Here is a 72,089-nt window from a genome sequence, read left to right as displayed (position 1 = left end):
AGAGACAGAGCAGAACAGGAGATGGGGGGATGTCCTCACAGCCTGTGGCCTGGTGTCTTACACATAGTGGGAGTTATACCATCTCCTGTGTCTGTGTTTTAGATCCAGGGGTAATAAATGTGTGTTATTAAAAACTTTATAGCCAGTTTAGATGGTGTCTGCTAACTGAGTTTAACAACAAGATAATAGGTCGTCAGTTTAATTTCCTGTGTAATGCTGCGTCACAGGCTCCCACTGACTTCAGAGATCACTTGGCGTCTGAACAAAAAAGCTCTGACAGAACAAACAAACAAACAAACAAACAAAACAAAAGCCCTCTTTTGAGAGAATACAGCTGTCAACATCTAGGTGAGTTGAGAAAGATACACTCTCAACTAAGGCAAGCATTGGCATGGTAGTACTCATCACATAAATCCAAATTCAGTGTGTTGTAGACAAGCTCAAAGTGACTACACTTCAAAGGCAGATTTCACCAAACTGGGATAAGGAAAATTGTCTTTCTTTTCAGTTTTCATTCTAGGAGTCTCTCTAACTGAGGATTTGAAGAGGAATGTTCTCCCCTTGCCGTGGCAGCTGAGAGTGACTCACTTCTTCTCAGCCAGAGCTTTTCTTGCCCATTAGAATATTTTTCCAGAAAGGTGTCTTCCAGAGTTGAATAACAGTACCTGAATAAGAACTTTGAGTTGCTTCCAATTAAAGCTAATTTATCGGAACTTCAGAGCCTTCCTGAACCTAGAATTTGGTGAATGGGTGTTGGACTAGATGATCTCCAGAGGTCCTTTCCAACCCTAGCAATTCTGTGACTCTGTGAATCCTGTAGATCTACTGACAAGCTTTTTGCCTTCATAATTAGATGCTCTGCAGTTTGAAAGTTTTTCATAAATGGCAAATAATCATGAGCTTTCAAGGATTAACATAACCTACTCCTGCAGGTAGAAGCAGTGTCACTGGAATTCACATTTTTCTGAAACTTTCAGTGTGATTTTTAATCTCTTTGTGTAAATTAAGACATCAGCTACTCGTTAATCCACAGCTCAGCAGACTGTTCCTTAGAACCTTTGGTGTAGTTGCTTCATGCCTGCAAGATGTACAGTTTTCAGCATTAAAAATAAGTTTAAAAAAGGAATATTAAATTCACCTGCATGCTGGTTTCTGACCTAATAAAACTGCTACCCTCGAGTGAAAAATCTTGCGTTGTTCAAAATTACTCTGTGATAATTAAAGGTTTGCAAAGTAACCCTGCAAAAATGTGTATTAATACATGAGGAGTGGGGCCATTCAGCAGGAGGTTGCCAGAAGCTGGCACAGTCAGCAGGGAGGGCTCTGAGTTTTCAGGGCACTGTGCAGCCTGTGGCTGCCTCTGCTGCTCAGGACTCCCCCTCCGTCCCTGTTTGTGTCCTGTGCTGGTGGGGAGGCAAAGTCAGCAATCAAACACTGGAAGAATTACTCGAAAGTGAGTGGTGATGTTTAGCCTAAAACTAATGAGGGTTTCCAAAAATCTTTTCCTACTTTTTTTTTGCATTTCACATTTATGGGAGAAAAATTCTCTCTGCTCACTTTGGGTGTTTGTTAACAGTAATTTGCCATGGTATTGTTTTCATTTACTGCATTTATCATACAACAACAGGACAATCTCCTCCCCACTCCAATTGGAATAAATATTTTTATACAGTTTCAGATGGCAACATAACTGAGGCTTTAAATATAATTTTTAAAGCTGACTTTCTTAGTGACAGGAAGTTTGCATGCTGTAAAAATAAAATGAGGAAAAAAATTGTAGCACAGTGATGGATTATAAGGATTTGTATTCTTCACTGGGTATTATTTAGTCTCTGTGTGGTTAAACATGCAGTTTAATGTTGTGGGATTCATGCAATATGCTTTTAAAAACATTTTCTGATAGAACAATGGGCATGGAAAAAAAATTTTTATGGATGTAACAACAACTGATTTTAAGAAGCAAAAGACCATAAAAATCAATAGAAAAATCTAACTTTAGAGGTATTGGACTAGGTCCCAACAGGGGAAACATTATTGTATGGACAAATTCACTAGGGAATATAGCAGGAATTGAGGTCAAAATGTAATCACCCAGAACATAGCTCTTCAGGGTGGATTATTTTATTCTCCCTCTGAATTGAAATATCTCTTAATGGTAATAAATCTCCTTATCCTGTCCTGGGAATGTATTTGCCATAATGTATCAGAAGAAAGATCCTTAACAGCCTATGCATTCATTCATATGATTCTCTAAAATGTTCTGTGCTTCCTCTCCAACATGCTGGCATAACTTAATTTTCAGTTAGAGATAAAATGACCAGCTGGAAAGAATGGTAGGTGGTAAGTGCTAAACCAAAGGTTTGAAATCTAACTAAAATTGAACATTTAAAAAAAAAAAGAAGAAGAAGAAAGAGAGATAAAGAAACAGTAAAACAGGTAAAATAGCCTGATGCTGTAGAAAATAAGTTCAAAGGACCATAGCTATGAACACCTGTGAAAACAGCAGCTCTCTCTGCCATCGTTTGAATTTCATTTGTTTAATCTTTATTTTCCTTTTTCTTTTTCTTTTCTTTATTTGTGTTTAGCAATGACCTATTTACAGGCTTTTCCATTACTGCTGTTCTAGAAACTTTTGTTGACCCTTACTCTAAGAATGGCAATTTAACAGTCATCAGATTTTGTGCCAACCACTTTAATGTTGCATGTTTACAGTAGGTTAAGGTGTTTTTTTTTTAATACCAGTGTAACAATACTACATAACAAACATGCTACATAAAGGCGACTATCATGTGTGTATTTGCCTTCTCATAAATGAATGAAATGTTAAGTGATGAATAAACAGAATTTTTGTTGGTACAAATGCACTTGTCCAAGAATGATGGCATTACTTTAACCATGGCAGTGTAAAGGTACAAGTTGGATGCACAGCAAAACCCTTGATCTTTTCCATGGAAAATAAAGAGAATACACAATGACCTACTTTACCAGTTTTGAAAACCTCCCCATTCTGCCATTCTCCTGTGCTCTGATAGTAGTTCTTTCTTGGGTTTAGTTAGAATTTTTCTCTGTTTTCTTCTGATTTCGTTGGGACTAGCACAGTTTTAGAATTACAGGTAATCTGATGCTGACCAGCAAAGTGAAATGATGCACAAGACCACCATCATCTTCTGTCTGGGACAAACCTTCTGATTCTGTTCTCTGTTGCAACCATGTGTAGCATGTTATTGCTACACTCCAAAGGAGTTCATTTCTTCATACAAAAATCCCCCTTCCCCACCAGAAGAAGTATAATCTGTGTTTTGGTGAAGTCATTGGAAATGCCTTACTTGGTAGCTAACAATGCTAAGGATAAGATTTGTTTAGTTTAATTTCATTTATTTTCCCAGGATTTTCATTGCATATATCAGTACACCAACCATGACAGCCTCTTTCATATGCAGACGAAGGTCATAGAAGTGTCAGAAATTTGTTAGCTGAAGTAATTAACACTGTCAAAATCTTTTCAGAAAAGCAAACTGAGAACTATTTAAGATGCTTTTAATGCTACCCATTATGTACAAAGAATGACTAATACTAGAATGACAGGAAATTGTATCTTTGCTCTGAGAAGAATTTATTCACCATTTGATGAGTTAATTCAGCACCCATATTTTGTATATTATTATACAAATATTTTTCAAAGCAATAGAATTTCTACTTAAATGAAAGGGGGATGTGTATTCATCTCAGGGGTAGTAAAAAAATACAGTTGATTCACTTGTGTAAAAAAAATTCATTGGGATAGAGAAATAATATCCAGGAAATATCCTTTACTATCATTTAAAACAGAAACAATAAAAAACAGCACAAAAAGCTCTCTATCCCAGGAATCCAGGGACAAAATACAGCTATAACAATACAGTGTATCTTTCATTTTATGTTTTGAAAAATAATCAAACAAAAATAGTAGTCCTATATAGCAAGGTTTCCCATTGCAAAATAAATATAGTTTGCAATGGATACAAACACTGATGCAAGGAAGTTGAAGAATGCAATTTTGACCTTGGACCCCTCAATCCAGGATGTTCATTTGAATAACCCAAAACCTGGAGCTGTATGTGTGACAGTCCAGCATGTGCATGAGGAGCCATCTCCTGTCAGATCTTTAGGTCTCTGGTTATTTCTGATCAACCTAAATTTAGTCAACCAACTCATTACATTTATCCTAGCAAGGTTGACCTCAGATTATCTATTTAAATTTCTGCCTACCTAATGCCTCAGATTATTCTGCCTTTGAACATTCACACATCATACATCAAACTCATACATCAGTTCACTACCTTTTTTTAAAAAAAAATTTCTTTCACTTTAACAAAAATAAAAAAAAAACTCCACTAAAAATAGAAAGACATAATTACAAGAAAATCTTCAGCTTTTCATTTTGGGTGGTTCAAAATCACAGAGGTTGGAAAAGATCTCCAAGTTTGAGTCTAATCTTTGATCACCACCTTGTCAACTAGACCATGGCATTAAGTGCCACGTCCAGTCACTTCTTGAACCCTTCCAGAGATGGTGACTCCACCACGTGCCTGGGTGGTTGTTCCAATGCTTAACAACCCTTTCTGTGAAGAAATTCCTCCTAATGTCCAAACTGAACCTCCCCTGGTGCAAACTTCAGCACATTTCCTCTTGTCCCATTGTTAGTTGCCTGGGAGAAGAGACCTAGCCACGATCTCCTGTCATGTAGTTGTAGAGAGCAATAAGATCTCCCCCGAGCCTCCTTTTTTCCAGGCTAAACAACCCCAGCTCTTTCAGCCTTGCTGTATTTAAAACTGGCAGAGGTTTTGCACATGATTTCAACTAAGGGGAGTTGAATCCAACAAATAAGGGGTCTTGAATCCAACCACAAAAAGCAAAACATAATATTTTTAATTGATGGCAGCATCAATATGTTAGGATAGCTATGTTAGGATAGTTGATAAGCCTTTTTTGAGCAGATATGCTACTTTTCAAGCATTTTATGATTCGTATTGGTCACACACACATCGTTTAAAAAAAAATCTCAGAGATCAGTGCCTCCTGTTATGAACACAATGAAACAAAAGATCTATGCAGTCACAATAATTCAGTTTAAAAGTTAAATCTGCCTAAAATAATTTGTGATGATTTTTTAATGGGTTCTCTTAAGCTCTATAGATTTAATTAAACTTTCAACTTCTTAGAAATCAGTGAATACGGTTACAGGCTAAATTTTGGAAAATAAAGAAAAATCTCTGATATTCCTTCCCAAACTGAAGACACTAATTGAGAATATGACTCATCACTGCTTTATGTCAGTATAAATATCATGGATTTCTTTGGAACTACATTAGCATAAAACAGATGTAATATGTTGCAGTGTAGCAGGCAGAAGTTTATGGCACAATTATGCTATTTCTACTAAAAAAAAATGATTGCAGCAGATATTCCTTGAACACTTTGGTTCCATAAATTCACACTTGACTGCGATACCTTTCTTGTAAAAGCTCTACTGTTTTGTTGGGTTTTGCCTAAGTAAATGAACTTCAGCAAAGCAACAAGATACTTAAGAAATATCTGTGCTGAATTTTAGTAAGAAAGGGATTTTTACTTGAGGAATTGCTATATATCAATATATTTGGGGTTGGAAAGGTAAAAAACCCCTCAAACTAGCTCCAAACCAGTTCAACTTAATTCATAACAATAGAACAGAATTTAACATATTTCTTTGGATTTTGTTGATGATTCTTTCATTTCATTACATATGTAAAGTTTTGGTAGGATGTAGTTGGTTTTTACATACTTTCTGTATCTTTTTAAACCCCTCTCCAAGGTCTAGAGTGAGAAGCATTTAATTCATTATTACTTCAAAAGTTTGCTAGCAAATGTTTTTTTTGTTTTCAATTTTGAATATCTCTAAACAGGGCACTTTTTGGAGAAGACGTTGCTTCTTTGTTCTGAAGAATGCTTCATTTAAGGGGCAGTTTGACTGGTTGGTTTTGTAACTCTTCCAACATTTAATGCCAGTCAAGGATCAAAAAGTGGAGAAGAAAGAAGTGACCATGCATTTTTGCCAGGGCATTGGTCTGGAAATCTGGATGCAACCCTTTCTTTGTAAAGGACCATTAAGCCAGCATGTGAGACATACTGCTGCTTTCCCTGAAGCCATCGTACCATGCTGCAATCTAGGTGTGTTTGGCTGTATTTCCTCAAAGAAGAAGTAATGACCCTGAACAAGCCAAATAGTACAAGAGTCAGATCTCAAATCTGATGAGTATGGCAGGCCTAATAACAGAGTTGGAAAACATTTTTCCCCTGAACCCTGCATCCTTGAGGAAGCCAGTTTCTTCCCTGGTTCTGCTGTGAAGCCTCTCCACTGCACTTGGGAGAGCAGCCCCCACAGACACCACCAAGCCTGTAAGGCTGAGCCCATGGACCTCATCTGCTTTTGGATCTCATCTCATCTGTTCCCAATTCCTTGGGCCAGTGCCTGTGTGGTGAGCCCATGGCTGCCTCCTCCATGTCCACGTTGACACATGGCTCTACCCAGCTTGTCTCAGCTGTGGGGCAGGGCAGAGCCTGACCTCTGATGAGACACCCAGCCCAGTATCACCGGCAGCTTCCATTTCTGTGCTAAATAGCACCTCCATATCCACTTCTTTTTTAAACAGAAAAAACTAATTTGCATAACTCATTAAACTAGACATGGCCAGAATAAAACAAAGCAAGCAGTTATCTGATTTTCTGCTTTTCTGTATCATTACTACTAACTCGAGGATATTTGGGTTTGGTATTTGGTGTTTGGGGCGATTTCCTTTGATTTTGATTTTCTCTGGGTTTTTTTTTGTGTTTGGGGGAGAGGGAGATTTCAGATAACATTGTTTGCTTGAATTATTCTTGTAGGAGAGATTTCATTACCAGAAAATTATTAACTGTCACTTTGCTGTTTACAAAGCTTTTTCCCAATAAGGGTCCACAAAAAGGGCTTAAGAAAAAGAAGATACATGAGATAGATAACTTTCTTTGCTAGAAAGGTAGCCTGTGTTGGGTCCTGGATGCATCAACAAAAAAAGGTTAAAGATGCCATATAGGAAAGATGCATAGTTTACTCTCTTTGACTTTCTCCCTGGATTTTGAAAGCCATTTAAAAACTCATTCTTTGTCATATAAAAGTTAGAGGTCTTTCTTGGAGAGATGTCTGACTTGACAACATCCTATAATTAAAGATAGCCTTAAGCTTACAGTTCCCTCTACAGGACATTTTCACATCCAGGTTGTATTTGAGGGCATTGTTTAGATCTGTAAGCCTCTGCCAGCAAAAGAAAAAAATCCAGCAACATTCATTTCTTTAAACAGATTTTTAACAGTTTTTTTTTAGTAGCATGATGGACATAAAAAATAGAGTGGAACCAGGAAAAGCATAATTCAGGAAAAATAATAAGGTGTATGAGAATGGCTGTACTCTGAAACAGAAAAGTCCATTTCCTGTCCCAATAATGGATTTGTATGAGGACCTTGAAGCCTTTCTGCTTTCATTTTTCTTCCATTAAAATGAAACTTTTATGTTTCTGCAAATAACATCACTTTTTTGCAAACTAATAAAATCAGAGACTTCAATAGGAATTAAAATGAAAGAAATAAGCACAGTCAACTACACAGTATTAGTACATTCAATTCTTAGAGACTCAAATATATTTTACTATTTTCCTTTGTGAATTAGTTTTTTTTAATATCTTTCAAATTTTTTTTTCGTGTTATTACTGGATGGAAATGCATGTCAACAAATTTTGAATAGAAATCTAGTACTATCTTTCTATTATAAAAGTAGAAGTATACTTCTTCTTAGTCTTTATCATTAAAAAATCAAGTAAATAAAACTACAATCAAAATTAATTAACTGGATATTTTATTGAGATTATTTGCTGAGGTTTTCTCTCTCTTTTCTTTGTAGATCAGCTTACCTTTTTTCATGGTCTTCAAAATTATCTTCACTTTTTCATCATGTTTTCCACTTTTATTTTATTGAAATGCAGAGAAGTATTTGGATGACTGCTTTCAGATTTTCCCCTTCACACATAGGCACACAAACTTCCCTCAAATTCAGCAAGTCGTCACAGGTGGACACTCCTGCTATGAACACATCAAAGGAATGTGACTTACACACTGATCCTGAAAATACCACAGACCTTATCTCCTACTAACATTGCCTTTCACTTGAAAGTTGGCAGCAGTAGTGCTTCACGGTGTTCAAAAATTGTTCAGCAGTGGTGTATCTTCCACTGCTCAAATCAGACCTTTATACCATTAGTACATCTCTCCATTAGCCTAATCTGTCATTAAATGTATCTTTTACATGTTCAAATGACATCCATCACACATATCATGAAAGTTGAAAAAAGCTGTGAAAATATTCTTCCTTAGTTTCAACATTTAGTGTCATCAGCCTTCATATTACAGTGTCATAGCTTAACCCCATCTGGCAGCTCAGCCCCAAACAACCACTTGTTCAGTCACCCACCAGTGGGATCAGGGGGAGAACTGGAAGAGTAGAAAAGCTAGAAAAATCGTGGATTGAGACAAGAGAGTTTAGTAGGGAAAGCAAAAGCTGCACATGCAAGCAAAGCAAATCAAGGAATTCATTCACCAGTTCCCACGGAAAGGCAGGTGTTCAGCCATCTCCAGGTGTATTGGGTCTAGCTGAGATGGAGTTCATTTTCTGTAGCAGCCCTCACAGCGCTGTGCTTTGCATTGGTAGCTAGAAAGGTGTTGATAACACAATAGTGTGAATTTTGTGTAAATTGTCCACTTACGTTCAGTGTTGTAGTGATGTTATTTTGAATTTTATGTTGGGAATTTTTGTTTTGTTTTATTTTTGCTGATTGGTTTTGTTGATATAAGTTTTTTTGGTAAGGCTGTGTGATTAATGTGTATTTTAATGATAATTCTTAAATATGTGATTCACAGAGGTGAAGGGTGGAATGTATTGGGTTTGCATGGCCAGGGTTTTTTGTTAGCTGAGGGGCTACAGGGCTGGCTTCTGTAAGAAGCTGCTAGGAGCTTCTACCATGTCTGGTGTAGTCAATGCCAGCTGGCTCCAGGACAGACCCACTGCTGGCCAAGGCCAAGCCAATCAGAGAAGGTAGTAACGTCTCTGTGATAACATATTTAAGAAGGAAAAAAAAAATTGTTGTGCAGATGCAATTGCAGGGAAGAGCTGAGTGAGAATATGAGACAGGAACAACTATGCAGACACCAAAGTCAGTGGAGAAGGAGGGGGAGGGGGTGCTCCAGGTGCCAGAGCTGAGATTCCCCTGCAGCCCATGGTGAAGACCATGGTAAAGCAGCTGTGCCCCTGCAGCCCATGGAAGACACCATGCTGGAGCAGATGGATATCCAAAAGAGAGCTGTGAACCTCTGGTAAACCCATGCTGGAGCAGTGTCCTGTCAGGGATCTGCAGACCTGTGGAGAGACTTGTGACCCTGTGGGGGACCCATGCCAGAGCAGGCTGTGCCTGAAGACTGCACCCTGTGGAAGAGTGACCCATGTTACAGAAGTTAGTGGAGAACTGTTGGCTGTGGGATGGACTCATATTGGAGAATTTCTCTGGAGAACTGTCTCCCGTGAGAGGGACTCCATACTGGAGTAGGAAAAGGACTCCTCTCTCTGAACAGTGCCAGAAACTACCTGTGATGGACTGACTGTTAACACTCATTCCCCATGTCCCTGTGCTGCTGGGGGGAAAAGGTAGAGTTGGGAAGGAGGGAGAGGAAGGAAGAAGATATTTTAAAATTTGGTTTTACTTCTCATTATTCTACTCTGATTTTGTTACTAATAAATTCAATTAATATCCCCAAGTGGAATCTGTGTTGCCCATGACAGTATTTGGTGAGTGATCTTTCCTGGTCATTATCTCAACTCATGAACTTTTGCTATATTTTCTCTTCCCTGTCCAGTTGCAGAGGGGAGTGATAGAGCAGCTTTAGGGGGTGCCTGGCATCCAGCCAGGGTCAACCCACTGCACCAGGAAAGCCAGACTCTGTCACCTGTAACAGTGACTTAGAAAGATAAATGCTATCACTTTGAACATGCCCTGCCTTCTTTCTTCCTGTCTCAGTTCTGTATGCTGAGCCATATGGTATGTTACCCTTGGTCAGTTGGGGTCAGCTGTCCCTGCTGTGCACCCCCAGTCTCCTCTCTGGCAGGGTGGGAGGAGGAACAGAAAGTGCCTTGATGCTGTGTAAGCCCTGCTCAGCAATAAGGAGAATATCTCTGTATTAACAACACTGTTTTCAGCACAAATCCAAAACACAGCCCCATACAAGCTACTGCGAAGAAAATGAAATCTACTTAAAAACAACACATAGAGCTGTAGTTTTTATGATCAACAGTCTTTAACTTTCTCGCTTTCCCAGTTCTGGCCAGGACAGGGTTAATTTTTGCAGTAGCCAGGAGGAAGCATGGCTAGGACCTGGAGGTTATTCTATACCACCTCACATCATTTTCCAGGGACAGGGGAAGGGATCCCTTCTAGTTCAGAGTAGTGTGTCAGTGGTCAGGTGTTGTTGGGCTCTGCATGATATAGTGGTGAGTGTTTGCATGTGAATCACTTGCTTCCCTTCTATACTTTTGTTATTAATATTGTTACTGTTATTGTTCATTTTCTTATCTCATTGCTGTTTCCAGTAAATTGTTCTTATCTCAAACCATGATCTTTACGTTTTTTCCTCCAATTCTCCTCTCCAGCCCTACACAGAGGAGGCAGATGGGTGAGTGAATGGTTTCAGTGGGAACACTAAATTGGAGGATACCATTACTAAACCATGATACTGACACATTTAGGTATTCAATGTAATGTTAGGATGAATATCCAAAAATATAAATAATTTGCCAGTTTCAGAAAAGCAGAAACATGGCCATTTATATAAAGATTCCTGAATTCATATTCTCTTACAAAAATTGATTTATTTTGGTTGAAGCATTTGATTCTAGAACTATAATTTATATAACTCAAAATCTTGGAGACCAGTACTTTTAAGAATAAAAAATTATCAAGAATTTGAGTATGTGGATTATATTTTCTTTTCTTCTCTACATTTGGGAAAGCCTTTTAAATTCAATTTGTTTTCCTCTCTGAATCATCTTAACCAATATATCCCTAATATGTGATTGTATTTAATTTGCAACTTTTTTATTTCTCTCCGTAGTAATATATGATGTACATTTTAATTTTCCTCTGAGGATAAAGAAACATACTGAAGAATTTTATCCATTATGTTACTGAATCAAGCATGCCTATAGATTAATCCAGTTTGGGGTGCTTTATTGATTCAATTAAATTAGGTGCAGAATAGGAAAAAGCAAATTGAATTATTATGCCTTTATCTGGCTGTACCACTCAGCCATCCTGCTTAAAGAAACATAGAATGGTGAATGGAAAAAAAGAGGTATTTTTCTTGATGGTAGACCCTCATTCATGGAGAAAGGAGTTACATCACTTATGACTGAACTTTTGTTCTTGGTTGGTTAACCTGGCTTCTACAGGGTTAGAGCTAATCTACAGGGATGCTCACAGAAGGTGTGAAATTGCTAAAACCTCCCTCCCTCCAGCCCACTCGCTTCGTTATCTTCACTGAAAAGTCACTGAAACTAAAAAGCCTTTTTGCCCTGCTCATTTTGGTCATGTTTGCAGGTAAAGCAGTAGTACCTGGAGTGATGTTTATAGCTATCTCCTGCTTCACTGCACTACCACAGTCAAGGCCTTTTTTTCTGGTGGTAACAGCTTTCTGCAAGTATATTTGCTACTCTTTCTGCATTATTGCTAAAGGCCTATCTGCTAAATCTTAAATACTAATGAATCATTAAAAAGGGTATTAACATACTTGCTGGCCCTATATGTGTGTCTTATTCTTCACAGTTTTGTAGCAATTTCTATTAAAAAACCTCATTACAGAGATTATTGTGACATGCTTTGAAACAGCAACATTCATTATGTATTATCTATGTATTGGAATTTGGAAAATTAATTCACCAGGAAATGAAATGACTCATCCAGGGTCTCTGAAGATGTATGTTCAAGTCATGATTAAAATCCAAGCTGTAGATCTGTATTGTGTTTGCTGCACAATCTTTTTTGCTCTTTCTCTTTCTTTTTTTTTTTTCTTTTAAACCACATCCCACGGTTGTAAATTCAGCCGGAAAATTCCACTGTGCTACTTTTGTTTTCAAACTGTATTTGGCATTTAGCCAACTATTAGTTAAATATGGCTTGTTTGTGAGCATTCCCTTTGCTTTGGGGTTCAAAGGATAGCCAGAAAGTGGCATAACTGGGAAAGAAGAGACATGCTGTAGGGAAGAGTGGGCAGAAAAACAGAGAGGCAGAGACCAAGGAACTGCTCAAGTGATGGAGTGACTGTGAAATGTGCTACTGATGCTGTTGTGAGTCTCGTATCCACAGATGATCGGAGAAATGAGGGTTTTCCAGCCTTTCAGTGAAGTGGGGGTAGGGCAAAAAGAGGTAAGGAAGGAATGAGGAGAGGCTAGAAGTGAGTGGGCTGCACAATGGGTTTTCCCTTACAATACCTGCTCTGACACATCCACTGCCCAGGTGGGTAGGGTGGAAGTATATTTATCTTTTGGTGTGTGTTTATCTTTTTATAGGTTACAGCTTCTGTAAAAATATGATGCTTTATGTGCCAATCCCCAAATTATACCAGTGAAATAAACCTTCAGAGTGCCTACAGTTTTCAGATTTATGGTTCATGGGTGTATTGACAAGTCTGTATGGGTGACTTCTACTGGCATCTAGAGGAGACTTAAACTGCAGCCTTTGGAGGGAGATCCGGTAGTGCTCTGGTTACAGGGTTTTTTTCAGCAGGCATGATGAGGGATACTGTTCTTGGGACTAGCTGGCCAAGAATTCCTGATATTTGTAGTAACTGTGTTTGTTGTAGAGCAATTAAATGTCCTTATACATTAACATATCATCAATACTTAGTCATCATATGGGATTAGAAGTTTATTTCTTAACTTCTGTTTTACTTTAAGTGCCAGATGGGGAGAAATGGAATGGAACATGAAATTCAGAGCAATAAAATTGCCATTTATATATATAGACAGATAAGTGAAAAATAATTTTCATTTAAGGGAATATATCTTTGTTTTGGAGTCTTCATGAATACTTTATCTCAGCTTCAGTTAAACAAGATAGATGTGTCAAAAATTTAATTTGTAATAATAATGGTGAAAAAATTAACATATTTTGTTTATATTTTCCATTCTACTTTAGATTTTTGCGGAACATCACTTATCTGTAAACTACTATATGCATATATATTGTTGAATAAAGAATAATATTTCGAGTTACAGAGGTAACTTCTTTTTTTGCCATTTCTGCAACTGCAGTTTGAGAACTGCTAGGAGGAGCTTAAAGTTTTAAATATGGGATCCATATCATTCCAATGTAACAGGTTTAAAGGCTACAATGCCACAAAACATCTAGGAACATGACACATTTGACTTTTAAATTCTTTCATTTTCAATACAAAATCTGCAGTATAGTATCTGAAGCTTCCCATTTCCTGCTTTTCTTATCAGTAATACTTCTGTGTTTCCTGAGACAAGCTAAATATAAGTTAATGTTTTGATCTGTTTGAAAAGATAACTTTGTCATGCAAATAGAACCAGGCTCAGTCTCCAACTCATTTCTCCTCTATTTAGATATGTATACTGAGCATCAGATGGACTACCGAATATCTAGGTGTACCTTGTGAATCTAGATTTTGGATTGTCTGGGACAATTTCAATTGCTCAATTAAAATGTAAGTAAATAATACTCTTAGAAATCATGAGGCAGGTTAAAAGAAACCAATCATGTATTAAGACTTTATTAATCCTCAAAGCTGCTTCGCTGCTGTGAAGTTCCAGTATTTGAGGAAATTCTCAGAATATTGAAGTAATAATAAAAACAATGCACAAATGAAGAGACAAGGTCAATAGAAATTTTAATGAAGAGTCAGTTTTATTAAATATGATATGTAAACTAAGCTCAGGCTTTTAAGAAAAGATTTTGCATATAGTATTTTTCTATTTTATAAGGATCTTTTTGATCTGTAACATATCTAGTGAATCTATGAGGGTGGTGAGGCACAAGTTTCCCCAAAAAGTTGTGGATACCCCGTCTGTGTAAGTGACCAAGGTGGGGTTGGATGGGGGCCCTGAGCAACCTGGTCTAGTGAAAAGTGTCCCTGCCCATGGAAGGGGACTTGGAACTAGGTGATCTTTAAGATTCCTTCCAACCCATGCCATTCTATAATTCTGTGATTCTTTGATTCTATTAATTCCAAGTATACAACTTCCTCATAAAAGGAAAAACCAATCCTGTTTAGAGTAATACATTATCAACAGCAATTGCACTTACCTACAGCTGTGAACGTGATTTACCACACAGGAAAAAATAGGCAGTCACTTGCTAAAGCAAAAAATCACAAGGAAAGAGAAAGTAAAAAAAGTCAAGGTTTATTGCCTTTTCACACTGAAACACAGATCTTTTTTTCAGGGAGTTGCCCTCCATAAGAAGAAAATTAATAAAATACTTGAAATTTCTGTAAAAATTGTTGTAGATAACAGGAACACAAGAATCACGTCAACTTAAGAGACTGTGAAAAGTAACCTTTATAATTTTATTTTTTTTTTCTAATTTTGACAAAAGAGACATTTTTATTAATATATTTATATATTACCCTTTATTGATTTCTCAAAGTAAGTGTATTCAGGTAGTACATCTTTTTGAGTTAAAAAGTGCTACAGAGCACAATTTTTTTATTACTTCATCATTTGGAAGATTCTGCTTGTTGACAAGGCAGAGTAGAAATAAGTGTACTGCAACAATGGGGAATTACAGATCTATCTGGGAAGTGGCAAAAGGGAGTCATTGGAAACAATGAAAATCAGAGAATCAATCAAATTGGAAAAAACCAGTAGTTTGTATTATCCTAAAACATACCTAGCGTTGTAGAGATAAATATAGACAGATTTTTATTTCCAGGCAGGTTGTTGCATTGTGGAAGGTATTTTAAGCAGATCTAATGCTGAGTCCTGTTCAAACTTGTACAGGCTATTACTCACCTGAAGTATTAATTTCTGCTGTCAGCTTCTGTTCCAATTACATTTGTTTATTCATTTGAGAATTTTAATGAATTGATTCAAGCTTAGTTTTGACTTCAAATCAGTTATATTGTTCTAATTTTAAGCAACTCCATAAAACTATAGTCTCCTAAGGTACAAACATGCTTGTAGTTGTCCCAAGAAAAATCCATAAAAAATGTAAGAGTGAGGTTTGTTTTGACAAATTTCAACATGAGTCATGAATAGTCAGGATTCTTACACCTTTGAACAAGATTTTTTCAAGCTGCATAATTTTGATCCCAAAATAATACCTCATGACATGTTATCACAAATAAATTCTCAGACCTTAAGACATTACTTTTTATAACTACTCACAGACTTATGACCTGTAATATATAGGAAGTCTCTTATCTTCTCTTTAGATTTTGTACTTCCTGAATAGTAGATAAATGTTGAACTGCACTGTCTGAAAAATTCTGTTCATTTTGGATACATCAAATGGAAGAATTCTGGTGATGAAACCTAAAGATCCCTACTTCATCACAGTATTTATGCATATTGCTGTATACTTATTAGTAGTGAAAACTTCATTCTGAGATGGATTTTGGTAGGAATTCAGACAATCTTTGATGCAACTGCACTGAGGCCTCAAACCTGGTGTTTCTTAGAATGTAAAAGTAAAAAGCACATTGTGTTTTTCATATTTCAAAAGTATAAGCATCCTGTGAGAGAGGCACTTGGTGTGCAGAGATTGAATAAAACCATGTCACACTGTAGTCATTGATTCCAGTGTTCCTTCAGATGGACCACACAGTTCTTTTTATTGTTGGCCTCCAGCTTTTTGGAAGCGAGGTTACTTTCTTAAACCTAACATCTTTCCTTTTTTTATCATATCATGACAGATTATGATTGTAATTCATGAGTGTGTGACTGTGGGGGTCAAACAAATTTTAGCTGTTCGATGATATTCACAATTCAGAAGTAATAATAATTTGTAAGATTTAGAGATTTTTTAGCAAACTATTTCTTCAGTGTATTGCTTGTAGTGCTACCAAAATTGTCTCTGGGTTTCTCTACAAATTTAATTTTTAATTATGCTAATTCTGAAACTGAATTTCTGTGTCTGCTTTAGCCAGTGTGGAAGCATAGTTTGTGGATTCATCTGTAAAACTTACTGAGAAGGTGAAACTACAATGTATATATCCAAAAAAAAAGATGTGATAATCCAGATATCCTGGATGAAAATTACTGTAACTCATAAAGAAAATGCAACTGTCTTACATCCAACCTATGACATTCATAGAAAAGACAAATACAATGGAAGAATTTATTTTGTAAATGCTTCCAGGGTGACAAATCCTCATCCTTCATCAAGAACATTTTGAAAGATGATGATCTTTACATTTGCTTCATTGTAACTACCCCAGATGGAATTTCAAAAAAGAGAATAGGAATTATTCAGGCAGGTAATCAAATCCCTCATTGTTTTTTAAATTTCAGATATATGCAAGATATATGCAGATATATGCAGAAATCCATACCAATTCAGGGAGTGTCTGGCATTGCAATTTTTCTTTTCACTTACATAGGATGCCGAAATGGAGTAATTTGGGGAAAAGAACTAGCACAACAGGAAAAAAAATAGTACTTTGACAAAAGATCATTTTAAGAGAAGTGGGAAGCAGAGATGGAGAAGACAGACAGAACTCACAACAGCCATGGATTACATGGCAGACTACAGGTCATTGCAATGGTTATATTTCCAGTGGGACAAGGCTCTCGTAGCATTCCAACAAGCTGTAGGAACTCTTCAGAGGATGAAATTGCAACTACCCATGAAATTACATGGATGAACCTTGTAACTCCCCATGGAGGGTACCATATTTTGATCATGTTATATGGTGAGGGCATTCCTTGTCTGAAACTAGGATTGTTTTTTACCTAAAGCTCTCCTGTGCTTGCTTTTTCAGAAGGAAAAAAAAAAAACATTTTGGAGCGGTGTGGCAACAAAAGGGAGTGAAGTAGGGAAGCTTAAATGAAGAAAAAGAACCTCTTTCTTTAAAAGGAGACTTTTTAAAGATGGAAAAGGGAAGAATAAGAGAAAAAGATTCACCTACGACCATGTACTTTCTGTGTAGCTGTCTACTTTCCAAAGGCTCTGTAATTACCTGACCACTCATCCATTTGGTTTCCCTTTCAGCTCTGTGTCTAAGAGGAGATAGAACTCTTTACTAGTAATTTTCTGTACGTACTTATTCAGCATTGGTCAACTGACAACTATGGCAAAAATTACTGAGTATCTCTGATGGGAGAGAATCTTTAGAAGATTGTTATGTACATATGACAGAATAACCTTCAAAGGAGAAGTAGTTACTCTTGCTGTTTTTTTGATTTCTTATTTTGAATGTGGAAAGATTCTGGTCCTTTTTTCCATTCTCCAGCGTGAAAATAGATGCCATTCAACATTTCATTTTACTTCCCAGCTAGGAAATAATGGATTGAAAGGAAATTTAGTTTCTAGCACTTGAAAGACAGGTAAAACAGACCTCTTACTTGGTTCAGTCCAACCTGGCTTCTGGCAGTGCTAAACCCTTATTCACAGTGGGTTTATTTTCTGTATAATCCTGAAAGTTAGATGCAGTAGAGATCTGTAAGTTCATTTAGTCCTTTTCACGGCCAAGGCATTAGTGATCTCAGCTATTTGTTCCTGGGTGTTTCTGCTAGAGTTAATCTGAAATGATGCAAGAAACAAGGCAGTCATCTTTCTGTGGAATGTTACGCTTCTGTCCAGTACCTCCAATAGGCAATTGCCTCACAGATTTCAGCACACTGTAAACTGCAGAAAAGTGGATTGGGTATCAGAGGTATGATTTTTTAAATGATACTCTAGGGATCAGTATTCTCAGTACATGGGATTTCTGTCTTGGTCTGAGCACACTAAAAGTGAAAGCTTAATCAACAGCAAACCCTGTGTCCATTTAAATCTACTACAGAGGGAGATTATACTTTTGAATAGAAATTAATCCTTTTCCTTTTAAATAATCAAGATTTCTGAGAACAATCCTATTCAGCTCCTGATAGATGTGTAGAAACATGATCTTTATAAACACTGATCTGAAGAGAATGAAGTGTATCATCAGGGGAGATAAAATGTTGCAGCTTCAATCTACACTGAAAATTAAATATGTTATTAAAACAAGAGTCTAGAGAAGATATTTATTTATGAAATAATTATAGTGGAACTGTCAGTTGGGTTTTATCTTACTTTACTAGCACCTTTGTCAGTACCAAATATTTTAAAGTCCTGGATGACATCTTGCTCTGATTAAACTGTAAACTTCAAATTCACTTCCAGGCACCAGTACTTTAACTTGCTGCTGAGACCAGTTATATATTTTTTTCTTCTTTGTCTTCTAAGATGTAGAATTAGGACATTTATGTTTGTCTTTAAAGCAGCTTTTTTTCTGCAAGAGTGTTGAGCAAGCTGAGTGTTGGTCTTATAATTTCACTGCATATGGATTTTGTTCTAGAATATTAATATACAGAAATGATTGAGGTCCTGGTATATTAAGTGCTTTTTAAGGAATCTTATTTTTGATGGAATTATAAAATCTGACTAACATAGTGGAATGATCATTTTATAAGTAATTAAACTTTTTTCCAACTACAGTGTTAGGATTTATAAGTTATTGATTCCCAATAGACATTACTTTTCTAAAAGCATTAATTTACCTACAGTCCCCCAGACAAATAAACAACTTACTGAAAAATCCATTTCTTCGAACAGGTAATCAAGAAAAATTTAATAGACTCTTTTTTTTTTGTGAATTGCATGGTGTCTAATGCCTTGTAGTTCATGCTTTTAGTTTCAAATATTGGTTGGCTAGGCTAAAGTTGTGAAGTGTCTGCCTTTAAAGGGTGCAACTTTGTGGAAACATAATATTCACCATGAATCTTAAGCTTGCTTGGTAAATTAGCACAGTGAACTTAAGTAGATATTAGGGGTTTTTGTGTCAATCAAAACTGAAGCCTGGTTTATAATTTAAATTGTGCTACCAAGGCATTGAAAATTGCCAGGATTTATCTACACTGACCTATTACTCTTGGACCCAGAGACATTCCTGCACCAGCTTAAGCAGGTAAGTATGCCATTGAGGAATCTGCAGCTCATACTTCGATGAAAGTTGACAACAGAATATAGATATAGAATATATTATTTGCTTTCAAAATTTCCATTTAAAAGAAATAGTAGAAATAAAGGGAAATAATGCCATATGGCGTTATGCTTGTGATGGAGATTCTTAACTACACTAAATGGGAAATGTTCTTCACATGTCAATCATATCTGCTAGCATTTAATAAACTTGGATAAAGTATCTTGGATTAACTTCTGCTTTCTTGCAAAACAGTGAATATTTCTGCACTCAGACTGTTTAAAGTTGCTCTAGTGCCTCATTCCTGGTAATCAACAGAGGTCATGAGTCTGATTCTGCTTTTCCATGTGCTTTGTATAACTTTTAAAGGTATGAATATGAAATGAGTAAATTTGGTATGATTCTGATTTGCATAGTTTGAAGCCTTAAGTGCTGATGCTTAATGAATAAAGATTTCAAGTAGTGTCTAATGGTGACAGTAGTGTCACTAGGTCCAGCAACTCAAGTGGTAACCAGACCCTCATACTGCAAGATCAAGAAGTTAAAAAAGTTTGGAAATCATGGATTGCCTTTTAAAGCAAAAACAGAAAAAGAGAAAAAAGAAATCAGTTATTGGAAAAGTATTAAGCATGTCTTTTTATTAGTATTTTGACAGCATCTCTATTTATTTCCCTTTAGAGTAAAAGTGTCTTTATAAAAAAAAAGTCCATGGTGCACCCTTTCATATGTGAGGAAATAAGAGACCACAACAGACTTATAATGTCTGAGGTGCCAAAATAACGGTGGAGAAACTCTGTTTAGGACTCTCTTTCTGGCTCAATCTCTGGTTGCAGAACAGCGATTCACTCTGCCATGGTCTGGGTGGGGCGAACACAAATCTTTTTCAATCAGGGACAAAAGTAAGAAACTGAATAATCTTAAACAATTGCTGAACTGGCATTACTGTCTGAGGGACGTTATAGCTCTCATTACAGAGGCCTTTTCTTGGTGTTCTATCCTCATAGTATCATTGGTAGATGGAAGACCCTAGAAGTGGTGATAAATCACCACTTAGGTAAGATTTTTGATGCAATTATTCTAATGACTGATTTTTTTATACATATATATATATGTATTTTTTTTACTAGATTTGGCCTGAGCTTAGTCCTGGAACTTTATCAGAATATACAAGAAAAATGTTAGGATAGATATTGTTCTTTTTGCCTTAAATTTCAGCTAAAAATTTCCTACGGCATCTAAGAAATAGGTGAGAGAGAACTCTTGCAGACTGCACAATGTTACCCATGCTTTCTTTATAGGCAGTTAACGAAACAGATTGATAGAAAAGAAATAATATTCAGGATATTATACTGGAAACTTCACATATACTGTAGCTAAAGGATATTCTTGCAAGTGGATGCAGTGCTGAAATTCTGCATCATAATTGCAAAGAACTTGAGAGTTCGTGCTTCCACAGTTACACGTGAATGTATGGTCAAAGAACAGTCTAGTTATCCCACAGGAAGATACTTGCTGGTTGGGTGAATCTGATACTTCTTTTTTTCCTACAGTGTAAGCATATATCCAACAGTTTTCAGAACTAAATTCAGCGTTTTTTTTTTTACTCTTAATGTTCCCACATTTTATGACTCACAAATCCTCCTGCACTAAGCAGACAAAACTCTCACTTTCAGCGAAGACTTCTTGTACATTTTTTCTAAGATATAAAGATTATGTAAGAATAGCCACTATCTTTATTCCGTCATTCTTAACAAACAGTTTAAGGGGGATCTATAGTTTCTTATGTACAGTGCTTAGAGATGTATGTCTGAAGATTGATTTTGAGCTCAGTATGAAGTGTGAGGAGCAGGGATTGAAGTCACTACTAAGAGAAGAAGTGTTAGAATTGGAAATGTCACTAGAATGTGAGATGTTACACAGGAACTGTTGATCATCAAAAAGATGTTAATTCATGCACTTGCTGCCTGGAAGAGAAAGCATTTGAAGGTGCAGAGATTGCAACTTTAATTTCAAATGGAAAGCATAGAGAGAGCAGTGCACCAGGCAGTCCATTGGACAGGAGTGTACAGAGGTGCATCTTTAACTTGTCATCCCAGGTGGCCACTCAAAACACATTAAACAACTGTGTCGTTTCACCAGCATTGCCAGCCACATACCTAACAGCAGCAAAGCAACAGCAGGAGGTCTTGCAATCTTTCTTATGTTTTAAATTATTAACTTTTGCAAAGAAGTGTGTGCAGAGAAAGGTTATGTTTCCTGTGTCAAGCACATTGGAATGGAGACTTGAATGACTTTCATTTACAAAGGTGTGGGAAGAGGTAGTGGGAAAATTCTTTTTCTCTTCATGCTATGACCAATGTCTTTTTCTAGTTTGTCCAGTTATTTGTTTACCTATGGCCATTTGATACATGGATCCCTTTGTTTACTTGATACTTTTCCAGACCTGTTTTCAGTCCTTTGGTTCTTCTCTCTTCAGTTAAAGCCGTCAGTACAACAGTTACTCATTTTTGATGGGATTCTTTTTTAAAACATGAATAAAGTATCAACTTACAGAAAAAGAGGTTAAGGAATTATTCTGGCCTGGAAGTTAAGCTTTTGTCATGTTGTCCTGTTGTACTTATCTGCCTTAAAGTTCTTAGTCTGCTGTTTTTCAGCCATACTTGACTCTATGGAGCATTATAATGAGGATATATCAACAGGAAAGGTTAAGACAAGATAGCAGACAAACATTTGGTTCAAAATATGATTTCCATTAATATCTGTTTATCTAGAACTTAAGACTTCTCAAATCTGAAGTGTATTTCTGTCTTGTTCCCAACCTGGCAAAATAAATTAGTGATAATCTACATGCAAAAATATCTTCCAGGTCCAGTGTTTTGTAGAAATTAATGAGTATAATTTAGGCTCCCTGTATAGACACTATGTAAAACTTTCTACCTATTGCACTCTCATATCTGTGGTGATACATGATGTACTATTTCTTCTAGGTTATAGCTTTCTATTGTCATTGCCCATAACAATAATCTTACCCTCTTCTGTCTTGCCCTTATGAAAGTATGAAGTGAAGAATTTTCTTGTCAGCTGCAGTTCAGTGCAATAATTTCCCATTTCCAGACCACTGTATTAATGCCTCCTACACAATCATAAACTATCCTCTGACTCATTCTGCATTGAGAAGCGCTGATAGGTGCATCTGGCTTCATGTGTTTCACATAGCCTTACAAACCACTTGGCCTTGTAATACTTAGCTCTCTAGGTTGCATTGTTTTGAAATGTAGTAGTCCCTGAATTAAGAGTTTTAAAGTTTTAGCTGAAATGTATAATTAGGATATTGATTATTTTAAATATAACAGAAGCAGAAATGATTCAATGTATGCAAAAATGGTCTTAGAAGTAGAATAAATCAGCTTGTGAAGAACTTTGTGATATAGAACTCAATCAGCCAAAGTTAGACCAGTGATCTTATAATACATGATGGGCAAATTTACAATGCAAATTTACCTTAAAATATAGAATATAATGAACACATTAGAGAGATTACAAACCAATATTGTTCTAACTATGCACTATGCCTTTACTACACATCCAGATGGGAAGTCAAAAGTCTTTAGCAGTGAAGAATTACGTGACATATAAACTGTTTAATTGAAAACTGGCAATTATGGCCAAACAGTGTTGTATGTTTATTTACATAATGAACAAATGAAGTTAAAATTACCTGAAATATTTTTGTCCTGTGTTGTTTGTCTTTCAGAACTGTTAATTCTAGCAAGACTTTCTATATATTTTGAAAACTGTGTTTATTTTCTCAGGAATTTTATTTCAGTTAGGTGTTAAAATAGTACTAGTTTGATTTAGAAGTTTCCCCACCATGCTCCAAATAGAATGGGAAAAATATTCTTTTGATGTTAGTGGTGACTTTTGTATTCATAATGTGAATTATTCAGAGTTTCAGAATTGCATAAGTTGTTGGGAGGTTTTTTGCTGTTTTAGTGGGTTTTTTCTTTCTTTTTTTTTTTTTTAATTCATGAGTAAATTTGTATTTTCGTCAATCAGTGACAATGGACCATTTGCTCAGGGGATTTGTTTTGCTAGCAACTCTGAATAAGAATGGAAGTTCATTAATAGAGTATTTAAATGCCAGATGTACCATGAAGTACTCCCATTTTTTAAATAGAGTGATCAACCTCTTCTGTAATAGCAGAGATAGAGCTTTTCTATTCTTGGATAGTGTGATTATATCCATGCCACTCAGCACTTACTTCTATATTAATGCTCTTCTGCCTGCCAAAAGCAGCACGTTGCATAGGATTTTTTTCAAGTCCCTATTCACCTGAAATAACTTGCTTTCTATTTATCTCTGTCTCAGTTTAGAATGTGATTCATAGGTCTACAGCGAAAAATTATCAGGCCTTTAAAGCACATGGAAGCAAGAACTAATCCTGAGGGATCTTCATTGTTTGGCTCAGATGCTGAGCTCCCCAGAGCAAGAACTATCTCTGTATCTTACACTGTGTCGACCACATTGCCAGCACCTAATTAGGAAGCAAGAGGATGGAGGCAAGTGAAGCTGCCTTTTTCACACCTCTGCTGTGATTATTTACCTGTTAAATGCTGCTTTTCTTACTTTTTATCTTTTATGATGAACTTTTTATCTTTTATGATTGGATGCCCCTTCAATATAAAAGGCGAGAAACCAAACCAGCCCTGCCAGGGGTAGAACAGATATCTTCCCTTCTGAAGGAAAAGTTTTGGTCACAAGGAATTATAGAATTGTGGAAAGCTCAGGCTAGAAGAGACATTCCAAATTAATTTCATCCATCTCTGCCTTCTGAGGCAGGATAAACATAACTTTAACATATTTGACAGATTCCCATGTTGGAAATGCACGCATTAAACTCTTGTGTAGTCACACTAGTGCAGGACCAGCCTTATAAGGAGATGTTTTTCCCATTATATCTAGCCTAGATATCTAGCCTAGATATCTCTTGTTTAATACTGACTTTATTCACTGTAGTCCTCTTAAAAAAAAAAAAAAAAAGGAGAGAAAGGGTTATGCTCCCAGCCTTCAGTTTTTCACCCAGAGAAATTGTGAATGCCCCATCCCTGGAAGGCCAGACTAGGTGGAGCTCTGAGCAACACGGTTCAGTGGAAGATGTCCCGGCCTACAGCATGAATATTGGAACCAGATGATCTCTAAGGTCCCTTTCAACCCAAGATGTTTATGATTCTATGATATTTCTGCACAAGCACAGTTCTTTTAACTTTTCTTCTCAATTCATGATTCTAAATTTCATCATTTGTGTCCTCATCTGAATGTTCTCCTGTTTGTGTATAACCTTATTTTAATAAGGTACATAGAATGAAAAGCCACATTCCATCTAAAGTCTTACCATTGTTAAGTGGAGCAGAATAATGCCTCCTTTGTCTTGTATATGACTCTCTGTTGACATACCTGAGAAAATTTGTCTTTTGTAAACGGACAATGTGATAACACTCAATTCTATTTGGCTAGCAGTCAGAGCATCCAGGTCCTTTTATTCAGCTCTGGGGACTTTTTTGACATTTTTTCCCCTCTTTTCTTCTTTTTAATTCTTACCATTTTGAACGTTAAGTTAGTTACTAAGAATAATGATGCTATTATGTGCCCTTGGCTACTTTGTTTGCAACAGAATATGCTATGTTAAGGAAAAAATTGTAACATTCGGTACCCATGAGGGCTGCTGTGCTTTTACCAAAGTAAGATAAAATTAGAAGGAATGTTTTATATGTTCCTTACAAGCATTGCTTTGATGAACATGCATTGTGTGTCAGCTGGATGCTATAACTATTATCTGACTTTTATCTGTTTTGTGATGATTTGGGGATGGATCTCACTTGTCTTTTTATCTGCTGACCCAATGTTCTGTCTGGGGACATTTGTTGCTTGCCAGGGTGGACTCAGATGCTGCAGTGAGAGTGCCGAGGCTTGTCCTGATGCTTTTCCATGTGTTCCAAAGCTGAGTCCAGGAGAGGCCTGGAGCACACCAAGCATGACTACATGGTGCTGGAGTTTGTGATCAAGGAGTCGGGAAACTTAGGTGGTGTCTTCTTGATTCTGCTGAAGAAGAAAATGTCCTGGGAAGAGAAGAACAAGGCTCAGTTGTATGGCTGTTGGCAGCAACAACATTTTACGTTTTATCACCATAGACTCTTTTTGATGATCAGGGACTGCTAGGAAGAGACAGGATCCACCTGAGCACCTAGGGAAAAAGCATCCTTACCAACAGGCTGGTGAGGGGACCTGCAACAGGACAGTGAGCTGACTACCCATATGTGAGAGAGAAAGTGGACTGGACTGACAAACAAATGCTGTGCAATTATATGGACAGGAAACACCTTGAAAACAAGAAAACAGCACAAGGGTGACTATTCCAAATATGTCCACACAAATACGGAAATGCTGAGAGGACAAATTGTTAGAAATCTCTCATATATTTTCTGGGAAATTAGCCTGACTGGAAGACCATATGAAGTGTCTGTATACCAGTGAAGCATAGGCAACAAACAAGGAATTAGAACTCTATGTGCAGTTGAGATCACAGAGGTGTGAGATGGCCCAATTGACTGGAGTGTTACAATGGTTGAATACAGGCTCCTTAGGAAAGACAGACTGGGATGGTAGTGAATGGGAGTTACCCTTTGTGTGAGAGAGCAGTGGGAATGCGAGAAGCTCTCCCTAATGATGCATATGAGACAGCTGAGACCTCATGGATCAGGATAAACAGTCATTTTAACGTAGGTGATGTTGTGGTGGGTGTCTGCCTCTGACTTCCTGATCAGAGTGATCAGGCCTGTTATAGTGCGGGCTGCATTAGACAACTGGAAGAAACTTCACATTCTATGATTCCCATGGGAGAGTTCAACCACTTGGTATCTATAAAGGAGCAGCACAGCAGGGCACCATCGGTGTGACAGGTGTCTGCAGTACAGTGGTGATAACTTCCTCACTCATGTGATGAAGAGAGGAGGCACTCTACTCAACCTCAGATTTACAGAGAAGAAATAATTTGTTGGGACTGTGAAGATCAGAGGTAACCTTGACTGCTTAGTAGAGTTCATGATCTCAAGAGAAGAACATAAAAACTGAAAAGCAGGATCACAACCCTGGGCTTCAGAAGAGCAGACTTTGACCTGTTCAGAAATCTTGGAATAATCCTATGGGTGATGGAGAAAAGATTTTCAAGGAAAACTTTCTCTAATGGACCATTCAGACAAGCAGGAAATCAAGCAAAAATGGCAAAAGGCCTTCTTGAATGAATACGAAACTTCTGACTAGATTCAAACATAAAAAGAAGTATAGATGTGATGGAAGCAGGAGCAGTTGTCCTGGCAGGAAACTGGGAACACTTTCCAAGGAAGAATAGGTGCAGTTAGGAAAGCCAAAACTGATCTGGTGTTGAATCTAGTGGTTTAAAAAATTTTTTTAGGTGGTAAGTATTCTGCTACTTCTATAAGCCAAAAATAATGCATCTTCTCAGATGCTATTCCATAACTCTATTCAGTGCAGCCATCACTTGGAAATTCAGTTTAACTCAAGTATGGCATTATCTCTGGCACCCACCATAACTGCTATGACACCCAGTAGTTAAATCCATATCCAAGAGTTTTACAACTTAATTTTTTGTTTCTCAAAGTGTAAACGTGATGGATGAAATTTTGAGATAATGCAATTTGGAAATCATCACTGGATGTAATTGCAGGGGAAAATGGAAAGTGCACAGTGACAGCTTTAAAATATTCAGAATTAAGGAGATAGCATTAATTTGTGTAGGACAGATGAAAAATATTTTTTTTTGGGAAATAAAAGTTAACTTATAGAATGAACAGAGGTAGATGAAAAGCAGAGCATAAAAAGAATTACAGATTCAGATAGTTCAACATCAAAGTACTCTAAAGGAAATCACTAACAGATAATTACTATATCAAGTTCTGAAATTTTCCTATCTGCAAAACCACTTTCTCCTGCTTATATTTCTAATGTTGAACCTTTCTTTCAGCTGGCCTGTTAGACAGGAATATAATTTATAACTTAATAAGGACAAAAAGAAATGGGAAGGAAACATTTGTAAAAAATACTGATGATATATTGATTTCTTCCATTTGCTTACTTGGTACCAATCTACATAACAAACTTTTTATGAAATAAACTATTTGTTTTCTTCTTCTCCAATATATTTTCAGCACACAGAACAATCTATTTCAAAATAACAGCTTGGATCTGAGATGCAGGGCAGCAAAATTGCCATAGAGTATCCTCATGCTACAGTCCTGGGCGTTATATCGCTTCTGAGGCTGAGCATGTTGGGTGTGTACCTTGTCCATTGCCTTGGCATCATTCGTTTTCCCTCTAGAGAAACACTGGTTCAAGCACTTGTCCTTAGGATCCAACTTGATTTTTCACACCCTTTTCCTTCCCTCTTCCCTGTCTTTTTTCTTCTCTGTGGCTTAAACCATGATATCCTCTGCTCTACCTAAAGTCTGACCCTCAAGAGGCTTGTGGAAGGTGTGAACCGGCACAAATGCACACTGTGACATGCACTTTCTCAGTACAGCATTTCTCTTCCTTTATCCGCTGTGAGATAGCATGGGTCATTAAAAATAAGTGAAGGCTGGGCATAGTATTCTGTGTCACTCCTGTCTTCTCACTGAACTCCTATTGTTCACAAAATCTTTTCATCCTGAACTGATGAAATTCCTGCAGAGGATGACAATCTGAAATTCTGACCTCTCAGATCTTCAAGACTCTCCTGCGGTTGAATCCTGCCATTGTGTGTTACATGCTTTTATCAGATGACTTCTTTCTCAGCAACTAAATTCTCCTTGCTGGAAGTTCATGAATGTTTATACCTGAAGAGGAGATGATTTTCTCTTATTAGCACTGTACTCTTTCTCTCTCCCTCTCTTTGACTTCTCCCTTTCCTTGCACTCTAGGCAAATAAAGTTCAGCTCAAACCAGTAAAATAGCAACAAAGAGTAATGGAATATTTGCAAACAACCTGGAACTGGCAGGTGAATTAAAATTGTATGTTAAGTGGTCAGAATATTATGCAGAATTAATAATGTGTACGGAAAGATTCACCAAGTTTTTAGCAATAAAATTTAATATATATTTAAAGGGATATTTTGAGGTTATGGGAGTATAAGTATTTTCACTTTAATTTTTATGATCCAATTAGTTGTTATTAGGAGAATGCATTCTTTTCAAACACAACACTACTACTGGTTTCTGGTCTGGTGGTAGAACTGGTGTCAGGAGCTCATTACAATGGAGATCTTTACTCTTCCAACTTATTTAATAGTTAAGCTTCAATGTTACTCTGTGTCATCCAAAAAAGGGCAAAACTGTGTTTATAGAAACTCAACAAAATCATGTAGTATGTGCTAATACAGTTGGAAGACAGTTTAGGAGCCAAATATAATGCCTTATTTAGTCTATTCAGTAAAGGTGAAGGGTTCACTCAAAATATTTTCTCTCCTGAAAGCTGATTTTCTTGGTGAAAAGAAGAGCCCCAGAGAAAGTTCATCTTCATAAAATTTTAAGCCTCCTTTTCATCTGCAATTGTTTTTTCGTCACTGCTCATTTCAAGCAGATGAAGAAAGTTGTGTTTGTATGTGGAGCTTCAGCAAACCAAGTGGGACCTGGGAACCTGTCTCTGCTGTAGAGTTAAGATAGCTTTGCAGTTTTGATAAGTCTGCTAAGATCATTAGTTATTTCTGAAGGAGAACATTACTTCCTAAGGGCAACTGCTTTGAAGGCAGCTCTGCTACCATCAGTCTGAGAACTATGAGCTTGTTCTGACCTTTTGATAAATGCAAGCACATCGAAAATATCTTTGTGCTGGTCTGGCTTAGGATAGGATACGATTCCCTTCATTTGTTGCTCGGCTCTGTGTTCACTTGCCTCCATCAACTGGTGCAACTGTCTTGGTATAAAACCAGGTCTGTTAGTACTTGACCTGCGCTTTAAGCCTCTGCAGAGATACAGAAATGTGTTAAGACAGGAGGGTATCTCAATACATTTTATTTTACTGTTTCTTGATTTTACTGAATTTTGCCTTTCTGGAGTTGCAGAGCTGATGTTGAAGTTTGAATCTTGTTTTCTTTGTATATGATTTTAAACCAGGAGTAGTGCATGAGATTGATGTGCAATCCAGATCCAGAGTGCAACTTTGGAACTTGTGGAAAATTATATGTGTGGGACTGGTGAAAATTACAGTGAACAGGAACTAAAACATCATAGATACTGAATTTAAAAATGAATACCTGAATACAAGTAAAGGTATCTAAGCAACTTCCTTCTGAAGAAACAAAATCAGCTGATTTGTGTCTTATCAGACAGCAAAAGAACAAAAAAACCTCCCAAACCCAAACTAAATAAAATAAAAAAATAAGTAGATGATATATGAAGGAAAAAAGGAGAAAGGCTGAAAATCGGTACCCCAAAGAATTGGGATCAAATTTTTACATGAGATTTGTCTTGATTTTTAAGTCCTTGTAGCAAGTGCAGGGAACAGGGAGGAAATCACACCATTATTTTATTATTTCTCCAAAAGATTTTCTCAACTTCAACTATTTCTCTGCTGCAGAATTTTAATTTAGTTGTTTGATCCTTTAAATCCTGTAGGGTTGGTCTAAACTCTTTTATACCTCTATATTTCTGAGATTTGCTTTCCAAGAAAAATATTAGAAGATTATGTATCTTAAAAATATGAAAGCTTGCATTTTTCCCCTTTAAATAATAGCAGATAAAAATAGATACAACTGCAAAATATGAGATAACATCTTGCTGAAACAGGTGCATGGAGGATAACAAGCATAGAGCACTTCCTTACTAAGCAGAGGCCCATGGACCGTGAGTGCTCTCGCCTCCTCCTACTTTCTATTCAGGAAGCAGGATGACATGACCATGGGCAGCAAGTGGCAGTGTCTGGAGTAAGCAGCAGGCAGGCGAAGCCTATTTTTATCAGATGTAATGAGAAATTTTTATTTAGGATTTCTGAAATGTTCACGCATGGTGTGTCACCTTAGGTTGTGCATGTGTAGGGGTGAAGGTGCGTGGGTGTGCTTTTTTCCTGTAGAAATGTTTCTCAGAGCGGGAGGTTTGCATCCCACATGTACCCGACTGAAAGCAAAGAAACTGTTTAGAAAGGTGCTAAATCAAGTGAGTGGTTGAACAGAGGAGAAGGAAGATGAAAGAACTCTGCTGATGCTGGTATCAAAATAAAATGGGACAATTGCTTAAAACAAAAGCCTGGAATATTTTGGTGTCCTTAGAAGATCTAATTAGAAAGATGTAGGCCTGATTCTCCATTGTTTGTACCTTACATAATCATATAAATTGTTCAATGCACCATATTGTAAGAAGGGGAAGCATTTACACTGTTCATCAAGAGTGAAAATACCTTAATGTTGCTGCATAGTTTCAGATAAAATACATATACCAAAAAAAGAAGTCATAATATCTGTGCTTGAAAATAGTTATGATAGAATATAGAACAGCCAAGAATCTCCAAACTGTTTCTATTTTAATTTGGCTGTTTGTGTACAGTTCTCACTATTAACCTAACATTCATTATTCGAATACCAGCAGGTTATACAATTATATCAAGATTCGTATCTGGAAAGTCTCCACCGAATTTGAAAGGCAACCCTAGCTTTGCAAGGTACCTATTAAAGTACATCACAATATTGTAATATCATGTATTATTGAGAAACTAGGATATGTTGTTTGGCAAATATAACACAAGAGTTAACTAATAAATTTTAAGACAGTGGGGATTTTAATAATTCTGGTAGAAAATATTTTATCTTTTTGTTCCCACTTGACCATATGTGTAATGTACATTTTTCTAGAAAATATACAGCACAGCAGCAGAGAAGAAGTCTGGTTGTTACAAGGTCCTGGCTAGCTGTCATTTGGGTCAGATGGGAATCCTCTGGAAGGTGGGAGGCAGCATCATTGTACACATAATTTCCCTATTAAGCATGTTGACATACCTGGAGTTCAGGGTGGCATTGCTATGAAACAAACAGGACCAGAAAGATGGACCCAGGAGAAGACAGGGAGACCTCAAGGCTTCTGAGGAGAATGTGGACAGCAGTAGGGCTTGCTCATAGTGGCAGATGACAGCAAAGACTGCACAATGAAGAAGGGGAAGACTTCTCTGGAAGGAATATGCAGTTTACTGTAAAGCAGGCAGTTGCTGGAATTTAGAGGTCTGAGGAAAGTATCTGACCTCAAAGAATATGACAAATCAGAGAGAGGATTGATTTCAATGACTTTTTCATTTACTTCCCTAGCAGATCTGAATGAATCTACAGATCTGCATCTGCTAGGTATAAAAAAATTACCTGTTTTATTGCAGTGAATTTTGAGGGACTGCACTTCAACAAACATATTTTGCAAGTGTAGAGTCCCATCATAGCAGTCATTTAGTCTAATTTAAATAACACTTAGACTTCCATGAATAAAAATTTTTGCTGGAACTAGCATGATAACTTAAATGATTATCCAGCCTTGGCAGTCAACTTCAGTAATAGAAATTTAGCTGTCTTTGGCAAGCTGTCCAAGGAATCAATTAGCTTCACTGTATTGTACCTTCTGTTTAATTTAGTGAATTTATTTCTCTTCTGTCCTTTTCTGTCATTAACTTTCAGTCTCTTTGATTGCAGTCTACATGGATCTTTAAGTCCTTAATAATTTTCTTTTAGGTAAACTCATTAGACGCAGTTCCTTTTGTCTTTCAATATTTCAATGTTTTAATCATGTTTCTGGTCTCCAAAAGCAGAGGGAATGTAATTTTATTGTGCTGTGTTCCATTGATAAAAAGTTTCAGGTTAGACTTTTTCATTCACTCTTTCACAGAGATTGAACAAGTCTCTGAAGTTACAGGCTCCCACAAGGGACTCTATCCTGTCAACATTAATGGAATAATTTCTTCCTAGGTCAGATATTTACTTTCCAGTTGTTGCCACAGATAGAGGTAAACACATTAAAAATATACAGTAGTAACTTCTTTTGCTTAAAAACATCTAATAAAAATAAGGATCTCACTGAAGAACTTGAAAGATTAATGATTTTACAATGTAGGATAAACAGTCTGATCATTAATCTTTTCCAACATTAAATTCTTCAGAAAGATGACAGTGCTAGTCCTAACTTACAAGACAAAGGCATTACAAAGTTGTTAGAAATCAAGTGGCTCTGAATATCAGAGAAATTGACATTCTTTCAATTGAAGACTTTTAAAAATTTATTTTCTTAATCTGTAATCAGTGAATTATATTACTAAAACAATAACAGAGCAAGGGGATTTCAGTCAAAATCGTTTGAGATATAATGTATCTATGGTTTCTACGTGATTGAAGTCTTGAATTTGTCTGGAAGTCTTTCATACCACAGACAATCACAGCGGTTTTTCACAAGTAGAGAATATGAAGAGATAAAAATTTTTTTATTGAAGACGTAAGGTTTGTGAATGGGGGAATTGCAGTTCATAGGCTGGAATGACTTTTACCATAATTTACTAATGCATGTCCTGAGGGTCACATCAAACCACTTTCTTATGATAACTAGTGTGAAAGCAGAACAAGACTATCACAAATTTAATTAGACTGGCCCCATAATTTATGCTGCTGAATTTCTGAAATTGTTAATAGAACATTCATGTACTCGAAATGCATAGAAATAGCTTTCTTGCAGTGTCATCACAGCCCCACAGTTCTATAAACAGTTTTATCTAAATGTGCACAAAAATATAGTCATAGATGGGTATAAACAATATTTTTCAGCATTTCAAATTATTTGAATATCTTTCTGCTGTAAGTCAATTTCATTAATATTTGCCATATAGGCATTGCTGATATTGCATTTCCCTTGAGTCAGTTATAAGCAGGTTTTTGTTGAGTTTTGTGTTTTTCAACAGATGCTTTTGAAGTGTCTGAGAAACAAAACAATACCATGTTTACCAAAGCAGGAGGAAATGTTATTTTTTCTTACCTTTATAAAATTGGAGATTTGGTGCAGCAAGCAACGTTGGAAAGGATTAAAGCAAATTGAGTAGATATTGTCATTCTGTGCAACTCTTCAGGAAAGCAAAGCTTTGTTTCAGATTTCAAAGAGCATACACGGGTGGATTGTTCTCATCAGGCAAACTCCAGGATTTTCTTTTGAAACATTGCAGCCTCTGACTTTGCAATGTACTGCTGTGTAGCTGCTGGAAGAAACAAAACCTATGTAATGAGTTCTACTGTGGCTGGTAAGTTAAGGAAGAAGTGTTAAATGTTTTCAAAACAGGACCTTCTGACGCATTAGCACTTTTACCCATACAAAATAACTCTTCAGTAACAAGTGAGGATTTATTTAAGTACTGTGTTCCAATTAGCAGGATGTAAAAGACAGCAAAGTTAACAATCTCATTTCCACAGAAATAAACTGGCTTTAAGCTCGTCTGATCTCATTATAGGAGTGTCGAACTGTTTGTGAGCAACTGTTTTGATGTTAAGAATCATAGAATAGAATAGAATAGAATAGAATAGAATAGAATAGAATAGAATCATAGAATCATTAAGGTTGGAAAAGACCTCCAAGATCATCAAGTCCAACCTTTGACCAAACACCATCATGTCAACCAAACCATAACACTAAGTGCCATGTCAGTTGTTTCTTGAACACTTCTAAGGACGGTGACTCCATTACCTGCCTGGGAAGCCTGTTGCAATGCCTGACCACCCTTTCAGTGAAGAAATTCTTCTAATGTCCAACTTGAAACTCCCCTGCTGAAGCTTGAGGGAGCCTCTTGACCTATTGCTAGCTGCCTGGGAAAAGAGGCTGGTCCACACCTTTCTACAACCTTTTCAGGTAGCTGTAGAGAGTGCAAAGGTCTCCCCTGACCCTCCTTTTCTCCATGCTAAAGAAGCCCATCTCCTTCAGCCACTCCTCATATGACTTAGAAGAAAGAGATGCTTTGGAAGGGGAAAGATTGCCTTAGTTTGTAGGGAGAGGTGGGCATTCTACCAAAGAAGGCACAAGGGAAATTCCCCATTAGCGCAGTGTACTGCAGGGCCCTGAGGATGAGACCTGTCCTTCAGTGAAGGCAAAGAGCACACTCACAGTTGAAAATGTAGAATTTTGTAAACTGACCTCTACTTTATTCAGGTAGGGAGTTTCCTCATGGAGCTCTCTCAGCTTTCTAGGTTTTGCTGTAACTATTGTCACAGTTAGCTTATAATGGGAGCTACATGTCCCCACACACAGACCCAAGATTTCTCAAACTGTGTGTTGAATCCCACCTTTATGTTTACTTTCTGTTATGACTCAAAAAAAAAAAAAAAAAAAGAAAAAGACTTGGTTTTGCTTCTTCTCTATAGAACATGTTTTGAAGACATGATTCTTGTACCAGCCCATTCCTTCTTCTGTTGCTGCATTCAGTTCAGCTTTCATTTTTCTGCTTTTGTTCCTGGTAATACATGAGTGTTAGTAGACATCTCTTTGACAATACTGTGGCATGGGGTGTAAAACTGCAGAATATATTTAATCCGTGATTAGGTTAATTGAGAAGTGAAGGTTGTACTTGGAAAAAAACATGATGACCAAACTAGAACTCATCTCTTCCAGTGAGCTTGTGGGATGTTGACATTTTTGCAGGAGCGTCCATTGGGCAGAACTTCAAAACTTCCAGGGGTTTCCACCCCTTGGGGTCTACCACTTTCCTTAGCCTCTGGGGAAAACAAGGTTCAAACCACTACAACTCTGAATACTTGACCACAGAAATCCATGAAAGTGAGCAGAATGTAAGAATAGAGGAACTAAGAGAATAGAGAAGAATAGAGAAAACAGGACAAAATGTCCTCTCACCTCTGACAATTTTAAACATTGGAATTTCAAAATGTTGCCTGAATTGATATAATCAAGCATATCCTAACTGTAGAGCAATAGAAATATTTTCTGTTTACTTTAGCTTCCATCTCACCTGGTGACACAGCTAGTGAAGTCTCTCACAGGCTCATGAGTGACTTACTCTTCTTGATCCAACAGTTCTGGCTTGAGTAAACCAAGTGGTGCCAGGAACCTGACACACTATTTTTATTATGTATTTTCTACCAGTTCAGTCATGTAATTTTCTTTGACTTAGCATTACAGCTGAGCCACACTGTAGCTTGGATTTGCTACCAAACTCTTCCAACGCTTAAGTCTGTTGGTGTGATTCTGCATGGGAAAAGCCAGAGTTTTTTTGAAATACTGAGTCTAGGTGGTGAGAGGAGAACTGCACTGTAAACAGTAATATAGAAAACTCTGTTTAGGTTGAGAGATGGTAAGATAAAAGATAAGAACCCTTTCTTTCTTTTTTTTTCTTTTTTTGAAACTGTTTTTGAAAAGACCTCAAGAACTTTTAAAGAAGAGGAATCTTGGGTGAAAAGCAGTATTAAGAGCACAGGATTACTTGCAGAACTGATAACAATTCAAAAACTGCTGATTCCAAGAGGTGGTACAGTCGAAAGATGCAGTTTTCTTCTTATCTAAAGGTTAATATATTTTTGCAAAGAAAAACAACATGGAATGCCTGTGAAGAAAAAAGGGAGAGAGGAAGGAATAGGTATTCAAGCATTGTGAAAGCACTTCTTGCAGTTGTATCAGCAGAAGTCAACATGCACTTAATATTTTTGAACATTAGTGAAAATGAAACCATGACATCAATTAATTATCACTAAGTTTATCGATTCTATCCCACTAAATGTTGTGATTTGTTTTTCAGAAACAGGAATTTCCAGCTGAAATTGGACATCTGCAAATATTTTTTGACCTCAAAATCTGGAACATATAAGGCAATGTGTATGTAAAAAAATGTAGTTTTTGTTGGACAACTCTTACAGAAACAGAAAGCTGAGTATTACATAATTATACAACGTGTTCAAGAGACCTGGGATTCATTTCTGATGTGTTCTTCACCATATCTCTTCTTCTAAAAATTCTATCAATAGAGAGATTGTTCATGACACCAGATTTCACGTCTGAACCTGTTTCTGGTTTTTTTCTTACCATGCTTTTTTCTTTGAGACAGTCTTTGAAGAAAGGAAGTACATTTATAATTCATATAGTTTTGGTAGATGATTCAGAAAGAAGGGGAGATGTCATATGAAAGGACTGAAAATTTAGCAGGGTTGAAAGACCTAAACATCCTGAAGACCTAGACATTTTTAGGAAGATTTAATACGTTTTTTTCTTGCCTTAGCAGAAAATGGGATAGCAAGCTCTCTTGGACAAAATAAAATAGAAACATGTTTCTGTGTGTTCCCACTAGATCTGAAAAGGTGGTTGGCAGTTGTCTTTACATGTATGTTTAGGGGGTCAGAATTACATTTGTACTAACCCTTTTACCAGCATTTTTGCCTTCCTCTACACACATTCAAGTACCTTCATGTCCTTCTAAATTTGTGGGGCTAAGAAGCGCACATAGGGCTCAGATTGAGGTTTCACCTACACTGATTACAGTGGGATAATCACCTCCTTTAATCGGTTGGTGTTGCTGAGTTTGATGAACCCCAGGATGTGATTTGCCCTGTGAACACGGATCACTCACACTGAGCCTGCTGCTGACCAGGACCCCTACATCCCTTTCTGCAGGGCTTCTTTCTAGCTGCTTCTCTCCCAGTTTATACTTGTGTCCAGAATTATTCCATCCCAGGTGCAGAGACAGGATGGATTTGTTTCTTTTACTCAGAAGATGGGTGACCTTATTGCAGAGGGATATCAAATTAGTTAAACAGGACTTTCTCTTTGTGAATGCATGTTGACTGTGCCCTTAAATGTCTTTCAATTGCACCCAATAGGATCTTCATAGCATCCAGATGAAAAGCAGGGACTATTTGTCCAGTCATTGGGGGTTATCATATAGCCCTTGTGAGCTGGGAGGAGCTCTGGGCCATAGGAAACAGCCAGAAGGTAAGACTGCAGTAAGGGGGTGAGCAGAACCAGGATAGGAATGAAATTAGCTTCTGTCTTCCTTCATGCAATCATTCAGTACAAACACTAGGTATCAAACCATATCTGTGGGTCTCTACTCAACAAACCACTGTTCTCTAGGCATGAATGCATTTGTGCTGGATTTCTGCCTTTCAGTTGTGTGGAAAACTTTTTCAGTGATGTCTAGTTAGCACACCATATGTGCCAATCCAGCAATGTATGTGACAAAATACATGAAGGTCTTGACAGTGAAGTTCAAATCTCCTGTTAAAACAAATAACTGTATGACTCATCAGTGCTCCCTCCTCTAAACCAAAGTTGGAGCACTGAAGGTTGAAAACCTTCCTACAAAAAATTTTTGCACACTTGCAGAGAAGATACTAAGGCTATGATGGGTTGTCCAATACTTAACAGAAACTGTACTGATGTTGGAAATATACTTAATAACCTCCTGTCAGCATATAACCTTTGTTGAGAACATAAGAACTAAAGAGACACATGACATGCATCTGACATGTTTCTGCAAAAGCTTGACTGGGATGTTAAAGTCAGTAATTACAAAAGGTTTTGTATAGTTAAAGAAAACAAATGCCTAAGGAAGGTTTTGCTCACTTCAAGTGAGAAAAGCAAAAGGACTTTGAGCTGTTGTTAGCTAAAAAAAAAATCTATTAATTTTTCTCATCCGAATTTAACTGACAGCTGATAATCTCAGCTCTCAAACTCATTAATTGAGGGATTATTATCTTGACCTGATAAAACTGAATGTGAAACTTCCGAAAAAGAGTAATGAAGTCTAAAGCAGTTAAACTGAAGGATGGGGATGCTTCTGAACTCTGCAACTCTATCCAGATTCACCCATCCTTGATGACAATTAAATACAAGACTTAAAAAAATTCCCTTGTTGCTTATATTTCATATTTCTGTAAGTATTCACTGACACAGATAATGATTTTCTATGGTGGGTGGCATAAAATCTGGGAAAAAAAGACATTATAATTTGGACATAACTATATGCACTATCCTGTCATTTTAAGTACACTGGAGCTGAAAACATTCTGGAAGTAGAGTGATTTCATATGTGGTTATAACACAAAAGATACTGGTTTTTGTTATCAGACAACCTTCTCTGAAGTGTCACATACCTACAACATGTATACTTCTGAGAGAATTTTCTTTCTTTTTTCTTTCCAGTAAAATAACACTGGAATTCAAGGATAAGGCTCTTCCGTAATCAGTATTTTTCGTTATCCCTTCCAGTGAGGACATTAATAGTAAAAAGGAATATGTTAGCAAGCCTCATCTGGTATTCAGGATAGCCAGATAAGAAGCTGTGAACGTTTTGATGCAGGAGAGAAAAGCCATCTGGTGATGGCTCAGCAGTTGGTTAGCTGGGATTATTGTCATTAGCGGTACTGATTATTTTCCTTTGCCTGTGAACTAAGCACATAACTTTCTTGTCTACCCAGAATTGAAAGTACCTTGGGGCAGCTGTGGTTTCACCTCTGTACAGTGAGAAGAATATTAAAGAGGAACTACACCTGAAGACAGTTTTTTAGTCCCTGTTCACCAATGGATTGCTGAGGATTTGAGTTGTGGGTTACCTGCATGACTTTGATAATATCACCTCTGTTCTTTTCTCCAGTTTTTCACCTCAAAAATGAGTATTACCTTTCCACAGACTTGAACACTATAAGAATATATTGGCTTACACCTTGAAACTATTGTTTTGTTTGTCTCTACCATTTAGTTATTATGTGTTGCTCCTTAGTTTCATTTGAGACTATTCTGGGAAGTATTGAAAAACACCTAAAAGACAACTCTGTCATTGGTCACAGCCAACACAGCTTCAGGAGAGGAAAGTCCTGCTTGTAAAACCTGATTTCCTTTCATGATAAGGCAAGCCACCTAGCTGATCAAGGGAATCCAGTTGATGTAGTCTTTTTGGATTTCAGTAAAGCTTTCAACGCTGTCTCTCACTATATCCTTCTGGAAAAATGTCCAGCAGACAACTGGATAAATACATTATGTGGTAGGTGAGCAATTGGCTCATGGCTCAAGCACAGAGGGTGATAGTGAATGGGGTAACATCAGACTGGTGATCAGTCACTAGTGGGGTTCCACAGCGCTTCATCTTGGGCCCTGTGCTCTTCAACATCTTCATAAATGACTTGGACACAGGACTGGAAGGGATACTAAGGAAGTTTGCAGACGACACAAAACTAGGAGGAGCTCTTGACTCCCTTGAAGGCAGGAAGGCCCTGCAGAGAGACCTCAACAAATCAGAGGACTGGGCAATCACCAACCACATGAAGTTCAACAAGGGGAAGTGCCAGATACTGCACCTGGGATGGGGCAACCCTGGATGTTTGTACAGACTGAGGAATGAGATACTGGAAAGCAGTGCCATGGAAAGGGAGCTGGGGGTCCTGGTCGATGGCAAGTTGAATATGAGTCAGCAGTGCCCTGGCAGCCAGGAGGGCCAGCTGTGTCCTGGGGGCATCAGGCAAAGCATCACCAGTCGGTCAAGGGAGGGGATTGTCCCGCTCTGTTCTGCACTGGGGCAGCCTCACCTTGAATACTGTGTGCAGTTTTGGGCATCACAATATAAGAAAGATATTAAGCTATCAGGGCAACAGAGATGGCGAAGGGCCTTAAGGGGAAGCTGTATGAGGAGCGGCTGAGGTCACTTAGCATGTTCTGCTGGAAGAAGAGACTGAGGGAAGACCTCATTGCAGTTACAACTTCCTCCTGAGGGGAAGAGGAGGGGTGGGCACTGATCTCTTCTTTGTGGTGACCAGTGACAGGACCCAAGGGAATGGCCTGAAGTTGTGTCAGGGGAGGTTTAGGCTGGATATTAGAAAAAGGTTCTTCACCCAGAGAGTGGCTGGGCACTGGAACAGCTTTCCAGGGAAGTGGTCACAGCACCAAGCCTGACAGAGTTCAAGAAGTGTTTGGACAATGCTCTCAGGGGCATGGTGTTACTCTTGGGGATGGTCCTGTGCAGGGCTAAGGTTTGGGCTTGATGATCCTTGTTGGTCCCTTCCAGCTCAGCACATTCTGTGATTATGTGAACTTTGAAGCCCTCTGCTGAACCCGCTTGAGGAGTTCCATGTCTCTCTCAGGAGTCCAGAGCTGGACACAGTACTTCATATGTGGCCTCACCAGGACTGAGTAGAGGGGCATGATTACCTCCCTTGACTTGCTGGCAGTACTCTTCCTAATGCTTCCCAGGATTCCATTGACCTTCTTGACCAAAAGGGTGCATGCTGGCTCATGGATAGTTTGTTGTTCAGAGGACCCCCCACATTCTTCTCCACAGAGCTGCTTTCCAGCACGTTGGCCCCCAGCCTGTACTGGTGCATGGGGTTATTCTTCCCCAAGTACAGGACCCCTCATTCACTTTTCTTGAATTTCAGACAGTTCTTCTCTGCCCATATCTCCAACCTGTTGAGGTCCTCCTGAAGGGCTGCATGCGACTCTGGGGTATCAGCTACTCCTCCCAGCTTTTTGTTACCAGCCAAGAACATTCACTGAAGTAGCCTGAGAGCTTTTATTAACCATATATTGAGTCACTTATGTATGAACTGCTTTCTCACCACGGGAGGGAAGAAGATAAAAAAGGATTATACAAGGCATTGCTATTTTTTCCATACCACTGTGCTGTGTTCACTCACCTTTGGTCATACCAGTCACAACTTTCCGAAGAGCTAGTTCAGCGTAACAAAAGTGTTTTAGAAATGAGAAAATTGTGAAGTCTGAATATTGAGCATGAGCTGTCATGGAATAATCTCTTTATATAATCATTGACTTTTCAATTTATTTTGTCATAAAAAGTTCATGCTGATCTATATTTATACAAAATACTAATCGTATTTATTGCAATCATATTTTAGCAACTTGGGATCACAAATGGTTTATTACCTATATAGCTGGAGGAATTTCTCCTGCTGTTTTACTGTTAGTTTTCCTATTGATCTTCTGCATCATCACTGTTTTTTGCAAAAAGTGAGTAACAAATCAATTTGCATAATATACTGAAGCAGGTAAGTATGAACGTGTCAACAGCTCATCCTACTATCCTATTCAGAACCAACTAAAAAAAGGTATATGTGAAAATAAAAAATTATCATCTAAATTTTAACCTTGAAAAATTTAATCAGTTCTACAGCCTATGAAAAAAGTGACATTTTCTCTTTGTTTTTTTTTTTCCCCCTTTTTTCATCTTAGAAAAACAAATGGCTTACTCAAGTTCTTAGTCAGCTAAATGCTTGCTGTGGTATTAGCTGAAACAACATGTTAAGGGTTATTTGTCAGGAATAATATTGAACTAGGCATAGGTTATTCGTATTTGTGCACAGAGGAGGCCAGGTGACATCTTGAGGTTTTCTAGATCTTCTAACATACTCACAGATGGATCCAAACTAATAGTTTTAACCATTATCTAAGTTTGGTGTATTCCTTGCCAAATATTGCTAGTGGTCTGATCCAGAATCTCTCTGCTTCCAATGTGTAGTGGTTTGAATTTTGTTTTCCCCCAGAGGCTAAGAAAAGTGGTAGACCCCAAGGGGTGGAAACCCCTGGAAGTTTTGGAGTTCTGTCCAATGGGCGCTCCTGCAAAAATGTCAACATTCCACAAGCTCACCGGAAGAGATGAGTTGTAGTTTTGGGTTGTTGCAGGAGAGGTGGCCATGTTATAGAGCCACGAGGAAGGGGCTCTGAGTCCCTTGGGCCCTCTGGGCCCTCCCAGCCCCTGGCTGGGGGGCTGCAGGGACCTGGAACAGCATAAAGCTGGGCTAGGTGCCTGTAGTTATGCCGGGAGATGTTTTCTCCATGGGCACAGAGCAGCAGCCGGCACTGACCAGAGAAACGGTGGCAGAGAGCCAGGAGAGATAACACCTGAACTGAAGGAGCAGCAGAAACAACATGCAGCACCGCAGAGAGAAGACTCCTGGAAAGAGAGCCGAGGAGAAAGAGAGCCAGCAGTCTGAGAGACAGAGTTCTGGGGGTAAGACTGTACCAGATCCCCTAAAACTCCCTTGAGACCCCTCTTGGAGAAGAGGGACATGGACTCCTATTTAGGAGAAGAGTTTTAGACATGCAGCACCAGAGAGAGAGAGGAGCTGAGAAGCTCAGAGCGTCCTGGAGCTGGACCGGGACGGCCAGAGGAATGCGGGGGGAGTTGACCTTGGCTCTCCCCCCCTTGCACTGCTGCCACGGTGGCAGCCTGAGAGACAGGGCACAGAGGCCCTGCAAGGAGCTGAGTCTCCTGGAGATACCAGACCGTCACGAAGACCCCCTGTGTCTTTGTGATATGACGTGGTGAAACGACCTTGTCTGGGGTTACGAAGCCCACGGAAGACCCCTCGGTTGGAGGCGATGGGGCCGAGAGAGGCTTGAATACCTCCCTCGTGAGTGCTGGCAGAAAGCCAGCTATCAGCTGCTGCATGTGGAGAAGACAGACAGACTGCTGCCTCAGAAGATGCTGCTGCTTAAGGACTGGAAGGGATCTGTCCTTCTTTCCCTCCTGGACTTTTATTTGGAGGGGAGAAGAGATCTGGTCCACTGTAAATACTATATGTCATGGTAGAGATAGTTGTGATCATGTGTATAATGTGATATGGTATTTATTTGTACAGTCATTGTAATATATTTCCCTTTCCCCCACTTTGAGTCTGGTGTGTTTTGTCTGGAAAAACCCATCTCACATTAAGTTGAGATGTGGGAGGGGGAATGGAGCTAGGGAATTGGATTTTGGGGCTATCTCAAACCATGACACAATGAAAAGAAATAGTGAGCAGAAAATCTATTCCTTCCCCTGCCACAACATATGAGGCCGCTGGAACTTTTGGGCAACATATTATTGTATTTCCCCCTGAATCAAAGGGCCTTTTCAGCTGAGTCCAGGCTTTTATGAAACAGTGTTAATCTTATACATGTTACAGTTTGCTAGTCCACCTGGATTTTTATGGTATTTATTGATTTCTGAGGGAGTTTCTGACTAAGTGTATATCTTCAGAAAGAAGAGGAAGAGGATCACAGAGGCCTTATCAAAAATTTTGTACTCTATTCAGACCTGGGTAAGGTCACCTGTTGAGATGGAGTTACTCATGTATCGTACCGTATATTTATTAAGAACTTTCTCTTCTGTATTTGCTCTTTATATCCCCTGAATCTTATAGTAATCTTAAAATATATAAATAGGAAAAATTGAAGATTTCAAAGTATGATTACTGCTATTCATTATTTTTGATGAATACTTTTCAATGCTTTACAGGTACATTTAGAGATTCTACTCTGTTCCGTGTTATTAACAAATTACCCCTTTTGATTTGATAGCTTTTCTATTATTTGTATGTTATTAATGTCTTCTGTCCTCAAGTCACTACTTGTAAAACTGAAGCAAAAAATTGTATGCTATGATACCCTTTGTCTTATCTATTTCTTCCAGTTCAGCTTCAACATAATTCTTTGGGACAGCTGTTTCAGTGCTTCTCCTTTCTTTTTGTGTTGTAACAATCGATGCTTTGGAACTCTGAGTCTTTTCTTTCCCCCATAATAACCCTATTAAAGCCCTGAAATTTAAAAGAGAGATAGGAGTCCATGTCACTGCTTCTGCCTTGTCCCTTCCATGCCCTAAGTTGGGGTATGAAGTTATGTTGTGTTTATGGAAATGATGCTATTCTCACAGTGTATATGAGACTGGCTTTTCACCTATTTTCTCTCAGATCTCACTCCTGTATGAGCTGGTGGTAAGCTCCACTGCCAATATGTCCTTATAAAGCCTATTTTTCTCATTCTAACTGCTGGGTTACTGTTTTACCAGGATGAAGCTTTTCATCCAGCAATCAAAGTGCTTCAGAAACCACCTTTCCTGCCATGTCAGTTCACCCAGGCACTGTCACATTACGTTGTCATAAGACTGACGTAGGAGTGACTGCGTCGGTATCTGAAGTGTGGATGGGAGGGGAAGGGAGCATTTCACTGGTGCTTTACCAGGGACCTGATGCAGGACAGCTGGGAAATATATTCAAATTGTAACTTCTTTTTTTCATATGACTTGAATCTGAAGTGTATTCATAGAAAACAAGAAGACAAAAAAATAAATTATTGATGGTTGAGAAAAGTACTTCAACCTTTTTTTTTTCTTTTTAATGTTCTTCTAGCCTGCTAACAGTTATAGGAGATCCAATTTTCATGGTATGCATAGTAGGACAGAAAGAAGAGGAGAAGAATCATCACTCGGGTAGACAGAGATTTAAGTCAACTACAGAAATGCCTCACACAAACATAAGAAAAGACCATTAGGTTCTTTCTTAAGAATGAAGTAATCAAAGTGCAAGCCTTTTATTTGCAGCAAAGACTTTATTTTCTTTGCACCAGCAAGATGTGGAAGGTCAAACTGACTGTGCTGAGCACTGCCTGGGCTGCTTTGGCTGTCCAGTCCATCTGGGCCAGGCTATTCCAGGTGTGTCAGTGTTGTATTGCAGCCTGCAGCATTAATGTATCCTTTGATTCATATGCAGAATTAGAGATTATTTGCACTTCTACAATTTAAACATTTTTACGCAGTAGGTGAACTCTTAAGTATCAATTTTAGAACAGCTCTGATGTGCAGAGTGGAACTGCATATGTTTACATAAGGTTAATTCAGTCTGAGAAATCTATGTGTATGAGGAGCTTATGTGACAGGGTGAGAAAGAAAATGTGCTTGATGTTGTCTATGTCCATGATTCTTGCATCTCAAATTGAGAGCTCTATAGAATAATAAATACCCACGTTTTTCCACACAGAAGGTGTTATTTTGCTGCTGGGCAAACAGTACTATTCAGCTGACAAAAGCAAATATATCAGAGCTCCTTGAACCTAGATTTAAAAGTATGCACAGAAGCTTGGTATCTGACAACTGTGTGGTTTTACAGACTTCTTGCCACTCATCACAGTTATTTCAGTGTTTTCTATTTGGGGATGGAACAGAAGTGTAGCCCCTGCTTTCCTCTCTCCCTCCCTCAGTCCCGTCCACATCTCCCCTCATGCCCAGAAGAAAATAAAACATGAAGACTCTGTCACTGTTAGGCTATATTTAATAATTTATTATAAGGTTTAGTTGCACAAAAAATAAATGAGAACATGGAAGGTATATGAATAAATGATGCAAAGCAGAAAAAAGCATGACTGAGAACATTTACAAAACAATACACATACATATGTAGTTGTATGTGTGCATATGTATATATTCTGCTGAAAAATACAGAAGAAATCACACAGAAATTGAACAAACAGACAAACAAAATTTAATCCTTAAAGAAACAGAACTAGAAGGCAGACCTGAGAATTAGGATCTACACATCTTTTGGCCTTTTACAAATCTGCTGAATTACTGAGGACAGGATCCCAGTAAATGAAGATGTTACCAAGATGGCTGATAATCATATATGTCTGCATACTACAAACTGTGTGCCTGGCCCACCTATGCTTGATTCCCCTTTTCTCTTGAAGTGTACTTAAAAGCGTTGCTGGATATGGTGTGTTTTTGTTTGTTTGTTTGGTTGTTTTTTTTTTTTATTATTTTTTTTTGAAAGGGGCTATTGGTGGAGGCATCATAAGTCTGCCTACAAATCAGATACCATTTCTACTCAGCTGGCTAGAAAGGAAGCTGACAGAGAAAAGCACATTTTGCGTTGCCTTCTCCAATGGAAAGCTTTCTTCACATGCACAGCAAAATAGGAGTCTAGGTTCTTCTGAGAATAACATGGACACAAGGCTTCTCTTCGCTATTTGAGCAATAATAGCGTCATTCAGCTAAAAACCTAAAATCCTAAACTAAAGTGTCCTTTCAACTTATCGCTGAAGACTTACATTGTTTACAATTTCATATGCCATTAGAAAACACCTTATTTTGGTTTTGTGTACTCCCGAACAAGGACACATTGCAAGGGATGTTTGGTTTTTTTTTAATTTCACTTACTGAAGGTTTTAAGATATATAAATGCTTGCATGTGAAGTTGATGAGGATACACAAAACTGTACTACTAATAAGTTGGTTTATTTCCTGAGTTATCAAATGTCATAGCAGATAATTCTAAGTTGTACACAGCGTTACAAATAAAACCTTTTAGCATTGGGTCATTTCTTATGATCCCATTGATATTAAAATGCCAAAATGATAATGCAATGGATTTGATTACACAGAGGTTCTCAGTTGGAATCCTGACACAGAAATACCCATAAACTGAGAAGATGGTATTGTTTCACTGGTTATAGAGACAATCAAAATACATTCCTACTTTACTGAGGGTAAAAAAAAAAAAGGGGCAGAGGTTGAAGTTAAGTACCTGGAATACCAGACTGTTTTGATTATTTCTGGTAATGCCCTTATTTTTCCCTCTTGGTACTTTTAGCTTGTCTTTTCAAAACAATTGCTTATTTTTGAGATTTCAGGAAGAAAACAAAATCTGTAGTGCACACCTTTGCAGGTATTTAATCTGTTTTAATTCAAATTCTGCAGACATATCTAACAGGATAATCTACAGTGAAAATCACATCACATAGCATAATAAGAACAATATTTTTTTTTTCAAAAAACAGACCCAAAACAACAGCTTCATTTTTGTACCATAGTAATATCAGTGAACAGCAGCTGAACAAGAGACTGATACAATTTAAAAACAAAACCAAAACAACCCAAAATGTATCGATATTCTCATTGGTTTAAAAACTAGTAAGCTATACACAAGAGAAACTTCCAAAAGTTCAATTTGAAATGCAATATTAAAACTCTTTAAATATTTTATTAATCTGTCAGAATGGCACCCAGCAAGAGTTTGTTTGCTGTTCGGATTATAGAAGTAGACTTTCTAGTGTAAAATAGTACAAACTATTGTTTATTGCTGTTTAGTTTCAATATTTACCACAGATTTGTCCTATCCTTTTGGAAATTTTTTCATTTCTTTTGAATAAACTTCATCAACTATAATTTGGAAATTTTATTTTGAACAATTACTGTGCTATTTCATGCTGTACCACTCGATCAAATACTTAAGAGAGAGGAAAAAAATCAAGGAAGTAAAATGACACAACTATGGAAAGTAACCAGCTCAACATACTATCTAAACTTCAAAATAACTGTGATTGTTTTAAGGTCTTAGAAACTTTGTTGAAATGAAAGAAATATAGTAAAACATGTTGTCATTAAAAAACTGAGTCTCGAATACCTTTAAGGGTATTCTAGGGTAACTACCTTCTGTGTGACTGGAAAATGAAAATCTGAGATTAAAGAAAAATAAAACCTTTTCCATAAAAATAAAATTAATATTTTATGCTGGGTCAAAAAGGTAAACATTTGAGTTCAATGTTTAAAGGAAAATTCAGTACGACTATCGCCTTTAAAGGGTGTAAACTCGCATCTCTTTGAGAAAGACTTCTGAATGTAGGAAACACAATGAATAAGAAACTCACAGTTTATTAAAGGAGGTGAAAATTAGAACCTGTTATCTTCTTTTTTTCATTTCAGATACATTCCTTTACCTTAAAGAGCTTCTCTGACTCTAATATGTTCATGATACTGCTCTTTCTGCTTGTCCTCTGCTCTCCCGTGGCTGTGTACCTTGGGATAAAACAATGTTTCTGTGAGGAAACAGACTGTTTTAAGGGCTGGACCCACCAAGGAACACAAGAAGCTGGACTCCAAACCCCCACATTTGGCAGGGTAGTCCTCTTTCTGACCTGCACCTGCCCTAAATTCTCAGCCACCTTTTCTGTTAGGTCCCTAATTTTTTTCAAGAACACTCAGAAATAGCTTGTTCTAACTGTGCTGTGCAGCTTTACCACCTGCCTCCTCCCCAGGACTAGGGGACAGGAGGAGAGGACTAAGGCAAGAAAGCAGGCAGAACAGTTAAAGTATAGGTGCTACCAGCATCTGTTAGTTTACTCATGAAAGATCCAAATAAGAAACCTTACTTCAGAAAAAGGAAAGATGTCAGATTTAGCGGATTGTTCAGAGGATTAATTTCACTACCAGATTAATGTCTAGGTTTTTTTTTCCTTTTTTTCTTTTTTTTTCTTTTTTAAGAGATGATGAGGATTTTTTGTAATCATAAAGGTGCCAGGGCACCAGGTCTCTGATTTTTTAAAATCTTATGCGCATCATGCTCCTTTAAATCTACTCTGTTATTGAACTATGTGAAAGTTCAAATCAATAGTATTTATTTACAGTAGTTGAAGCTCTGCCTCAGTGAGTACTCCCTCTCTAGTACTCCTAGACTTATTTCCTTTAAAGCTGAGATGCTCAATAAGAGTTAACCCCCTAAATAGCTTTGTAAGCCTGACACTAAGGGCTACTTCCAAAAACAGCTCTGTCTGTCTACAAGATAGGTGCTAAAATGTTCTTTTAGGCTGCAGTTCCCAGGAGTAGAAGCTATACGTCAAGTTCTCAGACTGTATTATTTGAGGTGTAAGTAAGGCAACGTAAAAGACCTTTCCAACACTCACATATTCCTGGGGAACTGTTGGGCTAGAGCACAAGACTTGCCTTCATAACCTGCTTTGCTGGGGTGTTGTGTCAGGGTATGTGGGCTCAGGGTGGTCACAGTCCCTTTGATATCTAGTGCAAAAGGCTCCACCCCAAAGCTAGAGACCCACAGTAGTCTTCAAAACACTAAAATGGATCAGGCTTTTCACTATCACATGAAATGCTGGTTCATCCAGCATCCTATCTGCCAAATCAGCTAGGAAATGGGAGACCCTGGCCCAGTTCTCCCCCAGCCTGCATCAGACATAACCCCCCTCTCCCTTGCTCCCTGAAGCGGCACAGAAACAACTCATATTTTAACGATGGAGAAGAGCCTGCAGGGCTTGGTAGGACATTCCTCCAGCAGGAGTGTCCTTGTGTCTGCTTTTGCCCATAACTTTTTTTTTGTTCTTTTCTAATTGTAAAATGCATTAAGACTTATGAGAAGAAGATGAGCACCTGGATAACCATGGGATAAAGACATGATGAGTCTGCCAACTCTTCTCAGGAACATTGAGATAGCCTCACCTGTGGGATCTCAGAGACTACTGGGGCAGGCTGCCACCATGCCACAGTACTGTGCCACTGTTCTGACTAGTTTCTTGGCCCTGATTAGGCTTGATTTGTAAAGCTGTAGATTTACCTTACTATCTGTGCTATAGTCTTGCAGTTATATATCTCTACATACAACTTAGGACATAATGTTTGAGTTAGAAATACCAAAGGAAATGCATAAAGCTATCTAAGACAAGTTTCTAAAGAATAATATGTTTATTACTTCCACACTATCCACATTGTTAGCTGGTATAATTAGATAAAATAACTAATATGAATTACTAGCAATGGTTGATGTATTTCTTCCAACCTTATGCTTGCTTAAAAAGAGAACTTTGTAGTTTCAGAAAAAAAAATCTCAGTGGTTCTAAAGGATATTTAACACTTCTCTTAAAAGTTTATACAACTAGGTTGTTACATTAAATAATTCATTTGTAGTATTAAACACTAAGTTTTATAAAATGATTTAAGTGATCAATAGCTTATCACACTAAGGTATAGGCAAACAAATACACAGTATCTTTCCTTTTTCTTTTTTTTTCCCCAATACCTTTCTCTATTTGTGCTGATGTCTGTATGTGTATTTGAAGAGAGAAATTTGTTAGAAATATTGACATGTATTAAAATTAATTCCTTTTTCTCTCTGAAATAAAACTCTGAAGCAGATATTTATTATTTTCTTTTAAATTTCTATAATTTACCCAACAATGGTAGAATGGGAGGAACTTTCCCACAGAACTCTGTCAAATTGTTCTGTAATGATCAGTCATGAAATCATATTATTCATAATAGCTGGCTGCAGTAACTTTCACAAAGCTGTGTGATAACAATGGCAGTGCATTGTGCAAAATACTATTTTTCAAGCATCTATATTGCATAATGCATGTTAGGCAGACTGGCACTTGGTTATTCCAGCCAGGTGAGGGAAAATGAGACCAGCACTCCTGACTCCATTTTGTAGAGTAAATCAGTGCTATGAGTCAGACTGAACACAAAACATTGTTTCCTGCTCCTGATAAATTCAGAAGAAGTTAAATGCTCCAGGAAACTGTTTTGCATTCAACACGGCCCATTGTTGTGTGCTTAAATGTCTGTTAATTTCTCCTAATCTTTTTAAAGATTATAGAATCTGTTTTTATTTTTGTTGATTTCTTACCCTGTTTTTCATTTCCTTTCAAAAAATTCTCTACCTTTCTATAATGATGCTTTTCAAAGAAGTAAAAAGAAATAAAAGCTTAGTGTGTATCATTCTTTAGTAGAAAGTCATAACACTTTTTTTTCTGTATTGTCTGTTTTTTCTTGCAACCATCTTAAATCAAACAACTGACACAAAGCAGTTTTGGATATCTCCTGTCATCTATTGAAACTCAGGAAATGCAACAACCAACACCAACAAGGATAATTTTACTTTACATCATTTATTCTGTTGTAACTATAGGAGCAGTGATGAGAATAAATGTTTAACTGAAATCTTTATTTTTGCTACTGGTATGGAATTACCAAAAGAGCTGATTAATTCTGTGCTATTTTCTATATCCACTGCCGTCTTGCTATCATAAAATTTCAAAAAAAGGCTGAAAACAATGTGTAGCCTAATTAAAAATTAACTTCATTCATGCCAAATATTCTCACAGGAAAAAATCTACTGTAGAATGTATTAATACACTCGACAACCCCAGGATTGTAAGAGAACATAGTAAATCTATTTAACCTCATGAGCATTTCTGTAACAAAGAAACAAAAACCCCCAATGAAATTAATTCTTTAGGATTTTGAGTGTGATATTTAAAAATATTAACTTCATATTAGGGAGCACATTATTTTTTGAGCTTGCATTTAGTTGAAAAGGAAATACTGTCTCCATTACAACTTGCAATATCCATAAAAATATGGACATTTTAAAATGTTTTAATTATATTTAATCATACTTAAACCTCAGTTCCTTTCATATCTGTTTTAATCGTGTCTGTAAAAATCTACTGAGCTGCATATGCACGTAAAGATGCGAAAAGCGTCTCTGGAAGGTGAAACTTCTATTTTCTTTAACAGCACCAATTCACCAGCAGATTCTACTACTTAGGTTTCTAAGCATAATGCCATTTAAACAATTGCTGAATATACAGCACCTTCACCCATCACCATTTATTGTCTTGTAAGGACCTGGACAGAGAGACAAACTTCTTGTTACAAAAAGTGAGTCAATATTCTTTGACATTTCTTTCATTCCACCACACGCCTATACTTGTTTCCAATATACTGTACCTTTTTATCTAAAACAAAAAGGGAAGAGCATTTATTGATACTATCAAGAACAAACACAGCACCCTTCATGGAGTGCAAGAACTGCAGAATTCATATATCCAACCTTACATCCAATCTTTGATTTTAAAGTTATGCCATTATGGTGTTGCACAGTCAGTACCTCTACTTACAAAACACAAGCAGGCATACTGACCAGTTGTCTGTGATGAAAAATGTAACATTCTAACAGATCATGTTGTGTGATAAGTGTGTTTGGAAAGAGTCACAAGTATTTGGATGATGTATGGAAAAACAAAACTTTCCAGCGCTGTTGGATGTGTTCTTGTAATCAAACAGCAGCTTTTCACACTTTCTCCACTGTCCAATGTACTCTGTGTGTGGATAAAAACCACACTTACTCCTTTGCAGTAGGTATAAAAAGGAGCACAAACACACTCTTATTAAACACTAAAGTAGAGATTAATTGGAACTCATTACTCCTCCCTTTTTAGGAAGAAAATAATTATTTCATGATAAAAAAATAATTATTTCATGATAAAAGCACAGCCATTCAAGAATCTTATATTTTCTCACCCTGCAGTTTCTAGGTTACCAGATGAAAACTTGTACATGTGGTTGGTGAGTTAAGTCTGAGTTAGAGGTTTATATGCTACAGGCTGATGGTCTTTGTCAATTCCTAGAGACTAAATATCTCAAAAAACCCCACTACTTCTCATAGCATTGCCCACTTGACTGGAGAGCTGAACATGCATGAAGTTAATTCATTTTCTGATAAATTCAATACAGAAATATGATTAATGATCCATCTTTTTTTCCTCTTTGCCATAAGCAGGTAAAGGTCTTCACAGACTGCCTGCACGTAGCAACTTCTAAATAAATGGGTGCCTGAAGGCTGGATTTTGTACTTAAATTATTGCTATAGAGAGCACTTTAAAACACTTTTGTCCTCCAATACTCAATTTCAATCCCTCCTTCTAGCAAAGTCCTATTATCCTAGGACAAAACTTGATTAGAGTTTTCTGCTTTGCAACAGGATTTCTATGCATGTGTTTTGAAATGAAGGATTTTCCCAAAATGTCATGGTAGACTTTTTTCTAAACAAAAAAGAGCAGCTATTGTCAAAGTCTAACAAACTTCTTTGGTTTGTCAATATATTTTCAAGCTTTACTTGTAGCTTTTGTAGAAAAAAAAAAGAAGAAAACAAACCCAGCAAAAAACCCCAGCAACAGAACTTTGCATAGACTTGATATATGTGAGGATCTGGAATCACAGCCTGTCACAGAGAGTAATGCCTAAATATTTACTCAGTAAAACAGTAAACTCCATGCAACAAGAAATTCTCCTTTCTTTTTCCTTTAAATAGGCAGATAAAATTGTTTTAAATTAATATAACCACAGACGATTTAAACTATCAATAATAACATGTAGCTGTTTAAAAAATGGGAATATTCAAGTTCCTTAGCACCATTTGATGATTTATTACCAGTCTCTTTCAATTTCACCTTTTCTGCACCAAGTGACTTGAAAATCAAAAGTGCCAGCATGCATCAATCTATAATATTCACAGTTAAGATATATTAGTAACTATATTTAGTAACGCTGTGTGCTATTTGTTCATAGAGGCGAGTATATTGTTATCAAGGGTGATTTTTAAAAAATGTAAGTCATGGTTACAGTTATATATTCATAACACATCCTCAGAACTGAAATGAGAGAAAGAGCCCTATTTTATTTCTTCTATTTTATAATGTACTAATGTTAAGTTCCATTTGTACCAGCTGCACCTGGTTACCACTGAAGACATTTTGTTGCCCTCCATCTCTTCACAGCTCATTAGCTGAAAACAGAGAGCAACTCTTGGGTCAGGAGCAGATGTATTATCTGTGTGCCTTGCACATGAAGAAAGCCGAGACTTGAACAGGGTCCCATGGGGTCCCTGGGTCTATTTAAAGGCCATTGTAGTCTCTAGGCAGGCAGCTCTACCATGTGTTCCAAAAGACAGTTTTCCTTCTGGTGGAAACACTAGGAGCTGTACCAAGTAGTCTCAGTGGGGCATCACTTAGATTATCAACAGGCATACACCAGGAATTAAAGCAATTCCATGAAAACAGAATTTTCTGGCAAACTCTTGGTGCAGTGTCTGCCTGGTTCTCATGGAGCTTTTCTGAGGAACGTTTGTGGAAGCTATGTGAATACACTAATGTTACAGCAATATCATCTTCTGTTCTGGAATGGCACTAATGGCAGCATCCAATGGCTGCTGAATACCTTTGTGCTTCAGGTGCCAGGTTTTCTTAGACTGTGTTGCAGGACACCGTGAAGTTGCATTGTTATTTTAAACTTCCAGTGTGCTTGTGTTTAGTCTCCACAAGAAGTAGGTTCCCAACAAGTCAGATATGCTTTTGATTGGTTGTGTTCTCCAGCTTTGTCCTGGAGTTCAATATTCTGTGTATTGCTACAAAATGAGACCTCACAGTTATTTTCTGAATGTATGAGTTGAGAGGATAGTTTGCGACTAAAGCAAAATATTCAGTAAAGCTGCTATACACAGCCAATCCCACCTCCTTCCATTTTTTTTGTGTTTTCTTTGAAAATAGCATCTACATTTTCAATAACTACACAATATTCATGTACTGCATAGGAAGACAGCCACAGACAGCAATTGTTCCCCAGGAAATGGAAAGAGCACATTATATAGATCTTATGCTTTTTATCTAAACACAGTTAAAATACCAGGTTTAGGATTTAGGTAAGTTCTTAAAGTTCATGGGCAGTGGAACTATAAAGCAGTTCTGGTATTCTCCTGTTTAGGCTTTTCCCCACTTTGAGACTATGTAGAATATGTAATTATTAAATGCCTAGTATTCAAGTCGCAGATGAAAATGGACACAGCATTGAAATCTGTAGAACATATTGAAAACCTAATATAGGGAGTTTTAAAGAAAATATGTACAATTTTAGGGCAAGTGGAAGAATCCCAGCTGCAAAAGAATAAAAATAACTGACCAGTTCCTCAAAAGGCATATACTCGGCAAAGCTGCATGGAATAACAGAATTACACCAGCAGGATATCTATCCTTTCATATCACATTTTTCATTTAACATTTGCAAACTGGAAATTTTCCCTAAACAAAATGTCAATCAAATTTTTTTCTTAAATGAAAGTGTGAATGAAGCTTCCTTGATGGGTACAGCTCAGAGAGCACCACAGGTACAGCTCCCTGACAGCGTGGGAGAGCAGTTTTTCATTTTAGCTTATCAAAATACTCTCTGCAGGGAGCTGTTCTATTCCTGAGTATGGCAGCACTGCGAGAAGGAAAAGAGGTAGCAAACAAGACAAGGAAAAAGGGGAAAAAATAAATAATGGTGATTGTGGTGGGGTAGAAGTGCTCCATTCATGCGAATCACAATGCTTTTTTTATTCAGCAGCTGTTCACTGAGGTGTAGAAAGCTGTAAGTCTGCAAGGTCTCTTTGCCTGGAAAATGGTTGGAGAAAAGCTGAACATACTGTATCAGTAAATGTTTAATCAAAAGCAGAAGTTTCTTCTATACTTTTTAATACATATATATATATATGTGCATATATAAAACAACCCAAAAGCATTTTTCAGTTAAATTATGGTACATAAACTCTATAGTTTCATTGGAAAAGAGTCTACGTGTCTCCTCCTTGATACGTTTCCTCAACTTGTCCTGAGAAACAACCAATGAGATGAATCCCTCTGGTAATCATGGCAATTGTTTCACACTGGGAACAGAACACAAAGCTGCTCAGATCATACAAGAGGGCAGATTTTTCTCCTCACAATTTCAAACATTTCAGAGCATCGTGAGGAGTACATAAATGTTTGATAACACTTACAAAAATCTAAATGTCCAGGATAGATAAAACTCCTTCCCCACTTAGAGGTATGCCTTCCAACTTATTCCCTCGTTACTGATTACAAACACCTACTACAGTTCATTTTTCAAAGACGTCTTCCAAAGACAGAAAACTTCCATTGAGACGTACTCATCCTCCTTTTGAAAGTAAACAGATTCTTCACACATGATCATACAAGATACAATGTGCATCTAAAACAGAAATTTGAGAAGGAAACGGAGAAAATCAAAGTAACGCTGACCAGAAAGACAAGACCAGAGCTCAGCTCTACCATATTTGACCAAGCTGTGGCACAGGCAGTCGCCAGCTGGGGATGTGGCCCACTTTTATTTGTCTGAAAAACAGTTTTCCCGCTTTTTAAAGTCAGGCGTGCAGGCATGGTTACCTAAATAATTTGCAAATAAGAAGACATCGCAGCAGCTTTGAGAACAAGACTGTGCTGCTGATATAGACGTTCACAGCTCTCAGGGGCATCACGAGAATTGCACTGGTATTAGTACACGATGAATTTGTGCCCCGGGAATTTAAGATTAGAGCTGGACCAGGCAATAACCTTACCTTAACACATCAAACCCTATTCCCAACAAAACATATCAGCCTGATATTCTAGTATGTGTTGGTGTCTGGCTCAAAAAACACTCAACCACCCTCTAGAGTAGTGAATGAACTTGCTTGCTTCTGAAGGTGACCCCCAAAGCACTGATGCTGCATCTGGAGTTGGTGACATTTCAGTGACTCCAGTGGGAATCAGTAGGCTGCAGCAAGGACCTAAAAAGGTTACAGGTGAAGACAGGCTGGCGTGCTGGTGGAGGCGGGAAGGAAGGCCCCAATGTCAAATGCGCCATCGTGATGGAGCCCCAGAAGAAACCTTCTCCGGTCATGCAGAAACCTTCACATCAACCAACACAGTTTCATTTGTTTCCACCACTTTTTCACAACACGAACATGTCCCCCTTCCTCCCTCCCCCAGCCCCCCAAACCCCTCCTTTCTGAACATATTGACAAAAGGAATGGCAAAATAAATAAATAAAGACTTAGCCTCTGCTTCAGGGAAGCCGCCTCTCCAGGTTTCTGCATTGGCGGTGACCCGGTTGGAGCTGATAGGCATCAGTTTTCACGGCAAATGGTGGGTGTGGAGGGGGCCAGTGGCTCCCTGGCCCTGGAGGTAGGCTCCAGGCTTAACTGTCTGTCTCAGCCGGACGCCCACGGCTGTCATTGCACCAGCCCCGAGCCGTAGCTGAAGGCATAGCTGCTGGCCAACGAGAGGGACTGCTGGTGCTCCTCGTCCTGCTCCGAGGGGTAGCTGGGAAATGTCTGTGCCCGGGACACCTTTGCTGAGCTGAGGCTGTGACCTGGAGGGAGGGAAGACATGAACACAAAAGATGTAACTGGGCTTGAAGCCTTTCACCACCAACATGGACTCGGACGGATAAAGTTCATACAGCCCCACTGTGCCAGGGCGCCTGGAGAGCAGCCACGCAACACTGGGCCCTCCTGGGGCTGCAGAAGAGGGTATTTCCTGTGACTGAGGGCACAAGTGGTTGACAGATTCCCGGTAAAGGCAGAAGATCCCAGATCCAACTCAGGCATAATTTAGGGTCAGAAGTTTTTTAAAATTTCAGAGTGTAACATCTGTATCTTTTCTACTCTGTAAGTCTCAGTCATGTTAGAGCTGACAAATGCTCCTCTTTTTTATCTGAAGCACTGCTTAAGTGGTAGAAGTAATGCCAGAAGTTTCAAAGGGATTAGTCCCACAAATGCCAATTCTTGTACTTACTGTCTTTCAAACAGGATGCAAATTTATCAGGTCAACACAGCAGCACTGTCATTTCAAAATGCACTGGAGGTGGAATATGGTGCACATGGCAGAATACTGGTTGGGGAGAGGATGTGCAAGATGTTTTTTCAGATGGGCTTGTAAATCTCATATAACCATGATTTCCATTAACAAGATGGGAAACCATGTGTGAAAAGCCAGTGACAAAACTCAGGTGACTCTTATGACCCAGTTCTGTAACTTGATAATTTTCCTATCTCAGAATACCCTTTTGAAATTGAAATTTAATTAGTAACAAAGAGTAAACTTCCAAAGTGTATATCTTCATGCAACATATATTGAAATGTATATTGAAGCCTGGATTTAAAATGGTTCTGTGTAACGCTTTTAAAAATGTCTTTAAGATATGTATTATCTATAGGAATGCAAAATCATATTTTAATTTAAACCACAGAGATATTAAAAAATAGCTGCGATGGTATAGACACAAACAGTAAAGAATTTAGCTCATTTTGAAATCTTTCATAACAGTTAGCAGCTTTCTAGACTGGCCCAGTAGTGCTGGAACCAAGAATGATGTTCACCGGATTTGGGAAAACTTTGTCATAACTTGCATTTGGAAAAGTTTGATTATGACATGTTACTGATTTCCTCATGAAAAAAAATCATGATTTCCCCTGAACATGAGTCTATCAGAGCAATGATCGGACCAAGAGAGCAAAAAACCCCAACTAAATGAAAAATAGAAAAAAAGGTACATCTTAGTGACACTGGAGGCAATAAAACTAGAAACTAAACTCCCACTGACATGTCAATTGTCATAAAAATCCCTTTCATAGCACAACAAAACAGAATGAATTTTTTAACGAATTTTTACTATTCATTCACTGGGTTAAATTGACACTGGCTATCAAAACTTGCCTGAGATGAGAAATTGAAATGTTTTCTGCTTCAAAAAGCTTTTGCATCAAACTGAATTAAAGTGTAACAAGGCAAAAACACTGATAATGTTTGAGATTAGTTTAAAGGTTTTATTGCTTTGACCAAGTTTTAACCACGATATTAAGTAAAGCCTTCATTCATTTTTTACTTTTATTTGGGATTTGCATCACTGTTATTGTCAGGGTTTTTTGTTTCTAATTTAATGCAAACCTAAACATGGAAAGTTGCAAGATTGGTTTTAATTTTGTGTTCCATATCTGGTATTTTTCCTTCTAAGGATGTAAAACCTTGTTTTCTTTTTACCCAGAAGCAAAAATCATTGTATTCTAAGGGCCATAAGGAATGGCTAAACTAGCTGTGTGATTTCCTATGTAAAATTTGTCTCTTTCTCACTAATAAAGATAAATAAAATATGTCAAGGTATATTTAACTCCATTCTCTTAATGTATTTTATCCAAAAAATTTAACACAGTCCCTGTGACAACAATCAGAAGTAAAGAAACTTACCAGTCAAGGGAGTTCCCCAACCCAGGCCTATTTTTGTCATATGCTGTATCTCATATAATTAATTTTGAATTCACTTCTGTAGAACAGTGCAACTTTAATACAGTGATGAAGAGAGCCCCTAAACTAATTTCTAGCTAAGGAACTAAGAGAGTCTCTTAGAATGTAGATGAATTTGACCCTATTAGGGTTAAAAAGGAAATTAAATTCAGCTCTTTCATTTCCTGTATATATGCCTCAAATGTTAGCACATCTTGGACTGTTCTTTGAAAGAAAATTTGTAGCTGCTAAATCTCACAAAAGGGCTGATTTTAGCCATTCTGTAATCAAAGTGGTTAATGAGGATAAGTGACTTCTTCTCTCCTGACTGCTAGGATATGTAGTGAAAGAGTAGAGAGACACACAGATCCAAAAAATTTAAGGCACGCTTAATAAAGCCAAGAGGTCTAAGACATGTGGTTGATGTCAAGTCAAACAGTATGATGTCAATTTACGAAAATAATAGCATAAAGAATAGACAACGTTGGTTCAAATGAAATGAGAAAGCTATGGGTAATAGAGAATTTTTGAGTTTAGGAAAGAATGGATCTATACAATATATTTACTTTCAACTTACATTTTTAAAAAAGCAATTAACGATGCTAATACATTTCAATAAATGAATAAAAAAATAATCATGGTAAAATAATGTCCAATGGTTCCAAGCTGGGCTAAGATTTCTAAGTAGCAAATTCCCCAAATTTAGGGTTTTTTCCAGCTTTTTATTAAAATTCAGTGTATCACATGCTGAAAATTTTAAATTATAACAGATTCTTTAATTTGCATTCCTACTAAATATTATTTTAATACTCATACAGCTGATCAGCCTTATGGAATCTTAGGTACTGCAGTGTCTCCAAAGTTAGGCTTTATGTCAGCAGTAAGGATTTTGAAATTAAAGATACAGGGGAAGTTTTTGTAAGTAAAGAATTAAAGTTTCGTAGTTTTCTAAACTTTTGGCTTCAGTCACATTTGGGCCCTAAGAGGTTAAGAGAGAAGAACAATGCTGTTTCTGGATTTTGCAGTTCTTTTGTACCACAGCTGTTTTCAAGAATACAAAACCAACTCTTCTCTAAAATTCTTCTGAAGTCAGCATAAGATGAATTTGATTAACACACACTTCATGACCTGAGGACACCAATAGTACTGGGAGAGGTTTTTTTCATGTGGTTTACAGAGGAAATGTATTTTTTTCTGTTCTAGGACAGGACCTTGGAAACATAAGCATTATTCAGCCTACTTCATCCTTTATTCAAATTTACTGTCAGGATTAAAGAATGCAATGGAGCTGTAGTCCAAAGCAATTAGGTATGAATGATCCATCAAGAAAATCTAATGTAACCCAGTAAATTACACTAAAATTAGATTTTTCCTGATCTTAATTATGTTGGAAGCAGAGGCAGTATACACAAGGATCTTATTTCATGGCATGGCGCTTATTTATAACAATTCTTTAGAGGAAAAACCCAATGGTTTCCTAGTAACAGCGGTGACTGATGTACATATAAGTAGATCGATCACAACTTCTGAGAGAAAACTTGCAGTACCCAGCTAAATGAAAAGAAAAAAAAAAGAGGAGAAGAGATCCAGGGATAAGCTTTAAAAACTCCCTTACTGCTGCTTATTGGAAGATGTTTCTCTCCATTTTGGATTCAGAATTCAAATTCTTAACTTGAAGGCAGGTGCCGAATCTTTTTCTTTTCTAAATGAAATAAAGGTCACACTTTTCTAATACAAGAATTCAAGGGATTCTCATCTGATATTCTTTGGTTAGAGCACTCATCTCTGATGTAGAAGTCCTGTGTTAAAATTCCCCTCTGCCTGTGGGTATGGTTCGACATTGCATTTTCTATAAAAAATCAGCTGAAAATGTTCCCTTTCTCCTCTGTACCGACGCTGCTGTTCACTGCCCTCAGTTGTGCCATTGCGACGGAAAGACTGTTTTGTAGACTGAATTACTTTGTTCATCTCTTTTGCAAGAGCCCTACAAATCACTGCATTGGCAAAGCTGAGGACCAGGAACAAGCAGCCAAGCCAAGGGGAAGAAATTGGCAAGGGTTTCTCAGGCTGGTTTTAGTGCCAGTTTGCTTGGCGATTGATGACCTGTGAGCAATATGCAACCAAATACAGGTTAATGCAACTGCCACCGGATTACTTACATGCCAGAGGAAGGACCACTTTTGAAATCCTCTGACTAAGCTTTTCTAATACAAGATCTAATATAAGTTTATATTTCTGCAGTACAATGATTAAAAATTAATAGAACCAGAGACTCCTGTGTTTCAGCTTCTGTTGCAGGCCTTTAATTACCTCATATGAGATACTCATTAGGTAAAATAAAGAAACAGACTTTTGCAGCTGCACAGTAAGCTTTCATTTGGGATTTCTTAACCTCTGAACAAACAAAAGGGTGTAGTTCTAATGCAGTTTTATTTTTCTACATAATAATAAATTTAATTTTGAAAATAAAATTTGACATTTTCATTTCCAAGATTATGAGCACAAAACTGAAGTCATTAAATTTAAACCAATTGGATATTTTATTGGTACTGTGTTTTGTTCTTGGGAGTGCTCTGAGACTTCATGAGGACAAGAGTTCTGTAATTGCTATTAATGTTTCTATAAATGATATAGAAAAACACGGTTGCTCAAAAGAAATTTCTATGAATCAATAAGTGCAAGCTAAGACCAAATAAAGTGAATCACTAATTTCATTGTAAAGCAATCTTTTCTTTTTAGAAATATTAATTGGAAAATTCTGTTGTTCACACTAAACAGAACAGTCTGGAAAACAGAAACAAAGATGATGAGACTTTATCCTTGCACAAAGGATAGTGCAAGGAGGTGGAAAAAAAAACAATTAGGTAACATATGTTTGAGGAATGAAACATTAGTAAGAAGGAGTTAGTTCTATGTTGTTTTCTCACACAATTCTCACCAGACAATATAAATATAGCCCTTGAGCCAGAAAAGTTCACAAAACTAGTACCAGTATTTAATCTAGATTTGTGTTCTCTGTGGACTTTCCCAACAGCAGTGAAAGATCCTATTTATACCAAAGGAGGTCCACCAATTGTAATGAGGATACTACTTGTATGGGGAAGTATATCTCAAAGTGCTTCAACGTTTGATATTCTTTGCAGCATTTTTGTTAATACACAGGACAAAGTGGGAGATGCACTGTAGCTATGCACTGAAAACCCACAAGGGAAAATGAAACTCTTACTGGAAAAAACTAAATTATTATGACTGCTTATTTCAGATGGAAGCTTTTATCCTCCCTTTTTTTTTATCCTCCTTTTTTTATCCCCCTTACTTCAATCTCAAATCATTTAAGTGGCTATTATTGCAAAAAAGGACACTTTCATTTAAGGCAGAAAATAAATGATTGCTGCTATCCTATTTATGAATTGATACTGGTTAAAATTCTGCCAACTCTCCATATTGAATATACAGTGTCTTCTATTGAGCTACTGATGACAAAGCAGGTTTTCCTTTTCTGCTGTTAGATGATTGGAATAACTAAAGCGAAGTTTCATAGCAGGACAAACTGCTACAAAGCAAAACATTTATTTTGCAGTAATGATGCACTTGGATTGGAAGGGCATTAATTGGTACAGCAATTATTATCCTGTCATTCACAAAAAGATGCAATGGAAGGGAGCAGATGGAAACAGAAAAATAGCATAAACTACATTACAACATATTGATTTCCATACACTTATTGAAAGTGAAACTGTGGGCCTGTTTCAGATCCAAATGAAGAAAAACAAATTTTCTCTTGAATTTAACTCCAGGGCGCACAGCTGAGCTTAACTTTTACATATTCTAAAATAATCTTGGATTTCATTTCATCAAGTATATATCTTTCTGAAGGAAGAAAGAATAGCAGTAAACCTAATTTTTGAGACAGATTTTTAAGAAAATGGTTTAGTTTATTTATTAGAAATACTTTCAAATAAAAATAATTTAAATTGATGATAAAATACATAGAAAATATATTAAGAGAATGAATGTAAAACTCTCCCCTCCCAGTTTAAAATTTCCTTTTAATTTTTAATTGGAAAACATTTTCATTTTCTTTAGAATTTGAAATAAAATATTAACTTTTTTCCTGTACGGTATTAAAATTAATAAGTATCCAAGTAGAATATTCTTGTTACAGAACTCTACCACTTTCCAGAATTAAAAGATTATTATTTAACTTAAAAGTTAAAAGATTTTTGGCATTGTTATCAAGCCCTCCTCTAAAAAGAAAAAGCTTTACAGGTGCATGGAGGAAAGATTGCAGGACTGACAGTTCAAAAACGGTAAATTTACAATATGTCAAATTTTTGAGTATTAGGAAAAAATTTTCAGTATTCTAATTTTGGCACAAGAATGCTGGAGTTTTATGAAGAGCACATCTACATGTCAATATTTTGAAATACAGAAAAATTGTTTCAATTCCTACAAACAATGTGAATTGCTTGTAAATAGTATGGACAGGAAAAATGAGCATTATTTTATCTGCACTCCTACCCAAAATAGCAACCATTTAAAAGCAATGTCTTGAAACACATAACTAAATCTAATGTATTGACTGAAGGCCAGGTCAGCTTACTTGCTGTTGCGTTTTTCCAGATAGTGTTTTTAAATACTTGCTCTTCTACTGCACTTAACCTGTGCATTATCTACTTAGGCTATCACAAGCTGATGTAGCTCCTGTGGTAGAAATATCAGAATATCACCCACATCTTTCTCTGGTTCTGTGTACTTATAAAGGGAGGAGACATATATAAACACCTACAACCTAACATCTCCACCTGGGAGATGGAAAAGTAAGTTATTTGCATGTCTCACATTACCAAATAATCCTTTCCCTTTTTGCCAACATTCCTGCAGCCAAAATATGACATATATTTAGGAAAAATGATCTATTTTACATGCTATATCTCTTCAACTTGTGGTCTTCTATTTGTTATACATAATTGTAAACCTAGATGCCTGAACTACAAGGAGATTAAGTAAAAGAAAGTGTCTGACAGGAGTAGCAATTTTTGTAGTTTTGCACTCTGAGCCAATGTGCAGACAAACACATTAAGATTGTTCTTCACTTTCTTATGTTGTCTTCTTTATAGAGATTGCAGCGGTCCTTACAGAGATTAATTGATTTCATCTTTGCAGCTTTTTACACTTGTGCTAATGTTGCAGTACTAAACCAGCCTCCCCTCTCTCTCTGTTCTGAGTCCAGCTCCTTAACTATGCCAACACAGTTGGAGGAGGTGCAATCATGTTCACACTTGGCACAAAATTAGGCTAAGGTCCAACTTTGCTTCAAAACAAACATAATTTTCCAGATGAAGACTCTCAGAAAGAAGGGTTTCTCAGTTTGGTCTCACAGGTTCTGCAGAAATCAAATTTTCAGCAATGATACTTTCAATTTTTAGTTTATAGATTTTAAAGTATTTATCAGGGAACCCTGATCTATGCTAGTCCTGCATTCAGCAGATCCACCTTGGAACCCAAACTTTTCTGTAACACAATACAATATTTTCTTTTCAGAAATTTTGGTGGTGAGAGAAAAAAAATGCCCTGCTTTGTTTTAAATCAGTTAAAGAATCTGCTCTTCTGGACCCACATGAAGGAGATTTGCTGTTTTCTCTGGACCACTGTACAGGTGACACAAAATTTGTGTATATAGAGAAGAGACTATGGTCAGGGATTTTGTTTTATACTGAAAGATACAGGCATCATGACCTTGAAGAAAAGCTCTTCAGAGGAAATGCGAGCAGTTTAATTCTGCAATGTGTCAAAATATCAGCAAGTTAATTAACAGTAAACAGAATCTTGAATGAGTACCCTAACAAAGCTATCCGAAAAGGCTGAGTACTTTGTACAAGGTGGCTAGCATCCCTGGCTTAATTTATCCTTTAAACCACAGACTCAGTCAACCAGAAACTAATATAAAACCTAATACAAACCTTCTTCTTACAACATAAGTTGTAAAATTGAGGTTTATTATGAGAATATTAATGCTGTTTCTGAACTTTATGCCTGTGCCAAGTAAATTTATTTCATTTACCATGAAAGCAAACAGAGACTAAGCATTTTTATACCCAATGAATGTAGTTTCACTTTCCCATTCAAGTTCAAAGCTCAATGAGTTTTTTAAACGAAACTTCATGAAACTGAGACATTCCATGTTGGTAATACTAAGGAAAAAAAAAAAGATAAAGGAGAAATTCCTGCAAGTGAAAATTTCCTTCACTTCAAGGAACATTTGAATCAGATCAGAATGATAAGGTGATGGCAAAATGCAAGAAATGAGACAAAAAGAATGCTCGGATTCTAAGTGTGTATGGGAAAGGCTAAAGAGGCGGGAAGAGAAAACAGTTACAGAAAACTTCAACAAGAAAATTATTTTAGTGTTTACTTTGTGTCATGGGGACATAACAAACCAATAAAAGGAAATACCCAGAAAAATTACCCTGTTTCTGGAATAACTGAAAAGTAGGAAGAGTATAAAGCTAGTGAAAAAAGAAACAAATGCCAAAGATAGATAAAAATGTGTGAATTCAGTTACTTTGTCCTAAACAATGATTTTCTTCTGTGTTTAAGTAAGTAGAGCTCCACACTTTGTTGTCAGCTTTTGACTCCTGTGTAGAGCATGAAGTCATTCTGAGAATCAACTGATTGTTGATTTCTGTGCAGAAATGGATTTTGAGCATAATTTTCTTTTACATCCTTGCAAATTGCATCTACCAGATTAATTTAAAACTGGTAGCTACGTATCTAGTTTTATTATCTTGGTTTACCAATTGTTAGCTGTGTTCACTTTTCCTTTTCTCAAAATATTTATGTTGTGTTTTTATTACAGCCAAACTAACGCCCAATCAAAAGACAGATTTTATCAGACATATTGTTAAAAAATCAACACCTAAATCTGCTACTGATGTAGCAGAAAGTATCTTGCTGAAAAATGCAATGCAAAAATGCAGATTTATACACTGCATATCACTTTGATGATATGGAATATGTCACTGTTAAATATTTATTGCATTTCAAATCATGTTGACATTTCCCCTTGGATACATTATTCCAAAAAACGCTATGGAATGGCTTCATGCAATTTTACTGATACTACAGAGATAGAGTGAAACAGTGAATTTCTAATTTTGTATTAGAGTACCTGAAGTGAAATGAAGGAAAAAATTACTTACATTGATAAAAAGAGTAGAGGGTGGAGACAGTATACTGCCTTTGAAAATGGGATACTACTGGAGGCTGATTCATCAGTACTGTTCAATCTTGTGGCCATTATAGTTCTACTGATCTTTAGTGTGTCCAATATTTCCTGGCCTGGTAGTATTTTCATTATAAACACTCCATTCACAAAGATTTATAACTACCCTATAAAAAAATTGCCATAAAATGAAACTCAGCACATAAGGTCTGAAGTCAGAGAACAAATCTGGTCTGACAGGATGGAGGGAATATGTTTTTCACTACATTTTTATGTAAGTAAAATACAGCTTTGATAGAAAAAAATGAGAAAAAAATTGGCAGGAAGTATAGTTTACATTGCTTGGCATAGGAAAAAATGAGGATGAAGGATTTATGCCACTCCAAATGGATATCTATTGTACAAATACTGTATTTAAAAGACGATTTTATTATGTGAGTATGATGTGAGAACTAAACACATACGAAACATAAAGTCTAAGATATTCAGGTGGTACAGCTGAACCCTTCCTCTGGTGCTCCCAGGCAGTTTCTTTGCACACCTGAAGAACCAGGGAAATAGGGAGATAAATGGTAACAAAACTAACCCTTATCAAAAACAAACGCACAAAAAAGCAAACCAAAATTCAAAAAATATTTTATGCCAGTTTGGTTTTTACTGTGGAGACAGATATGTTCTACTTCTGGGCTGTTCAAAGAGGCTGGAATGCCTGGCTGTTGGAAATGGTTATGACGTGGGCCACTTCTTTTGGCATCAGCTGTGCCTCAGCAAATGGTTGCACTGCAGACTCAGTCCTGTTTGAGCTGTGTTAGAACTTCTTGCTGCATAAAAGCAGCAAAATTCATCATCTGTTTTTGATCATATTCTTCTACCTCTGTTACACCACTCAGAGTCACCCTATTACTTCCCTAGAGGTATCTAAGGACAGAATGATGTTCGAACTGTAGGAAATGTCCTCCAAGGATAGAAAAAAGTCTTGGACTCTGGTAAAATGTCTTTCCTTCAAAGAACTTTGTATATATGTTGTAACATGGGAATTAGTCTTATTTATGTATATTTTGCTGGGAAGGGGAGGGGAAGGGTGATTTGTGGGAGGTAAACACAGTTCCCAGTTTAATACAATGAGTTATTTAAACTGACTAAAGATTTTACATTTTTTTATTCAACCAATGAACAAATTTTAGAAAGGATAATAGATCTTACATTAATATATGCAGGGATGAAACTCAGTTTTTAAAACTTCTACCTTTCCAAAGCTATTCTATTTTTTACCCATATACTGAAAGCATTTATTAAACCATTTGTTATTCAGATTTAAACTCTCTATGAAATATCTTTCTATGAAATTGTCCTTAGGAATATTCTTTAGAGGACCTTAATGTTATTTCAAGCTGCAACTAGATAGTAATAGTAGATGCCATATAAAAGTAAAATATTGCATTAGCTGATAATTAGCTCTTTGGTTATATTAAAAAGTTTCCTCAAGCACTTGAAGACAGAAAGACATACCTCTCCTCAAGTTCTAAAGGAGAAAAGATAATTTTTTATTTTATTTTTTTTTTAAACTCCATTTTAAATTATAGGTTGTTCTTAATTAATAAGACTTGAGACTACAGGCATTTTTCTAAAACGTAAGGTTGTTGACTTTCTTTAAAATAGGGCTTCACCTTTCACTTTACCTGCTTCACTTTCACTTCAAAGGACAGACTGAATTACTGAAAAACTGCAACTACCAATTTAAGAATGCTTGGATACTTTCCCACTGAAATAACAAAGACAATCTGCTAAATGGCATGAAGTCATTAAAAATGTTCCTAAATTAAAAATGTAAAGATGTAACCCTGGGAACTACCAACCTGTCAGACTCACCTCTGTGCTTGGGAAGATCATGGAACAGATACTCCTAGAAGCAGCATGGCTTCGCCAAGGGCATTTTCTGTCTGACTAAACTTCTACAATGGAGTGACTACCTCAGTGGACAAGGGCAGGGCTATCGATTAAACCTATCTGGACATCTGTAAAGCCTTTGACACAGTCCTCCCCAACATCCTTCTCTCTAAATTGGAGACAAAAGGATTTGATGGGTGGACTGTTAGATGGATAAGGAATTGGTTGGATGGTCACATCCAGAGGGTAATGACCAACTACCTCAATGGCTCAGAGTCCTGATGGACATCAACAGTGAGTGGTGTCCCTCAGGAGTCTGTGTTGAGACCAGTGCTGTTCAACATCTTCATCAATGACATAGGCAAAGGGATTTGGTTACAGACTTGATGCTAATTGCTGACATGGTAATAGTGCCCACTTACAGCCAGCGGTACTTAAGAGCTTCCCATCTCCATTTCTGTTCAGTGTCCAGGCTGAGAATTATTTTTTTCCCACGAATAAAGATTGTAATGTACTTTTTAAAGTTTGTTTAGTTATGAGTGTTAAACATGCCACTTATCTTTAGTTAGTTAACTCTTCTCTAGAGTTAAATTTTCATGCACTGATCTGAATTGGAAACCAAATTCTAGAGTATTTAGATGATAAACATACCCTCTGCACACAAAAAATACAGAAATGGATTTTATGACAGGTATTTGAGGTATATGTTGAGTTTGAAAAATTCTGTAAGTAACAGAAAACTCTATAAACTTAATTTTGGGGACGGATATGTCTGATCTGCACATTTCTATCCCTTCTTCTGAGTCATTTGGCAGTTGCCATTGCAAGTTTATTAAATGGATGGAATAAAGGAAAGGTTTCTGTCTGTACTGAGTGTAATAGCACTCTGAGTTCTTTTGTTCCTTGCAGAGATTACATATATAAAATATGTGGCAATAAGGCAGTTCACAGAGGCTAAACAAATTATTTTCCTCTATAATTTATTCTCTAAAATAAAGAAGTTCATTGATTTTTAGATTATATAAGTTTAATTGGAATAAAGTAGATGCCTAAAACATCAATGAAGCACTCAGGAAAGTTAATCCATTTTTCATGACTCTATAAATAATTTCTTCTAGCTGTAAAAGCCTTCAATTACCCACCAGGAAATCAAAAACAATGGTTGTAATTCACTGAGGGATGCAAGTGGTGTTCTTTTGCTTTTTTATCCCTGGAAGGGAATTTGCTGTGATTCAGTGTGAAAAAACTGTKYMWTTTTTTMWYMRRMCYKKKKWAWKGKWRRRKKGRRGKWAAWYYKGKWAARGKKKKKYMAARKKSYTKRWYYKSYTKKKKYYKGRRGKKGRRRGRRKYCCYTTTTYYTYMMYYYTKSWRRAAAMMRRARRAAMMRSYTWARSCMAARSMMYTWWYYYCYYCMARMMCCMMCCTCCCCCCTGCAATAAGCAAACAAACATAATAAGAAAACCAGTGTTAATAGTAAGACACACTGATATTACCACCTACGTGCCTTCTCTCTGGAAATTTGTTATTAAACCTGTAAATATTCTGTCCTGTGTTTTGTCTTTTTTGTTCCTCAGTTCACTGAGGATGTTTTTTCGTTGATATTCCCTCTGTGGCATCTCATATCGCAGAAGCTGTTAGAGTAGGGCAGCAGGCATCCCTTCAAAAGATTTCCTTAATTCCAACTGCTGGGAACTTGCGTTCTGGCAACCCGATTGACCGATCTGTTGAAGCAGTAAGGGGTCGAGAACTATCACCTCTTAAACGACATTCATTCTGTCCTATCTCACAGCCCCTTAGTGAAGTGTTACTAAAGCAAGATAGCAAATGACAAAAAAAAGTGCCCATAGCACAAGGCAATAACCAGCAATCATATTCACAACATGACATGTACAAAGTAATTATGCTTCATACAGGCATTTAGAGAAAAGAGTGTCTTACACTAAAGCAAGCCGTGTTGCCGCTGGCGATTTTGCTATTGGTTTTAACCGGAAAGAACTGTAAAACACAAGCTGAATTCATTATGAATGCCTGCACCTGTAGCATACAGGTAACGGACGACGAGGTGAACAAAGATGAATGAATCGCACAGAATGGTTGAATGTCACAGATATGGGTGTTGGGTAGTGGTTTAGGAAAGAGCAAGACAGATGACGTGGAGCCATCAGCAGTAGAAGGTAAAGAAAAGTAACGTAGAGAACCCACTTCATAATTTCTGAATGAAATCTGGGGAATTTCTTACGTATGGCCAGACCACCCAGTGCTCCAGTCATTTTCAGCTATTTGCAGCCACACAGTGGCAGGGGAAATTCAGAATTTGCAGCTCAAATACAAAAGAGATTAAAACCTGCTTCCACCACCACAGCTTGCTGCCTTTTGTGCTATTCTCCTCTCAGTGCCTATTACAACAGAGCAGCATATAATGTAGAAGCATACAATATGAGACAGTATTCTTGAATTATGGTACTACTTCTCTAGGAACACTGCAAATTTATGAACTTGCACGTAAATTTTTAGGTTTACTAGTACAGATTTAAAGGGAGGGAAGTAACAGAAATAACAGAATACAAGTAGTTATTCAGCAGCACAAAAATGGGAATTTTTAGAGAACTGGAAATCAGCTGTGATTTAAAAGGAAGTTAAATTGTGAGTTCAGCAGAAAATATAACTCTGAAGGCACCATATCTGATGAAACATGATGACATATTTTGATGTTAAGGCAAAATGGCAGCTTGCAAAACTGTGTTGTATGAGGTACTGGCTTTGGGTTGCAAGAGTAAAGCCAAACTAAAATTAAACATATATATTCTCTATTTTAAGAGCACATTGAGGACAATTTTAAGGGGAAAAAATAACAACCCTCCCAAAAAAACCCCTAAAAAAATTTAGAAAGTAAAGAAAGCAAATGGCTTTTACCAGTTATTTTCAATTTACCTCTTTATAGCCTCCTTTTCCCTGGAGATATAATAATTAAAAATCAGTAATTGCCAGGACTTTTACTCATCACTTGTTAAATAGAACAAAGCAATAATGAGTGTTCCTTAGCTGAGTCCTCAAGCTGAAGTGTGAGATAACTCTCATGGAACAGGTATGCTATTAGCAGCAAAATATAGATGATTTATGTCACAAGCAGAAAAGGAGCTAAAATCTTTTATGTTATAGCTCACACCAGTGATGACTGCACCATCCTGATTACTCAGGACACTTTCGGCATCACAAAATCACCATATTTACATCCCATTGCTAGAATTTGCACTTAAAATAATTTTCTTTATATAGTCTTGCAGCTGCAAACATGAGCACCACTAAGGCACAGAAGAGGGAGTATTACATGATTCTTGGAGAGTTTTGTCTCTCACAAGATGAGATCTTTGCATTCTTTTAAGATTTCATATTTTCCTTCATAAGCGGGAGAATGGGATCCTGGTAAGAGTTAGTTACTTCCACTTTTGTTTCTTTGCAATGAATATTTAATGAAATATAGCAATGGCTACAGGAGCCTCTAAAGTAGCTCAGAAACTGATGTACTGTCTCAAAATATCTGCCAGTCAGTACTTAGTACAATACTTGGCTTCATAAATTCACTGAAAGGGAAAACAAAATGAAGCAAGCATTTTTGCCTTTTTAAAGACCTTCATGAGAACAATCATATACTAAAAAAGGAACTTTTCTGGGATGTGAAATCTGTCTGTCCATTTACTTTAGGGGATAATCAGGAATTGAATTGAAAATGCAACTGGGGAGCTATCTGAATTTTAGAAGACATTCAGACCTGCTGCTGAAGCCTGTGAACCATATGCTTTGTGCCTATAAATGTGTTTTTCAGACAATACCTGGGGATTTTAGTAGAGGCAATGAGCAAGGGGAAATCCAATTTTTATATCTTTGGTAGAATGGCTAAGCAGCAGTGAGTCAGGCAACTGGACTATCATGATGCATTACAGAACCCATCCTAGATCACTATTAAATACCTACTTTAAGAGCAAAAGTAAAGAAGCAGTAGTAGCAAGGAGCACACTGAAAAATGCAGTTACAGTTTCTACCACCTGTTCTTCTTCATTTTAAAAATTAATTGCCTTGAAAAAGCAGCAGAGATGTAGTGAAATATCTTGAATTTCCTTTCCCCAAAAGCAAAGAATAGAGAAAAGAAAAAAAAAGGGAAGGGAAGGTTTGGGAAGGTTTGGGAAGGGAAGGTTTGGGAAGGGAAGGGGAGAGGTTCAGAGAGGAGAGGTT

The 72,089-nt window shown here is 37.2% G+C and overlaps 2 protein-coding genes across 2 annotated transcripts in view; one reads left to right on the top strand and one right to left on the bottom strand.

Annotated features, from left to right (window-relative positions):
- The first annotated feature begins 11,560 nt into the window (after positions 1–11,560).
- CD226 (CD226 molecule) lies at positions 11,561–44,207 on the top strand. The gene is given in 8 exon segments (XM_018075334.1): positions 11,561–11,687; positions 16,254–16,336; positions 16,339–16,468; positions 16,471–16,587; positions 33,243–33,575; positions 41,173–41,284; positions 43,296–43,356; positions 44,103–44,207. Coding segments are annotated over 8 exon segments (1,068 nt in total).
- Positions 44,208–56,503: 12,296 nt separating this feature from the next.
- DOK6 (docking protein 6) overlaps positions 56,504–72,089 on the bottom strand; it is a 268,016-nt gene continuing 252,430 nt past the window's right edge. Inside the window, exon 8 of the mRNA XM_029959396.1 lies at positions 56,504–56,837. Within this exon, the coding sequence (XP_029815256.1) occupies positions 56,698–56,837 (140 nt within the window). The 3' untranslated portion in view covers positions 56,504–56,697. The remainder of the gene's footprint in view (positions 56,838–72,089) is intronic.

Source organism: Manacus vitellinus, unplaced genomic scaffold, assembly GCF_001715985.3.
Source record: "Manacus vitellinus isolate BGI_N305 unplaced genomic scaffold, ASM171598v3 scaffold_1_pilon, whole genome shotgun sequence".
In the NCBI taxonomy this organism is placed as follows: domain Eukaryota; kingdom Metazoa; phylum Chordata; class Aves; order Passeriformes; family Pipridae; genus Manacus; species Manacus vitellinus.
The sequence above is the reverse complement of the archived record's forward strand: the minus strand, read 5'-3'. Positions and strand labels throughout refer to the sequence as shown.